The sequence below is a fragment of the Lynx rufus genome, unplaced genomic scaffold (assembly GCF_022079265.1).
Source record: "Lynx rufus isolate CCGP_SWC_20201006 ecotype Redwood Valley unplaced genomic scaffold, mLynRuf1.p SCAF_5, whole genome shotgun sequence".
Taxonomy (NCBI): domain Eukaryota; kingdom Metazoa; phylum Chordata; class Mammalia; order Carnivora; family Felidae; genus Lynx; species Lynx rufus.
Window position 1 is genome coordinate 30,534,031 of NW_025814867.1, and position 70,572 is coordinate 30,604,602.

Sequence of the window (70,572 nt, forward strand, 5' to 3'; positions counted from 1 at the left end):
GTGTGTGCATGGGGAGGGATCCTAGAGGAATCCCGAGAGGTCTAATAGGGTCCTGGTCCTGTCACTGGAGACCTTGGATTGGTTAGTTTTCTCAAAGAAGAAATGTTTGGAGGGTATAAGGCTGGCAGCCAGGGGCATTATGTGGGATAAGGGCTTGGGGTGGTCTCACCATACAGTATGCAAATCGTATATATTTTCTAACCATTACTTTCCTTCATGTGGTTTCAGATGCACTGGCAGGCTCTCTTGAGTGGGAGATTTTCCTTTTCTTTCCCTGTCTTTGGACTCTCCTTCCTTGTCTAGGTAGATTACAGCTGTTCCAGCCAACTCCCAGAAACCCTGGATGAGCTGGGTTTTGTACCGGTGGCTCAGGATGCCTGCCATCTAGTGATCTTGGAAAATTCTAGGTATGTTCATGGACCAGGGGGTGGATTGGCTCAACTGCTTGAATTTAAGGCAGTTACCTAGAGGGAAGATCTTTTAACAGAGCTGTCTAGGAAGGGAATAGCTGTTTCATGGACGGGTGAGCTCCTGGTCTCTGGAAGATTCTAGGAGAGGTAGGTGGCCAAGTGGTGGAGACAGGATTTCTGCTCTTAGAGGCTAAAATCAGTGATGACTAGGATTTCAGGAGGAGCCTGGGACGTTTGGATTCAACACCGCACTGGGAACAACACATGGCCCTTTAATATCATCCTCATAATGCTGAGAACACCCACGGTGTGGCAGTGATGACAGCTGACACTCACCAAGCAGGAACTATGTGTCAGGGGCTCTTCTGTTCACTGTATTCATGTTACCTCATTCAGTCCCCATAAGAAACTTGCGTGCTGAGCGCTTTGATTATCCCTAGTTCACCGCTGAGGAAACCAAGACAGGGAGGATCAGTAACTTGCCGAAAGCGGAGGGAAGTGGCCGAGCTGAGACGGGACCCAGGGGGTTGCGTTCCTGTTATGCCAGCCTGACGTTGGCAGACCGGGTCTGAGCTACAGGCCTTCCCTGGCCTTGGGCCGGCCAGAGCTCAGTGAGAAGGGCTGTTCAGCTAGCTGCAGAGCTTCCCCAAGTTGAACCAATGTTTACAGAAAGAAACCACGGCTTCGATCATACATTAATGGCTCCCGATGGTGCAAGACAGCTTTCAGTCAAACGGGACCAGCAGCTAAGAGGACATCTTTCCAGAAAGAGGCCCATTCTTTTCTTTTTAAAATGGACTTTTAACGCTCTTGCTGAGCTTTAAAAATTTCAAGTGAAGCTTTTACTGACAGAGTGGATTTCCTCCCGCAATCAAGTTAACGTGTTCTCTTCACTGTGTTTCTCCTGGGAGGTGGGGAAGGAGATCCGGCTGCTGAAGAAATGGAGGCCAGAGGGTTCATGGTGCCCACGTTTGCCCAAGTCCCAAGGGCAGAACCATCACAAAGGATATGGGCAGGGGAGGGGACAGCCTCTCAATGCCTCAGGCGTCTTGGCTACACCTAATTTTTTTTATAGTATAATAAATGTTAACTTTCCCATCCCCTTGGTTTCACGTACATACACATACAGCAGCCAGTGTTCAGGGAGCAATTTGTAATCCTGCAGTTGTTTCGATTTAAATAAACGTCTCCCCGTTTTCCCCTGTCACCATTCTTTGTCCATGTGGGAGCTGCCAGGGGCCCTTACATCTGTACTTCATTAATCATGTGGCCCAATTGTTCTTGGCTGTTCAGGGCTGTGGCTGCTCCTGTGCCCTCATGCCCCAAGCGTCTCCACAGTCCTGTCTGCCACCCGGGGCAGGGCGCCACGGCCTCCGTCCCTGCACAGCCGGGGTGCAGTGATGTCTGATTCCTTGTGTCAGAGAGGCAGTCAGCCATCCCTCCTGATGGAAACAAAGCAATCTCAGCGCAAGCTGAGGACCATGGGTTCCTTGAGAAGAAGGGTACTCCTCTGATCGATCTGGTGCCCTGATGGCTTCCTGGTGGCAAACAGTGTGAGCGCTCCCGGCTGGTGGCAGTTTCTGTCTTCCTGTAAACATACATTTCCCTCAAGGCAGAGACACTTGCTGCTGGGCATGTATTTTGTACTCAGTTGAGAAAAAGAGGGAAATGACTGCTCTGGATGTTGTAACTCAACAGCCTTTTTGGTCAACAGCCCTGGAAATAAATCCAGTGATCTAGGAATTCGCTTTTGAAATGACAAATTGATGTTTACTTCAGAAACTTACTGATCATTTATTCCAAATGCAGGTGTCATTTAATCATGACATGAGATGAAACAGCAGGAACGTCCAGCCTGGGCTGCTTCTTCCTGGGGTGGTGTATACCTGCATGCACTTGCGAGCTCCAAGTGGGTATGTTGGGTGGCATCTCCCTGGAGCCCAGAGCCGTCGGGAGGCCTCCAGACCATCCTTGGACCTACGGTTGGGCAGCTGACTGGTTGTTAGTGGGCTAGTTGGCTCTGTTGGGATTGGTGTGGGGAGGGCTGCAGATGCCTTGAGCTATATTTATGTGCTACTAAACAGAAGCACTGAGCTTAGGCTATAGAATCTCCTTTAAATAGGGTCCTGGAAGGGGAAATCTGGGCCAGGATCCATAATTAGGGAGAGGAAAGGCAATTCCATGAAGCTATTCATGGACAAAGAGTCCTGACCACCCCCTGCCACCCACATTCACACACAGGGTGACCATTTTTCTCTTGTCAAGCTGATGCCCTTTGTTTGAGTCCTGTTCTGTGGAATATGCATGTGTTCTCTTTAGAGCCTCAGAAGTAAGTGTGGGCTGCTGGTCTTGGTAAAAAGTTCACCCACTTCTTTAAAGACCACCATGAACTACCTCCCCCACCATCCCTAGGGTGGTCATTCCAGTATCTCCCCTGCCTCAGGTTCCCAGCCCTTCCTGGGGGTGTGGCCCTCCCTGAAAGCATCTTGGGTTCTCCTCAAGTTCAGGCTGTGGTGTCCAGAGCTGGGCAAAAGGCATGGGGCCAGTCTTGGTGAATTGGAAACATTTCAACAAATGTCAGTGAATTGGTTACTGGACTGCTGAGTTACGTTACTTTGCTGGTCCTGCCTTCATCTTTCCTCTCTGTTTTCCCAATGAAATACTTGCCCAGCATTTATCAAACCACTATTTTGTGCCGTGGAGAAAAACCAAAGTATCTGTGTTCAAACAATTCATGACTAAGTGTGTAGAACCTCCAACAACCCCCACAATCACATAAATCACGTAGAAAGTACCTGGTTAACAGATGAGCTGACAAAGTGCTAAGTGGAACAGGGAAGGTGGGCAGATAATTCCACATGAGATTGGTTAGTGGGAAGGCTAAGGAAGGGCTGACAAAAGATCTGGGGTTGGTTTGGATCCCTGAAGACCAGGCAGGGCTTCTCCAGAGAAAGGGGGAGGGAGGGGAAAGAACAGCATGTGTAAAAAGTATGGTGGGGGGGGGCAGGCGTGCAGTGCCTGGGTGGCTCAGTTGGTTGAGCATCTGACTCTTGATTTCGGCTCAGGTCATGATCCCAGAGTTGTGGGATCAAGCCTGCCCACTGAGCCTGGAGCCTGCTTAAGATTCTCTCTCTCTCTCTCTCTCTCTCTCTCTCTCTCTCTCTTCCTCCCTCTGCCCCTTTCACCCATTTTTTCCCTCTCTCTCTCTTAAAAAACAAAAAAAACATGGTGGTATGAGGGTCCATGGCCTGCCTGGTGTTATGTAGTTAATTTTTGCAAGAAGCATCTCATGGAATCTCTAGCTAAAGTAGAGAAAACATTGTGAAGCCAGAGTGTGTGCTATAGATTGAATGTTTGTACCCCTCCCCCAAATTCATGGTTGAGACCAAATCCCCAAGATGATAGTGTTTGAAGACGAGGCCTTTGGAAGGTGATTGGGTCATAAGGGTGGAACCCTCATGAATGGAATTAGTGTCCTTATAAAGAGACTCCAGAGAGCTCCCTTGCCCCTTCCACCATGTGAGGACACAAGGAGAAGAGAACCATCAGGAAGTGTGTTCTCACCAAACACCAAATCTGTGAATGAGTTGATCTCAGATTTCCTCCAGAACTGTAAGCAATGAATTTGGATTGTGTTTTTTTTTTTTTTTTTTTAAGAGAGACAGACAGAGAGAGAGAGAGAGAGAGAGCAGGAGAGGGGCAGAGAGAGGTGGGGACATAGGATCCAAAGTGGGCTCTGCACTGTCAGCAGCTAGCCTGATGTGAGGCTCAAATTCATGAACCGTGAGATCATGACCTGAGCCAAAGTCAGATGCTCAACCAATTGAACCACCCAGGTGCCCATAAGCAATGAATTTCTGTTGTTGATTAGCCACCCAATCTGTGGTATCCATTATAGGATCCAGAACAGACTAAGACAATGGGGGAACTGAATCTTGTCCCTTAGACAATGGGGAGTCGTTGGCAGGTTTTAAGTAAGAGTATAATATGAGCAGATCCTTCTTGCTTTAGTGTTGAGGTTGTCCTGGTTGACAGGATCCAGGAGGCCAAGGAGGAGAGGGAAGGAAGAAGCTGCCTTCTATCAAATTGGTCCACAGCACCTTGAAGGTGGCTCTTGGAGAATGCATTTCTCCTGTGCAGAGACAGCCAGACATGGAGCCCGCCCCTTTGACAAACCCTTTGGTGGCATCTCACCAATGATCGCTGGATCCCAGATGGCTTTGGAATCTTCTGCCCCCCTCCTAGAACCTCCACCCGTTCTTATCTGAATCCTCCTTGGCAGACACAGAGGGGTGCTGCTCAGATTTCCCTTCAAGAGAGAACTTGCTGATTATCTGCAAGGCGTGTATTGTATCAGATAGTTTAGAGCTTCCAGTTGGCAGCGTCTTCAGTGTTGGCCTTAGCTTTTAGACATTGTTGGATTCAAGTTGCTGATTTGGGGGGAAGATTTTTTATATCTGTGTTGATGATAGATATTAATGTGTTGTTTTCTTATAACATCTTTGGTTTTGGTCTTATGATAATGCTGGCCTCAGATGAGTTAGGAAGTAAGCCCTCTGCTTCTATCTTCTGAAAGAGATTGTAATAAATTGGTATACCTTCTTTCTTAAATGTTTGGTAGAATTCGCCAGTGCACCTATCTGGCCATGGAGCTTTCTTTGTAGAGGGTTATTGATTATTGACTCAATTTCTTTAATAGATTATAGGCCTATTCGGATCACTTATTTCTTCTTGTGAATTTTGGAAGATTGTGTCTTGCAAGGAACTGGACCATTTGCTAGCCTAAGCTATCAAATTTGTGGGCCTACAGTTATTCATGGTATTCCTTTATTATACTTTTAATGTGCATGGGATCTGTAGTGATACTCCCTCTTCCACTTCTGATATTGGTAATGTGTCTTTTTTTCTTAGCTAGCCTGGCTAGATGATTATAGATATTATTGATCTTTGCAAAGAACCAAGCTTTTGACTTTGCTGATTTTCTCTGTTGATTTCTTGTTTTCCATTTATTGATTTTCGTTCTTTTAAAATTATTTCCTTTCTTCTGTTTCTGTTGCTCTTGTTTTTCTAGTTTCCTAATGTGGAAGCTAATGTAAATTGATTTTAAGAGTTTTTTTCTTTTCTAATATGTGCCTTCAATGCTCTAAATTTCCTACTAAAAAGAGCTTTTGCCGCATTTCTCAAATTTTGAAAAGTTTTGTTTTCATTGTCATGTAGTTCAAAATATTTTAAAATTTCCCTGGAGATTTCTTCTTTGACCCATTAGCTATTTAGAAGTGTGTTGTTTAATCTGAAAAAAAATTGAAGTTTTCCAGTTATCTTTCTGTTAATGATGTCCAGTTTAATTCCCCTGTGGTCTGAGAGAAGACAGCACATGATTTCTGTTCTTTTAAATTGGTTGAGGTGTGCTTTATAGCCCAGAATGTGGTCTCTCTTGGTGAATATTCCATGTGAGCTTGGAAAGAAGGTGTAATATGCTGTTGTTGGGTGAAGTAGTCTATAGGTGTCAATTATATACAGTAGTTTGTGGGTGGTGTTGAGTTCTACTATGTCTTTACTGATTTTCTGCCTGTGGATGGGGTCCATTTTCTCACTCCAGATGCAGGAGGGGATTTTTCTCTGATATGCCTGGTGGGACCCAGTGGAGATCTGAGAGCTAAAACTCAAAAAAAATATGGGGGCCCTGATTATTGGGTCCCTAGAGAGTTTTCAACTCTCAAAGTTGTCCACATGGAGCCCCAGCTATTTGTCAATTACAATTCAGGTTGTCCCACCCAGGCAATGCTTCCCATGGAGGTTTCTGCTCTGGTGGGTTCTGATTCTCTGTACCACCTGTCAGTCTCTCCAGTTTACCTTGTGACATGACCTCACTTGTCCTACAGACATAAGAAGAGCTGTTGATTTTTCAGTTTGTCAGCTTTTTACCTGTTAGGAGGGAGTGATGGCTTCGAAGCTTCTTACATGCTGGATCAGAAATCATATGTCTGCCTTCGCTTTTGAACTGAGGCCAAGCTCTTTCTGAGAAGCCCCCAGCCAGTGACTGAGCAGACTAGGGTCTGGCCTGGCCGTTTCTGCACAACAAGGGACTCTTCTGTTGTGTTGTCTGAGACTTGGACCACTGCCTGAAGTTCTCCCTGCCTGATCCTGCTTCCTCCATTTTTATCTTTTGCAGGTATCACCCTCTGATACCCTGTGTGCATTCCTAACTCTGTCTCAGAAACTGCTTGCCAGGGAATCCAAGTGGTAAATTTGAACATACGCTCGATACTGTTGTTGGTTCCAGGAGGAAAACAAGGAAATCTATGAGCCACAGGATATGGATAATCTGATTTACAAAGTGTAGCTTGCTAACCTTCGGGCTAGGCTCCACCACTTACGGTCACACATCCCCATTTGGCTGTGGTGCTATGAGCCATCCTCCACAGTACTGCCCAGGAGTGAAGACCTCAGCACCTGGCCTCTTCAGAGTCCAGAAAAAGGAGGAGTTTCTGCCCCTCTGTTAAAACCAGTTTTTGTTTGAAGACCTACCTTTTCTACCCGCACCTGACACAAATTATGCTTTCTCCTGAGATGGTGAAGTTCTTCTGGGAGGCTTTCACGGAAACCTTGGCTTAATACACCAATAGTCCTGGTGTTCTTACAAGAGGAAACATGGGGAGTCATGGATCAGGTAGTGGTGGGGGGCCTCGGGTCATCATGGAAAGCAATCACCACAGCATGGCTGAGAGATGACAAAGGCCTGAATTGGGGCAAAGCTGTGGGAGTGCAGTGGATGTGGGGGTGGTAGAGTGGGTCAGAATGGACGAGATTTCATCATTGAGGGGAATGAAGGAGTCACTAGTGACCATCATAAATCTGACTTAGGTACCTGGGGGATGGGGATGTATTTACTGTGTTGGGGGACCCAGGAGGAGTTGGAGGTAATTTGGGGGAGAAAAGTGACTTCAGTATCTTTTGACTTGGGGATGCCTGCGGGACATCCAAGGGAGAGCATCCCAATTGCTCCCTGACTTTTAGTTTTCTTTCGTTTTGCTTGCAAAATCAGAGAGAAGCAGCATCCTGTCAGGGGCTGTTGCTTTCCCTTTGGTCCCGCTGCTGGGTTTTCTCCAGCCCCATGCCCTCAGGCAAGAGAGGAGCTGGCAGCGCAGTCTGCTGGGGGCTGCAGGGCAGGCTCTTAACACAGCAGGGCCCTTCAGATGTTCCGAAACTGACAATCTCAGGTCTACCACCTGCCAGCATTTGTTCACAGAGACACAGCATCACAAACTCTCCGGACTGGAAGGGACGTTAGAGGTCATCCGTTCCAGCCTCGGGGTTGGCATTTCCAGACTGTTCTAATAATTTAAGAGTTCCTCCTCCTATTAATGTGGGAGACTTTCTTCTAACTTCCCCTTCATATGCTATTAAAGACATGGCCCTACCCGTCCGTGGGCCTTCTTCCTTGGGAGAAGTGTGCTGGGGCTCATGTTCGTGGATCTAGCAGGGAGGGACACGACGAGGCCAGGTTTGGGAACACAAGTTCTTTTTGTCCTTCACACTACAGCTACGAGGATGGTCTCCATGGTTACGGCAGCTTTTCAGAGGTCTACATTTTCATTTTCTCTATTTCCCTAAATGTCTAATTTATGAATAGTCTGTTTAGGTAACCTACTGGAAGTTTCTGTATGGATATGAAAATCAAGAAATATATATAGTGAAAACAACAAAACAAGCAGGCTGATAGGCATTTTGGGTACTTTTTTTTCTCCTCCTAATAACAGAAATTAGGATTGACTTTAAAATTTTCAAGTTAAACAAGATTCAGTGAAAGAAACACTGCCTTCATGTTCTTCAAAGGCATGTGAGCCAGAGAGGGGCTGGAGCTAACCCAATTATGTTTTCTTTAACGTGAAATAGCTATTTGCCTGACATTGCATTTGCACCTCACCGATGGGACATTGATTTCCACACCTCCCCCCCCCGCCCGGGCTCCCTTTGAACATGAAAGTGTTTTTTCCTATTTCCCCCCTTGTGAGAGCAGTGATAAGAACAGATCGATAATTACATTGTTGGATAAAAATGAATATAAATTTTATTGAAAAACAACACCAGCAACAATGTGGGGAAAGCATACGCAACAGCCACTGGCCCCCACAACTCAACACACACGTTATGAAAAGTAATCACCTCTTAAGATTTCCAGCTACTTATTCCAAATGAAATGATAGACCCCAGATAAACTGATGTGGGACACAGACGCACACCCCCTTTGAACACACTGCTAACAGCAAAGGATGCAGCAGCCTCGCTCGCCTTGTGTTTGCTGCGGGCCACTTAGTGTATTTCAAGGATTCACTGGTTTAGAGAGAATTTAGTCCTTCCAGTTAGCATGGCATCTAAAACCCAGACCACTGGGAAAACTTTTCAAGTCCTTTCAGAAGAGGATTTCACAAACTTTCTTGGCAACTTGTCTCTCCTGCTTAAAAACAGGAAGTAGTTCTTTATGTCTAGCCTAAATCCTTCATGCTTCAGTTAATCTATTTATTTCCTTTTAGTCTCAGCAGGCTGTGAGGAGTTTGTCTTGGTGGGACAATGTAGCATATGGGGAACTCACAATGATCATAATCAGATTGAAACGGGAGTCCAGCTGTGCTGCTGGCATTTCCGAAACCAGCGAGAAGAAGGTAATTGCAGTTGTGGTTGTAGCCCATTTGCCTCCCACTGCCCGACCCTCCCCAGCCTTCTGGACCCTTCTGCCTGTGGCCTGAGGTCTGCCACCCTAGGACGTGCCAGCCAAAGCTCTGAGATTGATCAGTTTCAATCCTTCACTGGCGAAGTAATGAGTGCGGTGAAAGCTGTCCCTTCTAGTCCCATATCCAGGGTTTCCATTTCACGATGTGATTCCCGGGCAAACCACTCCCCAATATTATATTCCGAGTCTTATCACCCTGCCAGGCAGTCCCCAAGCTCACCTCACAGCTTGTACGTAGCAAAGATGTGCTCCGTGTGCACACGAGGAAGCGGCGAGATTCCACGAGAAAGCACCCAGTGGATTTAACACAAACATCTCAGCAGGATATTTCAGATTCTGCGTAAAAACCCTGGTGATAGACTCAGCCTCCCAGTTTTCCTCACCGGCAGCTCCACACATTGGGCACCAGGGAGCGCCCGTGTCATTCCACCAGGCGCTGGGACCCCACCGCCAGGAGACAAAGATGGGGATTTGAATAAAAGATTTCAAAATGCAACCCCGAATTCTACCCTGAGCAGCATGCGTATAAAAATTCATGAAGATTGGATTTCATTTCATGTATTTTTACTTCAGTGGAAAGAAATACAGGTGATTTTTTACTGTGCCTACAGCTGTCTTTACAAAGGTGGGGGGGGCACGTGGTTGCTCTGCAGACACTTTGAGAGGCTGGGCCTTGTCTTGGTTCCTGGGGCAGCTCCTGTTTTGCTGGGTGGCATTCTCTGCATGCTCCAGAAGGTATTAATTATATTATTTTAAAAAAGATACATGCCGTTCTCATCAGGACTAGCCATGGCTCTGGGTCCAGTGAGTGACATGAATCACAGAAGGCACTTACTATTTTGACAAAACACAGCACATTTCTTTCAGCCCATAAAATCAAAGGTGTGAAAAGAGGCTGTTTTCAGGGTGTAAAAACTCCCCTTGTTTTCCTGTCTTAGTGCATAGCAGTTCCGCCTCTGGGGCCTTTGTGCATTTTCCAGGCCTGAGTGATGCAGTGCCAAATGCCTGGGTGGCGGAGCCTGCCAGAGGACTGGACATAGGCCAGGGCAGAGCTCAGACCCTCGTGGTGTACTCCCTTCATTTCCAGGACCCCCAGCCTGGTAGAGGATGGGCTTCCCTGTAACGTGGCCGTGGGCCAGGTCCAAGCTGGGTGGCAGCGGGGATCTTCGGGGAGATGATGGCCTGACGTGTTGGGATGGAGCTTTAGACAGGCCTATGCAGGGGAGGCTGCTGCTGCCCACCCTGAGCTCTGAGATGGCAGGGGCAGGGGCCCCTTGGTCCTGCCCATAACCCCAGCATCTAGCACAGTGCCTGGTGCGTATTAAGTGCCCTGTGAACATTTGCTGAAGACACAAATGTGCGGATGAAGGCACGAGCATCGGGCTGGCCCTGGCTGTGGCTGAGCCTGAGGACATTTAGAATGGTGGGGGGTGGGGGCAGTGCTGGCCAGTGCCAGCTCTCAGGGTGGGGGTGCTGGGTTAGGCAGGGGCCACAGAGCTGAGAGGCCAGGAGACAGGGAGCACCTGCAGGGCCTCCAGGAGCCAGGAGGGTGTTGCAGTGACCACACAAGGCCTCTCCATCCCTCCCTCTCGCGCTGCCCTTGCAGGAGCCAGCCTCTTGGTTGTTGCCATGGCAACACCGGCCTGAGGTGCTGCTGAGGGCCGGTGGGCAGCTGAGGCTCCCAGGGCTGAGCAAGTGTGGAAGGCAGGACCCCAGGGTCTCTCATGTCAGAGAAAGGAAGGAAGGGAGATGGAATATGGACGAGCACAGAAACTGCTCTCAGAGAAGGTGGAGGTCCCCCCACCAACCCCAGCCAGGCTTTGCTGGTAGGGACCACTGGGGGCCGGCAGAACTGTGTTTTTACATGAGTCTGCTTGGCACTACGGTATTTGCACTACTTCCTGCCTGGCCTCCCTGCCCAGGTCTTTGTTTAGGGTTACCAACAAGGCCCCCTCAAGGCTCTAGCAGCCTCTTATGAAAGCTGCAGGCCAGGGCCTGCGGTCAGGCTCTGAGAGGGCCTGGAGGGCCACCAACTAACTAGACTGAACTGACCCTCAGGTTCCTCTGGGAGCACAGAGTAGGAGGTCTCTCACCCTTAGACTCAGGTGGCAGGGCTAACGTGGCATCTTTCACCCCCGGGCCCTCTACCCCAGACACCCAAGGGTGGGCACCGGGAGTCCCCTTGTAACTTTTCTGTTGCCACATCACAGGTATGCACAGGGATTGTGGAGCCTCCAGCCCATTGTGGGCCGGCCAGCTCCCTCTTCACACCTTCTTTTTTCTAAGGCTCTTGAGGAGCGAGAGGCAGCAGGAATGCTGAAGACGGTCAGGTCTGGGAAAAAAACGGCAGTGCAACCCTCCCGGGGGTCCGGGAATTGGTGAGACACACTGATGCTGCCTGCAAGGGGCTCTGTGATTCAGAATAACTCAGCCTTGCAGATCAGGTCCCTCTTGGGCACAGAGGAGAACTCTCCCACCATCACGTGAAAAGCTTTCTGCCTGAGCCATGTCCCTGCTTTCCCACATCAGCCCTATAAAAACAACAACAGCATTAACATGAGAAGGGGGCATCTGGGCAGGGGTGTACAGTTTACAATACCTTGGATTTACATAGCACCTTTTTCTTCTAAAGGGCCTTTGCCTCAGTCCCCTCGGCCACCGCCACAACTGAGTGCAGCCATCAGAACAGAAGCGTCACAGCTCCCGCGGCAGAGCGGAGAGACTGGGGCAGAGGCCTAGAAGTGATTTCATGCAGACTCGGTGTCCAGGGCTCTCTGCACTTCCCGTTGGGCCCTCCCTGGGCAAGTGTGGCCTCGGCCCTCTGGGAGGGTGTGGCCGGGGTGCCGGCCCTCACTGGGCGTTCACTTTGTATTTCAGGATGTAGGAGTAGAAGTTGTGGTTGGCGTTCTCCAGCACCATGACATAGACTTCCTGGCAGCCGGCCGTGTTGCAGCTGCCCTCCCAGTAGCCCTCTCGATTCAGGGTCAGGGGCCACGTGTCCTGCCCCTTCACCAGGGCTTTGGCGATGCCATGTAGCTTCAGTTTGAACGGGACGTTCCGGTTGGCAGGAAGCACGCCCGACAGAGGCTCCAGCAGCTCATTGTCCTGCCCCCAGTTGCCAAAGCTCTCCGGGAACATGGGCCAGTTCACCTTGGTGTTGGTGCAGCACAGGAGATAATTGAAGACGAAGACATAGTTGCCCGGCTCCAGCCTCTTCTTGACAAAGATCTTGAGGGCAAACTTGCCGGCCTGGGGCAACTGGACTTTGAGCTCTGCCCGCTTCTCCCTCTGCGTCTGGAAGATGTAGCGCCGCTGCGTCTCCTCGGTGATGGGGCCTTCGTCCCCGTGCAGGGAAGCCAGGACGCTGATGCCCTCCTCCACGCCGAAGCTGACAGAGCAGCGCCCGTCGCTGGTGTGGATGATGGGGTCGGGGTGGGAGGGCTTCATGATGCCCATCTGCTCCGAGAACCAGCTGGGGCCCACGGGCTGGTGCAGCTCAGCTGGCAGCCGGACGCCGATGTCCACGTAGTTGCACTTGAGCGTGTACTCCAGCACCGAGCTGTAGATGTCAGACTTGCCTTTGGCAAAGATCTGCAGCTTGTGGGTGCCCACGGTTGGAGGGTATATGTCCAGCTTCATCCCGTTCTTCCTGAGGCTCAGCAGCCCATGCTCCTGCTTGCCATTGAGCATAAACATGAAGAGCGTGGGGGCACAGCTCTCAACGGTGACAGTGGCCTTCCCGTTCACTGTGGAGAGAGAACCAGGGTCAGGTGGGATGGGCCCAGTATGTGCTGATTTGCTGGTAAATGTTTAGCAGCTGGGTCTCTGGACGAGGGGTGGGGGTGGGAAGCCCTAATTTCTAGTGGCTGCCCACTTCCATGGTGTAAATACTTTCAGCACGATGGATTTTAAGCAATCGAAGTGATGTCACTGACCACGATGTGAGCCAGCTGCGGCACACCGCTGGAAGGGCTCCCCTCCGCGCTGCGGGTGGTTCTCTTAGAGTGAGCTGAAAGCTGAGGGTCTCCAAAGAAAATCTGCCCCCGCTGGATGTGCTTGCCCCACCCAGGTGATTCACATTAGATGAAGGTTGCATGGAGGCTTAGTCTGGTTCTGGAGCAGGGGAGAGGGTCCATGACCAGCTGGAGAGACACCCTTTGTCTCCTTCCAGTCTCGAGTCTTGCCTCATACCTCCCCCTCCTGGCATCTGTTCTTTACAGTGTCAGCAGCTGTCAGGTGAACGCAGGACCTTAAAACCTGGCTGGAATGGTTCACCACCGAAGGCTGCGCTCAAGGGGTGGGGCTGCCTCCTAGCTCCTGGAGCCCCCACCCAGGCCTCCCACGGGACGTGGCTCGGTGTGTCTCTGGAAAGGTCAAAGGTGAAGGGGAGGGCCTTTTGCATCCACCCACCTTCTGCCTCTCCCTGTGCCTTCCAGTTTTGTCTTCCTCTGTCCTCGTCACTTTTTCAGGGACAGGTGGCCAGTTCTCTGGCTTTATAGCCCGTGAGCATTCCCCGACGTGGTTCTCCCTGCCTCACGGGACCATGGGGAGGGGTGGTGGCTCCTTTCAGAGCCTCATCCACCTTCCTCCATGCGGAAACCTCTCCCTACCTTCCACTGCCAACCCATTCCCACTGCAGTTCCCCTCCACCCATGTAACTCTCTTCTGGCCCCTGACCCCACTCTCCAAAGACTTCAGTCACTTCCTCCTAGAGTCTGGGCTGCTGGCATGCCCTCCTGGAAGTGCTCTTCTCCCCTTTCACCCACCATGCTCTCTAGCCTAGCCCTCTTCCCAGCCTGCTGACCACCGCCCCATCTTTGCTGCCATCCCTTTCCTTTCCGGTATATCAGTTGTGGAGTGTTTTGTGCTTTGGTGCTATTTTCTTTGTCTACTTTCTTTCTCTTGGTTGAATCTCTACTCTCTCTTTGCTTCCTCTTCTAAGCCAATTCAGCGGGCAGAAGCTGTCTCAGCCTTCAACTGCTCACGGACCCAGTCTGTTCCATCTTGCATGAGAGTTGGCTGGTGAGATCCTGTGGAATTCATGTCTGATGTGGAGTGCCAACCAGCACCTCCACATGGCTGCCCGAGGACCCCGAGGAAAATACCTGGTCACTCTTGGGCTCACTTGTGTGGGTCACCATCAAACTGGAGACCAGTGAGAGACCTGTCCCTCCTGCCTGGCCTGAGTCAGGACCCTCCTTTTGGGGACCACAGGGCATTCTCTCACATCCTCCAGGGCACACCTCCTCACATCCAGTAGCCTTCACAGTCTTCTTCCCTCCACTGCTTTCCTCCAAACCAGGTAAGACCTTAGTATAATGTCTGACTGCAAAGAATGCAAAAAAAAAAAAAAAAAAAAAAAAGCCTTTTTCCAAGCCCTCAAGTGACGTTGAGCTCCCCGGAAGCCTCTCTTGTAGCTCCGCATCTCCTTCAGGAAACTTAGCACCAGTGCAATGAATTAGTTCTCTGCAATGTCTGTCTTCCCTGCAGGGGTGGGGCTGTGGGGAACTGCACTCCTGCCTTCTTTCCTGACTGTCCAGGGAAAGGACCAGGGTGCCTGGCCCAGCAGATTCTAGGCAAAGGTGAGCTGAATGGCTGGAAGACTTGAAATAAGGGCTGGTGACTCCAGGGACTCTGCAGGAGCCTGTGACCCACCCCTGCATCCCTTTTCCCTCCACCTCCCCTCATCCGTCTCAGTGGTATTCCACCCCCTACATCCTGTGTCCTCTTCCTTCCCTGCTTTTGCCCACCTGTTTCCCTCTTCTGCTTTCTTCCCGTCCCCACTCTTAACAAAACTAGCTCCAACAAAGAAAAATTCTTTAAATATGCATCATGAATATGGAATCAAATTTGAGATTACTGTACATTAAGAAACCCAGTGTTTACAGTTTTGTGTCTCTTGCAAAGGCAAGTTCTACTCCGCTATTAATTTGATGTTGCTGTAGCCTGGTCCATTCTTCCCTGTGGTTCCATGGGCCACAACAGACCGACCAGGCTCCCCATCGGATATAAGCGCGGAAATGTATTCTCAAAGACGGCAACCTCATGCTGTTATTTTAACAGCAGGAGCCTCCAGGTATTTGTAGTTTAAAAAAGTAGCCCAGAGCTCAGCAGACTAGTTACGGCAACCATTGTGAGGTGGAAGGGACAAATCAGTTGGAAGGAGTGTGGGGACACCTGTGCTCCCTGCACCCCTATCACTGTGCAGTGTGGGGTGGGGCTCACCCACAGACCCGCGCACAGACTTCTCTGTGCTAACAGCCAGTGTGAGCTCAGGCCTTCCCAGGCCCCATGCAGCAGAGATGGTGCTGACCAGCAGTCCTTTGCTAAAGTGTGTGGCGGGTAGGTGGCTGGGTGGGGGCAGGTGCATTGACAGGGTTGTGCTGGGCCCTGTAGTGTGTCCAGGTTATGTTCCCAGCCCCAGACCAGGCACAAGGGCCTTGAACATACATAAGACAAAGTCCTCTGGAGTCGGCCCTGTGAGGCTTGTGACCACAGTTCTGTGGCCTCCCCTCCCCTCAACATACAGGTGGCCCCCGTAAACCTCAGAGCACACAAACACACCAGGCTGGGTGCCCGAGGCCGCTGTGGGGATCCGGGGAGCAAAGGTCAGTTCAGGTCAGCCATGGGACAGCTCAGCTGGGTGTCCTGCACTGCCTACTCCCAGGGAGGTTGGCTGGGAAAGGCTGGACTCTGCCTCCAGGAGGGAAGCAGAGCCAAGGGGCATTTGGGCTAGTGAGGGAAGGGCGCCGAGGAAGCCAGGCTGTTCCTCTGGAGCCAGCCCTAGCCTAGGGGTGCTGGAGGGCTTGCTGTGTCCTGCCAGTGCATGTCTGTCCCTGTGTACCGTGATGCCTGCTCTCTTCCAGCTCCCAAGACCCAGCTCGGCAGCCACTCCCCGTAACAAAGCCTCCCCCAGTTCTCTGTCCTGGGAGACCCCCATTGCTCCCCCACTAGCCGGTTAGACCACTGACACACAGATCCCAGCTTGGCTGGGCCAACATGTCCTCTTTTCCAGGAGGTCGGAACAACAGAGCAGGCTAGTGAGCTTCTGTCGAGGACCTGAACTGGGAGGTGGGTACAGCCAGGCCTGAGGCAGTCCTTTCCCTGCTGTGGGCACTGGGAGAGACTCACCTAGCTACGGACCCTTCAGTCCTGACTTGCTGACAGGTTGGGGTGTGAGTGTGGCCCTCAGGGGCTAGGGAAACCCAAGGACTTCCTACGCAAGGATGCGTAGGTGTGCTCAGGCATCTGTCCCTGCAAATGTGACCTATGGCTGCGTCCTGCCCTGATACCCTGTTGGCCTTGGCTGCCTTAGTAGCACCTGCACATACATACAGCTTACAGCAAGCTCACGGGCCCTGGCAGTCCCCTGGGGGCCCGGGTGCCTTGAGGTACAGAGCAGGCTGCTCTGTCCCTGCTGCTACCCCACGGGCCACCTGCTCTGGGCTTACCTGTTTTGATCACCGAAGTCTCTGGGTGGGCACTCAGCATCCCTTTGTTGTAGAATTCACTCTTGTGGTACATGTTGTTCTCAAACTGCTTCAGAGATTGAGGAGGTTTGAGCAGTTGCCAGTTCTTGTTGTCTGGGAAATGGTCCTCGATGAACAGTGCAGGATGGGTGAGGAAGTAGAATTCATTGTAGCTAGAGGTTGGGGAAGGGGGAAGCTGGTCAGTAGCCATGTGGGGTGATAGGCCTCAGCTCTGTCGAGAAGGAGGCGGGGGCTCGCAGGGGGATCTCTGGGGCCTTCTTTTGCCTAGCATATCCACAGTAGGGGCCCTGCCAACCACCCAGTGGAAGGGCCACTATCTCCAGTCTTAACATGGGCACTGCAGATGGCCCCTCAGTGGCTGCTTCCAGAAATAGGAGCCATGGCAGGATCTGAGGCCCCTTTTAAGAGAAGGCCATAGTCCACTGGGGCTGTCTAGGTGGGGAATGGGCTCCTGCTAGTCTCAAAGCCAAACAGAGATTTGAGGGAGCAAAGGCATAACCAATGGATCAGGTGCAGCTAGTGGGGTGGAGGGCGAGCAGGCAGGGAAGGTCTTGGGTGGGCAGCCCTCCTCTGGTCCCTGGGGCCAATGAGACATGGCTTTCTAGAGGTTTGTGTGCAGAACTGTAGAGATTTAAACTGCAAAAATCAGAGACAGTGCTCTCATTTTTCTGGATAAAAAAGAATCTGAGCTGCAGAGAGAGTTTATGATCCAGGATGAATGTCACGGCCTTAGGTTAAAACCACAGTTGGTCAAAGCCTTGGAGAACAGACATGCTCCAGCGCCCTGCACCCTGCCACCCTGCCCCACCGTGTCTTGCGGTGACTCTGTGCACCCACAGCACCCCTTCCTACAAGCCATAACTATCCCTTCCGCACAGATACGATGTGGCTGCATTCAGCCCAGAGAGGAGGAGGAGGAACCCTGGTGTCTGGTGGGAGCAGACACCAAGAAGAGAATTCTGGCATCCCAGTGAGAGCTGTAACACGGTCAATGGGCCAAAGGCCTGAAGGGAATCTACAGACTGCTAAAGAGGCTTCTCAGCCCCGCCTTTCCTCTCCCATACGGCCTGTGGGCAAATGCTGGGCTTTTAGAACTTGGGTGGAGGGGGCAACGGGGAGCCAGAGGAGGGATTTTCGCAGGTGGAGGGTGAGGTGACAGAAATGTCTGGACCCTTACTGTCGGCTTGGAGCTGGCTCATCTCAGAGCTGGAGGAAGGGCGGGAGTGGCCAGCAGCAAGCAGAGCCCACCTTCCCCACCCACCTGGCTTGTCTACCCGCTGCTTCAACCTGGCACCTCCCCCATGTCCACCAAGCAGACAGGCAACAGAACTGAGATTTATACTTACAGGAAGGTGAATTTGGAGGTGGCAGAGTCCACCAGGCCGCTGCCCCAGGTGCTGTCCAGCAGGTGCCATCTCCCCTCCAGGTACACAGCATTCCAGGCATGGTCAAACTCCCCGGAGAAGCTCTGTCCTGTCTGGTAGCCAAAGCCCTTGGAGTAGCCAGGCACGGTCATGCACTGCACTCCAGCGATCCTGAGGGTGGGACAGGGGGTCTGAGAGGTGGGCTCCTGCTGGCGCTGCCCCTCCCCCACAAGTCTGTCTGTCCACAGCCCCAGGCCTCAGACATATCTGCTGTCTGTCAGTTCCCTGCCCCCCCTTCCTTTTCCCTGCCTTTCACAAGCCACATACAGATGGCCTGAGGGCTTTTATTTCTAGGGCTGGGGGATAGGGGGACACAGGGTCGGTGGGTCCTACCTGCACAGACTGGCTTTAGTCCCTACTGCCTGTGCATCCCTAAAGACTCCTGAAACATCCTTCCCTGGACTGAACCTGCCTGGTGCTTCACCTGCAGCTCTTCCGGAGGACAGTGGGTGCAATGGTGAGGGTCACCCCAAGAACATGGAAACCCAGGAAATGACGATGTTCTTGAAGAACCAGAGCAGCTCTAAACAGGTGACTGAGGAGCTGGTCTAGGTGACCAGTATCAGGGAGGCGTGCTGGATGTGAGGGTACAGAAGAAAGCGGACACCGCCCTAGGACACCTGTGTGGGGACACCTGGGGCGGGGCAGCCAGTGTCTCCAACCCTGACTGGGAGAGGACCGGCCCGTTGCTAAGATTACTCAGGGCTGACTGCCAGGGCCACTGCGGTGCATTAAGCTCATTTGATGACTGATTGCCCTGGCCGCAGTTTCAGAGTCCCCTGTGGATGTCCTTTGGGGGTGAAATGTTGACCGCTCACTCAACCTGAGCTTTCCACCCTCCTGAGAATGTGTTCCCCCAGAGCTCACAACCTAGGTGGCACCACTTTTTGTGGCCTGGACAGTGGGGGGATGGATGCTGGTCACCTGTGGGGAACACAGAAATCATGCAAGCTACAACCTGGGCATTTACAGCTGAAACCCTGAGGCACCACCCCAAGGCCAAAGCAAGAGCCCTGAGAGTCCCTCCATGACCAGCTGGACTTCCTCTTCAGTGGCCCTGCCCACTGCATGGCAGTTACCAGTGTAGACCGCTACTCTGACCCCGGGGACACCCTGTGCTAGCTCTCCTGGGGGCCTTTGTGTGAATTAGAGAAAGGTGCTCCTTCTTCATGACCCTTTTCCTTCACTTGTGGCAGATGGGTATAATAAACACACAGTGCATGCTATCCAGGACGTTCATGGTGGCCCCTCAAATGTAGTTCCTTTGAGTATCATGCAAGGTACCCGCTGAGTCTGCACTCCCCTCATATGAAGCAATTCTGTACTGTGGGTGTGGATCAGGTCCAGTGGTCCCTGGTGGCCAGGGCCAGGGTCCTTCTGCAGACCAGGCCTGCAGGCTCAGGGGCCTTCCAAAAGAGGGCCACGCAGCCTCTCCAGGTAACCAGCAGGGGGAATGGTTCTGCATTCATCACAGGAACGGGAAATTTTCCCTCTAAAAATATATGTTTGATTAGCAATTCGAATATTGGGGGCACCTGGGTGGCTCAGCTGGTTAAGCGCGGAGTCTTGGTTTCGGCTCAGGTCATGATCTCGGGGTTTGTGAGTTTGAGCCCAGCATCAGGCTCTGTGCTGACAGTGGGGAGCCTGCTTGGGATTTTTTTCTCTCTCCCTCTCTCTCTCTGCCCCTGCCCTGCTCATGTTCTCTCTCTCTCTCTCTAAAAAAAAACCAAAAAAACAAAAAACAAAAAAAAAAAAACAAAAAAAACCCCAAAAAACCCCACATCAGAATATTGGATGGGGGCGCCTGGGTGGCGCAGTCGGTTAAGCGTCCGACTTCAGCCAGGTCACGATCTCGCGGTCCGTGAGTTCGAGCCCCGCGTCAGGCTCTGGGCTGATGGCTCGGAGCCTGGAGCCTGTTTCCGATTCTGTGTCTCCCTCTCTCTCTGCCCCTCCCCCGTTCATGCTCTGTCTCTCTCTGTCCCAAAAAATAAATAAAAACGTTGAAGAAAAGAAAAAAAAAATTTAAAAAAAAAAAAAGGAAAAGTAAAAAAAAAAAAGAGAGAATATTGGATGAAATATTATGTATCTAAATATTACTTGTCATTTGTTGAGAAAGTCTGTGAAGCCGACATGGGGAGCCTGCGCGTTTCCACCTCCCACCCTGCCAAGGTGCTGCTTCGCCTGCACATGACAACCGCTGCTCCCATGTCTGCTTGAGCTTTCCTCCTCTGCAGGGGGCAGGCCTGCCCTTCTGCCTGCGGCCTCACAGAAGCGGGTCCAGGCCTCCCAGGCTGTCTAAGAAATGCCACATGAGCAGAGCAGCGAAGCCCTCTGGAAAGGGTTTCAGGAGCACGTGGGGGAATGGGGGCAGGGAGCAAGAGGGTCTGGATCCTGATGTCAGGTTTTCCTGCTGGTAAAAGCCAAAACCCACTCCTGGAGCAAAAGGGTGGCGCTGGGGCAGGAGGCACAGGAGGCAGCTGCGGGTGGAGGAGGAGCAGAGGAGCCCCCAGGAGGAGAGAAAGTGCTTCTGGAGAGCCCCCTGCCTCGTTAGCTGCAGGAGAAGGGAGGGGTGCCTCTCTGGGGTGGGGGGATCTGAACATGTTTAAGGTCTTAGAGAAAATGCGCAGCACAGAGGGGTAGGGGGGAAACCAAGGCCAGAGGGTGGGATGGAGGTGCGCATTGGCGGGGGGAGGGGGTGCTTTCCTAGAGGGTGGGGTTCCATCTATTCAGAGAGAGTGCGAAACGTGAGGGAAGACACGCCCCAGACAATGTTAATTGACAAATGCCTGTAAAACTCTGCCATCAGCGCAAGGCCTGAGCGTGCACGTGTGCACGTGTGGGTGCGTGTGCGTGCGTGTGTAGGGGGAGAAGCGGAGGAGGAGGGCAGAGCGAGCCGCGGCTGTCTTTACCTGGTCTCCTAGTAATGCGATTAGGGGTGATTGTAATTTTCTATTTCAAACTTCTCTATATCTACTAAATTTTCAGTAATGATTATGTGTTACTTTTAGAATTGAAAAAATCCATAAATACTACTTGAAATTGCATTCTTCAGTGAGTTATTTTCCTTTCTTGCCCAGAAACGTCCGTGCGCGCTCACTTGCAGGAAGGAGCATGTGGAGGGATACGTGGAGCCCTGGGAACAGTCCTGCGGAGGGGTAAGTTGACTGAGGCGGGCTGTACACTCTGGACAAGCCACCCACTGGGGCCCCGTCTCGCCCCAGAGCCCCCTGCAGTCCAGGAAGGAAGCTGAGCACTGAACGTCCACACGGCCCCCACGTGTTACAGGGCAACGGCCCAGGTGCCGCTGCGGGCAGTGTGGCCCACTGGAATTCAGCCTGAATGCCCTCCCGGGAGAAGCGTGTCCCAGGCAGTGGACCTGCGGGTACCCTCCCACTGAGGGGTGGAGATAGGATTTGAAACCCAAGTGGGGTTGGAGCAGTGGGCTCAGTTCCAAGCCTGCGAAGGGCGGAAGGAGGCAGAACTGGGTGGCAGGATGGGTGGGCTCTGGGCTGAGCCAGGGGATCAGGGCTCCGTCTCAGCTGTACGGTCGCCTCCAGTGTGACCTTGCCAGGCCCATCACGGGCAAAAAGAAAGGTTGGCATGAACTGATCTCTAGGGACTAATTCTGTGACAGACTGAACAGAAACTGGGAAGGCCATGGGGAATGCCTGGGGCAGAACAAAGAGGAAAAAATAAACTCAGCTGTAGGCTTATGCCATGCTTGACTATGATAGGAGGATATTTTGTTACCTGGCAGCAATATGCAAGATGAATTGGACAAAGAAGTCATAAGGCATTACTGTTAATAATCCATAATTCTCATGCAAAATAGTGGAACTAGTCATTCCAGCTGCTGGGTGCTAGTCAGGATGACCCACGGCCATTTCATGTTACCAGAAGATCACTGGCTGTGTACACTATGTGAAAAGCACTGTACCAGGCACCAGGGAATAATATCATATCTCATAGCATGATAAATACTATAGCGTAATAAAATATTGTAAAAGTAAAGTTCACTGGCTGCCCGAGATGTGCTCATAGTTGTAAGGGGAGCAGATATGTGCACCATCACTAAAATGCCAGTGATGAACACAGCCCTTTTAGGGGACCAAAGGAAGAGGAATTCGCTAGAAAGATCTAGAAGAGCATTGAAGAAGGGACAGAAATGTTTCCACCTCCTACTACTGAGATCTGACCAGCCATCTTAGAGACCAAAATAGCATCCCACGACATCTACCTAATAACCTCAGGCTGCAGAATCTTGGGTTTTCCTTTTGACCGTTAAAAAAATTTTTTCTAATGTTTATTTATTTCTGAGACAGAGACAGAGCATGAGTGGGGGAGGGGCAGAGAGAGAGGGAGACAAAGAATCCGAAGCAGGCTCCAGGCTCTGAGCTGTCAGCACAGAGTCCGACGCGGGGCTCAAACTCACAAACCGTGAGATCATGACCTGAGCCGAAGTTGGTCGCTCAACCGAGCCACCCAGGCACCCCTTGACCGTTTTTAAAACACCAACACTAGTGGTATCGATTGAGGATGTGGTAGAACCAGCCTGTGACTGTTATTTTATACAGACATGGTCAGGGTCCTGCCATGAAAACCATAAATGCTGTGTTAGCCACACCACTGCCAGGCCCCCAGCAGGGTGGCTGCACTGTCTGGGGTGGGCAATGTGCCCTGTGGGCATCAGGCTCTGACCATAGCGGACTCCCCCAACTCTGATCACCTCTCTAAGGTGTGTGAATCATGTGGAAAGTAAGAGAGGGAGGGAGGGAGGGATGTTGCCAAGGGAGAGGTAATGAAGCATGCTTTCGTTTTTGTATCTTGAGGAAAATATCATGATTTTTAATGTTAATTTTTTATTGGAAATGTAGTTTCACTAACCTTAAGCCTAATGGTCACTTTAAGTGGACAAGCATATGCGAATTAGAAGTTTTAGGCCCTTGTTGTCCCTGAAACATTGGTCCTCAAGAAAGTTAATATTGATGCAATCAAGGTAGTTTAGAATCTACCAAAAACAGTTTGTGATTTCTCTCCTGCAGCAGGACAATCATAACCATGGCTTATGTTTCACAGTTTATAGAGTTGATTTCTTGTAAATTCAACAGTGTCTCTATTTCTGCTATACGGTCCCCTTTGCCTTTTGTGGCACCAGCCTTTATGGTGAGGTCAGTAACTATAACCACAGTAATAAGTCTCATGCTGAGACCCTGCGAAGGGCCTTGTGGGGTGTGATCTCAGGGGCCTCCTCTCTGACACGTGAGGAGTCAGCAGAACAGAGAAGGAAGCTGACTTGCCTGGGGACACACAGACAACTAGTGGCCAGAGCCGCACCAGGACTCAGTTGTCCTGCTGCACATAGTTCCGGAGGCTTTGTATTGTACTAGCCGTTTTGATTGCCAAGGTTTGTTTTAATTTATAAGCGTATGGTTGGGGCACTGAGCAAAATTAAAGGATGGTTCGTTCTGGTGATGTCATCCATGTCTGCGAATGCTATCCTTTGGCGTATCTATAAGGCTGAGGGAATTCAGATGTCCCTTTCAGAGGCTTTTTATGACAAAGTCAGATCTGGGGATAACTTAAGGTTATGCAGGGTATCTGCCTCTTCTAGGAGGCTAAGATGGTCCATCCCCAGCCTTTCGGGGCCTTTGGAACCAAGTGTTGTGCTGGGATCGTCTGGGACATCGTGCTGAGCAGAAATGTGCCTCTGCTCTTGTTCTCAGGGAACAGCTGAAGGATGGATGCAAAACAGGCTGACATCGGATTGGTGACAATCAGTCTCCACAATATCAAAGCCTCAAATTGTAATAGGCTCCTTGCTTTACCAAAAGTCTCTAGAAAATCTGCTATAGCTGATGGCGCTAGAGCCGTGATAACAAGGGGAGGGGCTGTACTGGAAGCTGACTTGGTGGCAGGAATCTGGGGAATTGAGCTTGGCCCCTGCAAGGAAGTTAAGCAGAATTCATGAAGGCTGTGGGGAATTGAGGCAGAAGAAAGGACATTAATGCTGGATGATGGGAAATCAGAAAGAAACCAGACCTGCACTTACAAGCAATAGCACTAACAAAAAAAACCCAAAAAACAACTCCCATCAGTTACTCAGGAAAGACGATGAGGAAGTGAAGGATGTTGCAAAAATATCTGAGTTCCCCACCAAATTACTTTATTAAATCAGTCTTTAATGAGGCCGTTGCAGGGAGGCAGAATGGACTGGCAGAAGTAATGATGGCCGCGTGGGTACTACTCTTGCTAAGAGGCCACCCTGACAACTGAGCCAGGATAAATCAGCAAGTGTGGATTACATGTCTTCTGTTATTAAGGACTCCGCTAATGAATTTACCAAACCTTCGGCAATTATTTGGAAGGTCGGGGAATTAGGAAAGTGATGCATGGCTGAGGTTACTGATCTTTAAAGCAAAAGTTAAAGGGACCCAGGGAACCGTGAGCTACGATTAAACGTCTGAGCAATGTGCAGAGTTTTCCACATGCTAACTGCCAGGCTGGAACTTAGCTTTATATGCTGTAAATTGTTGGGATGTTTTAATGAGCAGCTGCAGGCCAGAATAGGGCCATTGTTAAGCATCCGGACCAGGCCAAAAAGCTGACAGGTTCACTCAAGGCAAGTGTCAATTTTCTGAGTCTATGTGTGTCTGTAGGAAAGTTCCACAGAGTAACAACACTCCCATACTCAAGAAAGACAGGCAAGGTTGAAAAAACAACCCGTATGTCAGGTGAGCAAACTCTAAAATGCGTGTTCTCATCTAGCCCTACAGAACTGCCGATAGGCAATACAGTCCCCATGTACAGATGAGAAAATTGAGGCTCTGAGAGGTTCAGTGCCTTTCCAAAAAACACAGAACTAACAAGTGGTAAATCAAGAACTGGAAATTAAGGACAGGTAAACTGAGGACTGCAAAAGTCTTTCTGGCTTTAAATCTGGCACCCTTTCTGTACCATGCTGGAAAGCTTGTGGTGGATAAAGAAGGATATACTATATGACTTAAAAGTCCTGAGTGCTTTCAAGTTGGCAAACTAAGATGAAAATTACACTCTGAAAGATGCCAGGGACAAATAGAGCTGAAAACAGTCTAAGGGCTATTCCGTTATTTAAAAAGAGAATAAGGCCCATTTCATACAACTGCACTCGGAATATCTTGTCATTTCCTGTCATTGAGGACCTACGGTGTGAAGGATTCTGAGTGGGTGTTCATAGGGGAAGCAGAAATAGAGAGCAGCTAAAGACACATAAAAGATGTATTAGACCTATAAGACATATAAGAAAAGATGAGCACAGGGAACACATCTGTGCTAGAACAAAGTCTGGAAAGGAATGTGGCAATGTGAAGTGTTCTCTCTAAATGGTCAGAGTAACTGAATTTTCTTCTTTTTTCTTTGCATTTTAAAAGTTATCTATCATTAACAAGTATTTTTTTTTAATTTGGAAAAATTACTAAATAGAAGCATAAGGCAAGACGGGAGCTTGTGTATAAAGTGTGCTGATGACATCAAGGGAGGGAAAAGGAGGGGGCCATCCTGGAAGGAGCATGAGAGACGGGAGCAGAGCGAGCTTGAGGACACGGAAGTGCAGGCAGTGTCACAGGTGCAGGGCTGGAAGGGTGCCGGAGGTCAGATTTTAGAGGACTTTATAGGACAGCATGAGTTGGTAGTCCTGTTCGGGAAGTCAGGGCCTAGGGAGTCTGGGCAGAGGGTCAGTGAGGGTCCCGGTTCCTGGAGGGGCCCGCCGGCACGTTAGGGTGTCGGGGTCTGGAGTGGGGGCAAAAATTTGAGGGGTCGGAAGGACCGGTCCGGCGGACTGGATGGGCTGCAGAGGGGTTGCATCCTCTGCACCAGGACCTGCCCTGGCTGCCTCTGGGACTGTGGTCTCAGGGGTAGGGCTTGGAGGTGGGGGGAGTGAAGAGCGGGGAACAGGCAGGAGGCCTGGAGCCACACGGGGGCAGGCACATGTCTATGCCTGGTGGTGGTGTTGCAGGGTGGGAAACCGACAGCTGGGTGCTAGGCCGGGAATGGGCTGTGTGTGCAGCGAGGACAGAATACAATGCCCACCTGTGGACTCTTAAGTGTCTGTTGCTGCGCTTGGTTTGATGATGAACTGCCACCTGAGTCCTGGTGGGCTGATATCTGGGTGCCCGAGGGGCCCCTCTCCCCAGAGGCCTGTGGAGACGGTGGGCAGAACCTGTCCATCTCCCTGGGGAGGAGGCCAGGGCTGACTGTGTCCTGTGGAACACCGCAGACCTTGGAGACGGGACAGGAGGCTGTGGGGTCGGCGGGGCTCCCCCAGCCTGGAGCCTGTCTCGAGGTCACCTAGAAGCAGCAACGGTATCTCCGAACACAAGTGGTTTCCTTACCAGCTACTCGCCTGCTGTCACCCACCTGGGCAGCGTGACCAGGTGCGTGTTCCCAGAGCAATGAAAATGGAGCCCAAAGGCTCCAGGAGAAAAGCTGCTTCCTAGTTATTCAGCTTCTCCAACTGACAGATCTTTTCAGGTAGGAGATCTTTTGTTTCCCCCAAGAGAGGGCCCCTGTGCCAGCCCTGAGGACAGCTTTCACAGTCCCCTTGGCGTCAGCAGCCATTGTCCTCCTGTTCCCGGACCTGCCATTCTTCTAACCTTCAGCTGCACAGAGATCGGAGAAGGTGGGAAAAGGGCCTTTTATAACCAAATTATCTCAGTGCATTCATCTGCCATTATGTTAATGCATCGTGAAGCCCGGCAGATGGTACAAAGTCAATTATGCTGGTGTTAAAAAGGGAGAAATTGACCTTTTCAGGACTCACTTGGATTCCAGAGCAGAGTTTGCAAACTCAGGTTTCAGGCCTGGCATGTGGGTGAACGTGCTTGGTGCTTCGGAAGGGGAGAAGGGATGGGTCAGGGTGGTCAGCCCAGGGCTCCCTGCCTTTTGCCGGACCCCTCTCGTACCTGCACATCTTCTCAAAGAGTCCAGCGTAGCCGTCACAGTTGGTCTTCTGGGTCCGCAGGATGTCAGTGGGCTTGAAGGCCTGGCGGTCCTTCTCCTGGGCAGCCTCAATGTCATACTCTGGAGGGCAGAGGAGGCTGTGAGAAACAGGTCCTGGGAGGCAACCAAGGTTGGTGCAGAGGAGAAGGGGGCGGGGAGTCCATGGCTTGCGGCCCCACCCTCACCCTCGGCTGTGCTTTCAGCACCATTTGGGTGGGCCTCTCTCAGGTCGGGGAGAAACTGCTGTGGGCTGAAGGGAACCCATGTCCAGCCAGGGCCAACTCTTGGAAACATCACTGTGGCGAGAAATGTGCAGTGGCGAGAGGAAGAACAAGGCATTGGCAGAAGAGGCTGCTGACTGGTTCCTTCGGCCTCCAAGGAGAGGCTGGGAGGGAAGGAGACCAAGATAGCACTAGAGGTGGGGGCTCTGCCCTCCCTTCCCACCCCCACCATGCAGGTCTGCAAGCAGTTTATCCCTGTTGCAGCCACCCCCCCCAGGGCCTCACATTGACCCACAGGGGGCACTCCGAGCTACCGCCAAACAGCTTGTCATTCACTAACAGCCTAAGGCCAGCGGTGAGGCCCTGAGGCAGGAATCATTGTGGCCACTAAGGGCACAAAGGGAACATATGTAAGGGTGGCAGGCAGTAAATGAAGTCCTACCTAATGTTCTGTTTCTGATTCTGCCCTCTCAAGACCCAGGCTGAACTGAGCTGCTGGGCTTGGGGTGGGAGGAAATGGCCTCTCAGGCCCTATGGTCAAGATATCCTACCTGTGTCAAGTGAGTTCATGCTGTAAGCGGCATCCCTCACTGCTGCTCTGGGAGGACAAAGGAAAGGCCCAATGGCAGCAGATCAGGAGAGCCCCGCTTGTTATGTCACAAGGAAAACACTGGAAGTCCACCCCACCACCTGGCTCTTCATCGACTGCAAGGGGCTGCATCCAGCATCCCCCTAGCAACCACCTGTGGGGCTTGGCTTGAGCTGGTCAGACCCCCAAGGCTGTCCTGTGCAGAGCTGGGGACAGCTGCACAGGCCCAGGTGCCCTGAGCTTGCCTGGAGGTGGGGTGAGGACTGGTGGCTGAGGTCACCGGTGTGAGATCAGTGAGCAGGGGGAGGAGAGCCTACTTTTCCTGGCACTGGTACTTGAAGAAACCTTTGGTGTGGCAATAACTTCTCCAACAGCTCTGAATCTGCCCCATCCTTCTTGGAGATGACTTTCTGTCCTGGGTTCTCAGGTCTGTGGAGCAGGTGTACCGGGAAGCCAGGACTGAGGGAATACTGCCGCTGAGTGAAGGGGCCTTAGCTCTGGTCACGGGCTGTGGGCAGATGACCACGTGGGACCCCCCCCCCCCACCACCACTAAACAACCCTTCATGGAGACTGTTAGCACATGTTGAGTTTTACCCTCCTTCATTAGTCTTTGGTGGTTCAACCTAGCCATCTGGGAACCCTTCTCCTCCACCGTCCATCTCTTTCCCTACACACTGCTGGTCAAGGGAATCCCAGAGAGGCTCCCTTGGGAACAGGGTCCTTCAGGAAGTGGCGTCAAAGGAGTCCTAGAGCCAGTGGCACCACAGGTGGGCCTACCTATGTGGTGGCAGATCCAGATCCAGATCACGCGGACCCTCTCCAGGTCACTGCGGGCCTCCTGGAGCAGGTCGCTCACCAGCTCGTCCAGGCCACTCTTGACTGTCACCTGGGGAGTGGGAGGGGTATGCTATGTCATATGTCAGACCCTGGATGAGGGCTGTGAGAGCCCAGTGCCCTGACACCTGCAGCTGGTGCTGCTTTTCTTCCAGGCAGAGGAGGAGGAAAGGGCCGGAAGCACAAAGGCTAGGCTGAGGGCAACCCTTGGTAGGGGGCTGGACATATCAGGTAGGGCTGACCAGCTGAGTCACTGGCCCTACAGCTACACATCTTTTCACTGCAGACCCTGAGGCCAGCCAGGTGGGCAGACATCTGGGCAGCTGTAGCAGCCCCTACTCATGATCTATACCACCCAAAGCAATCTACAGACTTAACACAATCCCTATAAAATTCCAAAGGTCTTTTTTGCAGAAATGGAAAGCCCATCCTCAAATTCATATGGAATTGCAAGGGACCCAGAATAGTCAAAACAATTTTGAAAAAAAAAAAAAAAAGTTGGAGGACTCATATTCCTGGATTTCAAAATTTACTACAAAACTACAGTAATCAAAATAGTGTGATACTGACATAAGGATCATATAGGCCAATGGCATAGAATTGAGAGTCTAGAAATTAACTCATACACCTATGGCTAACTGACTTTTCTGACAAGGATGCCAAGTCCATTCAGTGGGGAAAGAATAGTCTCCTTAACAAATGGTGCTTGACAACCGGATATCCACATGCAAAAGGATGAAGTTGGCTCCCTACTTCATACCGTATATAAAAATTAACTCAAAAAAGATCAATGACTTAAAAGAACTTAAATGATAAAACTCTTAGAAGTAAACACAGGAGACGGGCGCCTGGGTGGTTCAGTTGGTTGAGCATCCGACTTTGGCTCGGGTCATGATCTCATGGTTTGTGAGTTCGAGCCCCACGTCAGGCTCTGTGCTGACAGCTCAGAGCCTGGAGCCTGCTTGGGATTCTGTGCCTCCCTCTCTCTCTGCCCCTCCCTTGTACATGCTCTGTCTCTCTCTGTCTCAAAAATAAATAAAACATTAAAAAAATTTTTTTTAAAGTAAACACAGGAGTAAATCATCATGACTTTGGATTTGGCAACAGATTCTTAGGTATGATACCAAAGATACAAGGTAAAAAAGAAAAAATAGATTAATTGGGCTTCATAACAATAAAAATCTTGTGGGCATCAAAGGACATTATTAAGACAGTGAAAAGACAACTGACAGAATGGGAGGAAGTATTCGCAAATCATGTATCTGATAAGGGTGTAGAATCCAGAATATGTAAGAGAACTTCCACAACTCGACAACAAAAAGACAACTTAATTTTAAAATGGGTAGACTGGAATACACACTTCTCCAAAGATACGTAAACGGCCGATGTAAAGCTGCTCCACATCATTAGCCACCAGGGCAATGCAGATCACAACCACAGGACACCACAACCACTAGGATGGCTGTTGTCATCAAAAAGATCTCCAAGATGTGGAGAAATCAGAATCCTTGTGCATGGCTCATGGGAATGTACAACAGTGCAACTGATGTGGAGGACGGTTTGGGGGGGGGGGTTCCTCAATAAGCTAAACAGAATTAATCATACGATCCAGTAATTCTACTCCGAGGTATACACCCCAAAGATCTGGAGACAGATACTCAAACAGATACTTGTTCAAACTCCGTTCATGACCGCATTATTCACAACAGACAAAAGGTAGAAACAATCCAAGTGTCCATCACAGATGAATGGGTAAACAAATGTGGCATATATCTGTACCATGAAATATTATTCATCCATCAAAAGCAGTGAAGTTCTGACACCTGCTACAGTGTGGACGGACCTTGAAAACATGATGCTGGGTAAGCCAGACACAACAGGACATGTACGTATGATTCCACTTAAATGGAATCGGGAGTGAAAAAGTTCATAGAGACAGTAAGTGCTGTAGAAGTTACCAGGGAGAATGGGGAGGGATTGCTTCATGGGTACAGAGTTTTTGTTTGGGTGATTCGGAAACAGATGGTGGTGATAGTTGTACAATACTGTGAATGCAATCAATGCTGCTGAGTTGTACACTTAAAAATGATTAAAAGGGCAAATTATATTACCACAACTGAAAAAAAAAAAAAAAGAACAAATTAGGTCAAGGTTTAGAGTTGTGGGAAAGGCAGCCCTGACTATGTTCAGTCTTTATAGAGAACCTGGGGCAACCCAGTGCTTAATTCTACAGTAGTTGCCCACACCTCTGCCAGCCCCCATCTTAAGCTCTCTGAGCGCCTGGATCCTTTTCGCCACTCACATCCGAACCCCAGGATCCACTGTCTGACGACAAGGAGATGTCTGGACCCCTCTTCTGCCTCCTACCTGCCCAGCAGCTGCCCACCTCCTTTTGTTCGATGTCCAGCTCCAACTCCACAGTCCTGGTCTCTGTTGCTCTCCCCAGGCCAAGGACAGCACTGGACGCATTGCAGGGCCTGCACACCAGCCTGGCTGATTCCTGACTTAAAACCCTGTGGCTTCTGGTCCTTTGGTCCCCTCTACCTGGGCCCGGCTGGCTCTGGACACACACTGCTCTGTGGCTGAGTCTCTGGCCTCAGCTGCGCTCCTGGCACTGCTCTCCAAGCAGGACCGGCAGCCTGTCCCATCCCTCCGGGTGGCCATTACCACACAGCCCACCCTTCTCAGACTCTGGCACTGCACCCCCTTCTCTCCTCAGAGACAGCCTGGCCTCAGACTCAACAAGGCCCAGGCAGGACTTCTGTATAATGAGCCCTCCTCCTGCTCAGCCATGCCTCCTGTCTTTGCAGGACTTGCTCTTCCTCAGGCAGTGCCCCTGCTCACCTGTGTCCTCACCTTCTCCCTTCCAGTCTTGGCTGCCCTATCCCCTCCTGTCTGTACCCCTCCCTATATCTCTTTCTCAGGACTGCCTACACCTAGCCTTCCCCTCTTTGCCAGGCTCCTGTGGGGTCTTCACCCCCCCAAACCCCCGCTTTGCTCCTTGGCCTGCCAGAGTCCGACTGAGGCTCCAACCCTCCCCTCTGGGAGTAGGAAGCACTTCAGTATTGAAGTGGCGGAAATGAGTCTGTCCTAACCTCACTTGACCAGACTGTGCGCTATTGACCATCCCTGCCCTCAGGGAACTCTCCCTGCACCTTCCAGAACATCTATCCTTCTTGATCTTGCCTTGGCCTCAGGTGGCTCCGGGCCCTTTGGACCTCCTGCCTGTCCTCCCCAAGATGACAGCCTGTGGCTTCAGCTCTTAGCTAAATCTGATGGTTCCTGAATCAGTGTTTCTGGCCCAGACCTCTCCAGGCGGGATACAGCTCCAGGCTTGGACACCCAGCCACCTCCACTGGCTGTCCCACAGATACTGGAGCCCACTGCCCCTAAACGATCTCAGCATCCCCTGAGACTGCTTCTTGTAGTGAGGAGCTGGCTGTCCCATTCTCCCTCCATTATCCAGTCTGCAGCCTGTCAGCCCCCTGCCTTCTCCCTCCCTCACACACATCCACTGCCTTGCACACACTGGGATAGAGTCCTCCCTCTGTCCCCAGCTCGGTGTTGACCTTTCTGCTCCTCTCTGTTCTCAGTGTTCCCAATTAATCCAGGTCACGCCTGCTCCTGCTGGGACAGCTGATGGCTCCCCACTGATGGCCCTGCCTCTAACCTGACTCTGGATCCATGCCCCTATCCATCTACTCATTGGTTAGCAAACAAGGTTCCTGAGTACCTGCTATGTGCCAGCCACAGGGCGGTCTTTTTAGGCTGTAGATGATCTCCCTGCTTACTGGCCTATGATGGCTTACTTCTGACATCAGCAATGGGTCCAGCTCCTTGGCCCTTCCAATCAGGCAGCACCTGGCTCCCAGGACTCTAGTTGTCTCTAGTGCTTCTGCTTTTGTAGCTGCCCCTCCCCAACCCCACCCCAGAAGAGCCTAGACCCAGACGTGTGAGAGCTTGGCAGCCCGCGTGCTCCAGGGGTGAGCAAGGCTGTGGTTGCAGTGGGTGCTGGCCAGCTGCACCCATGGCCCTCCCTCATCCTCTTGCCACCTTTCTTCATGGGGCCGGGTGTGGCCTGGCTCAGCAGCAGCAATGCCCAAATGGGCAATGGCAGGCGGTCAGCATAGGGCTGGCCAGAGGGGCCTGCCAATGGGGTGCCTGCGGGGTGTGTGGCCTGGGGTGGGAGCATCAGGACCGTGGGTGGCATTGGGGGGGATAGAATGGTCTTCCATCCTGAGCAGGGGCCTGGTGACTTGGCTTTCTTCTCTCCATCCATGTGATGTGAGAAGGCACTCTGGGCCATCTATCCAAGGGACTCTGGATGCATTTAGGAGGGGCCTGAGCAGAGACTTCATTACTCTGACTCGGGAAACTCCGAGCCACCTTATGCAGAGAGGCCTGCTCTCTTACCTGTGAGGCATACGTGTCCAGTTTCTCAAACTCCTGTAGGTCCAGGGGCATGGATTTCAGGCTGGACCGATCCCAGGGGTAAACTGGAAACATAGGGAGGCTCAGTCAGCCACTGAGGCCTGCTGGTGAGTGCTGCCCGGCCCAGGCCTCTCTGTCATTTTGAAGTGCTGTGATTGCCCGACCTTCAGCATGATTCCCAGAACCTGGAAAACTGCTCCCAAGACCTATATCTCCTAGAGGGGTTCCTTGATCAAATTGGTTTGTGAACTATGGCAACTTCTCTAGTTCGTCTGGAGAGTCACGGGGAACATGAGCCTATTTGCAGACCCTGGGAAGTCAGCAGTAAAGAGACTGGTTTCACCTCAATTAACTCAGCAGTGCCCAGGCAGATTAATGATGGAGTCCCCTTCTCCCCACCGTTTAGTTTTCTGCAGATTTCCTGCTAACTTTTCCAGGAATGAGTGCTCTGTGGGAAGTGTCCAGGCAATGCGGCCAGCCCCTGACAGGCTCAAGAAAGGAGGGTCTGTACTCTAGTTATGACGCCCAGGGTGGAGGGTGCTCTGGGTATGGGAGGAGGGTGTGCTGGAGTCAGGCTCTGTAGGCTTCTGTAGGGTGAGGCGTGTTTGGCACCCAGACAGGCTTCCTCCCTTGCCCACAGTCAGCCATAGACTGGAGCACCCCAAGAAAGCCAAGTGTGTTGTAGCAACAGGTGCCCCAGGTATTGCGGGGGGGGGGGGGGCTCTGAGGGAGGCCGGGCCCCAGAATCACTCCTTTGTGCTAGCCTTTCTTATAGGAAGCCAGGCACACCAGTCGTCAGACCAGCCACGGATGGGCAGCAAATCCCTGTCTCAGACCAAAAGAGAGCCTGCGCTCCGGCAAGGTCCTCCCATTATTCAAGGCTGACCAAGTCAGGCAAGCCGGGTGGGAGGCCAGGGGTTAGGTGAGGAGGGTGGGGCCAAAGGGCCACTGATCCCCTAACTCAGTGATAACCCCACTCCCCTGTGGGGGTGCTGGTGGGGCCCCAGGGCACGGCAGCCAGCCTGGGAAAAGCAGAGTGACATGGGGAAGCAGCCGGTGGGGGCTGCATGAAGCCTAGGTTCTAGTGGGGGCCTGACCTTCACGACCTCCACTGTGCTAGGGGTTGCTGGACTCAGCTGCCAGGCATGAGGTGCACATCTATGGGGCAGCTGGGAGAGTGAACGAGATGGTGGATCACGCTGTAAGGTCAGTGCCGCTTTGCTCCCTGGGAGGGTGTAGGGTGGGGGTCCTCTGTGGGCAAGTACAAGGGTAGAGGTGTGAAGTGTCCGTGCCCGGTGTGGGGGCTGCAGCTGCGTTTGCCCAGACATCCCTCGAGGTCTGTGAGAGACCCAGGCCTTGGTGCTACAGACCCAAGAGATGTGGCGGGAGAGTGAGAGTAGGGAGGGGGCGGCCCACCAGCTCCGGCCTGAGCTCCTGCGAGATCCTCTCTGGGCCAGCATTGGCTGAGACACAGTGGCAGCTGGTTAGGGAGCTGACCAATTTCCAGCCACAGAGGAGATCCCAGCCTCTAGTCAGCTGTCAGGCGCAGGCCATGTGGGTCCGTCCTCATTTCCCCACTACTCCAACATCCCTTCCTTTTGAGAACGAGGCCTTCTTTCTTTGCAGCCCAACTGGGTCTGGCACATTCCCCAAGGCCACTTTGTTCTGCTTTCTTGCTTCCTGCTGACACTCTGCAGCAGCCCCTAGAGGGGTTTGGTCCCTTTGACCCTAGGCCTCTGACTGGGTCCTCACCATGTCCCGTGCTATGACACATCCAGGACCTGAGGACTGTTCCTCTCTGAAGAGGAGGCAGACCGTGTGGGGGGCAGGCAGGCTATGTAAACCCTACCCCAAGGCTGTGGTGTCACCACCAACCTAGTATTTTCTTTCTTCATTTTTCTACTTCTTTTATAAGGACCAAGATATTTCCTGGACCCTCCATAATCCTTGTGTCCTGTACAGTCTTACACTGGGGCTCCCTGAAAGCCCAGCACCACTGTGGGTCACTCCTCTGGTGCTGGCGCTGGGATCGCTTGTCTCTCATCACTTAGATCCCTGTCAGCCCCTGTCCTGTGTGGTCTGAGCACAGCCCTTGTCTGGCCAGCCTCTCAGAAGGGGGTGGGGACCTGCAGCAGGTCCTCAGTGCCTCTTCCCTCTGCAGAATCTGGCTCTTGCCATTCTCTGACAAGGGCTAGCAGGGTGACCTAAGTGGATATGAAGTGGACTTACATTTAACAAATTTCTGCTTGGTATAACTCTGCAAATGAGGTCTCCCCCGCCCCCATTGAGAAGAAGGATGACATTTCTAAAATGGGACTGAAAACCCTATTACTAGTTTTACCCTTTCTTGGTTCCATTTTACAATATCTCAACATTAAAAATACCCACAATGATTTATGCCTCATTACATTTACCTTCTGAAGAGATTATATAAGATCTAAATATGATTTTGCATAAATACATTTAAAATACCAGTGGCATTAACTAAATTATTCTAACTTTAAAGCAAAACAATGGGAAGAAGTGCCAAGCTCTCCCAAACCTTAGATGCCATCTGGTCTATGGAGAAGAAAACTGAGGCCCCAGGAAGGTGAGGGAGGGACAAAAAAAGGACTCAAAGCCAGGCCATCGATCACCCCATTCAGGGTTCTACCCTCTGTCCCATTCTACTTATTCATATGCCTCCTACCTTACACAGGTTTGGCATTCCATTTAAAGTTAACACAGTTCTGAATTCTGTGTTTAATATGTTTTCTGTAACGGGCTGCCTTGTTATTGGGGTTTATGCTTTAGCTTTGGGCTCATATGGTGTGCGAGCTTTTCATTACTCTGCCTATGTCCATGGCAGACCTTGCTAATCAATCATGATACTCCTCCCCACCCTGAGCCCAGAGGTAGCCCCAGACTCTCACATAGGACCCAGAGAGCCATTTCCAATTGACTGGAGACTGGCCCATGGGGCTAAACCAGTTCACCATCTCACAGAACAGCCCTGGAGAAGGCCCTGCAACTTACCATGGGCATCTTTTGCTCCAGGCTGCCGGGGTCTTGTGTTTCCATTTTTATCACCTTGTAAACCTGCAATATCCCAAAGGTCAGAAGTTGAGACACCTCAGAAGTCAAAGCGCAAGCACAGATGATTCTCTTTGTGGTGGTCCTGGCTTCTGACCCCTCCTCTTCTATGTCTGTGCCCCGCCTTCTTGCTCCCATATCCACCCACCATCTATTACTGCTGGAATTGTTCTGGACTTCCTGCTGAGGCGGAGGAAGGACTGACAACCAGGGAGGGAATGACAAGAAAGAGAACTGCAGTCTGTAAGCAAAGGGAGAATTTACCCCGACATCAAAACTTTGTGTTCCTCAGTGGGTCCACCTACAGCCTAGAGCTCCTGCCTTCCTCTGGATTCCCCTGCCATCTTGGAACACAGCTGGGGATGCTAACAGCACCAGTGAATTCATTGCCACATAAGAACTGACCATGGTAAGAAATGAATGTGGGCGAGGGAAAGGCAGTTTCTATGGAGCCGAAGCCCAGAAAAGTCAAGCAATTATTAAATTATTCCTCAGGAAGGTTCAAGGGCAACCAAATCCTATCAATCCAGGATAATGCAGATAATGCAATCAATCCGTTAATGCAGAATGGTTACCAATAGTTATTAGACTCCTGGGAAACAGGAAAGGAGCTGCTGATTTGAAACCAGGTAAGGAAGATATGGGTCCCTGATGGAGCCAGGGGGAGCTGAGGAGACAGGTTGTTTTATGCCCTTGAAGCCCACCAAAGGCTGTAAATATAACAATGGAAGGTTGCAAATGTATAGAGGCTCTGACAAAGAGTTGTCCTTGTGTTTCTTGCACCTACATTTTATTTCCATCTCCATTCTTTGATAGGGTAATGAGGGTTCAACATAGTAGCTAGCATTTATTGTGCACTTACTATGCCTGCCTTGTGCTTTATATTGACAGTCTCATTTAACTTCACAACAGTCCTATGAAGGAAGCTGAATTATTTTCCTCCTCTTATAGATGAGGAATTTGACTCCACAAGAGAGGTTAAGCTACTTGCCCAAGGTAAGAGCTGAGATCTGAACCCAGCCTGTCCGCTCTATACCTGATTGCCCTTCTGAGACCCTGACCTCTGAGGGCTGCAGGACAAGGCAGGTGGGAGGGCCTGCCTTGCTCAGGCATGGACACGGAGAGAACCTGAGCCCTGGATGCTCTGTAGACTTCATTCCTTGGCCAGCATTTCCCCAGGCCCCTGTAGCTATAAGGTAGACAGATGCCCAGAGAGGACCAAGAAGGGAGTGGAAAAGACATCATGGGTCTGACCCCATGCACCTTGCACTGAAGGCAGCCAAACGTGGTGGCTAAGAGCACAGGTCTCAGTCAGACCTGGTTTTGACCCACTTCCTAGCTAGTCCCTTCGCAGTTATTTCACCTCTCTGGGTCTCACTTTGGTGATTTAAAAAGTGCGGCATCTATCAAAGGGTTAAAAAGTTAATGAATGTAAAATGCTTACCACTGTGTATGCCACTTTTTAGGCAGACAATAAATGGTATCTAAGAACAACACTCTTGTGATGAAATTCATCTTTAGCGAAGTGTTTTGTGTTACCCACACCTAAGTGCACAGACACAAGAACAGTGGGTGTTAGATATGGAGAAGGGAGTCCCTAGAATGAAGCTGTCATGCCTCTGCCTCTTTCCAGTGTGTAGGCCTAGGTTACTCCTCTCCTGCCCCCACAAGATGCCCAGGTTGGACTCTGGCCCATTAAGTGACTGTCACTCCTCCCTCCAGCCCTCCACACATGAGCAGCCCTGTACGTACGTACGTTTAGCCAAGGAGAACTTCTTGAGCAGCTGGGGCATGGCATCTCGAGGGTGGACCTCCACAGTCAGCTGTGTCCCTGCAAAGGAATGGGAGGTGACATTCTCAGCCAGATGCTGCTAGCAAAGGGTGCAATGTCCCATGACAGATGTTTGAACAACAAAACATGATTGGTTTTAAGCTTTCTTCTGAATATACAAGTAATTCTTGTTTAAAGAAATGAAAAACAAAATACAAGCAGACAGTTTCCAAACCCAGGCAATATGAAATAAGAACACTACCTTGTCTTTTCCAGTGAATACAACTATAAACCTTGGAAAGAATGCACGGAGCAACTATTTGAGGACTCTGTAGTCCTCTGTAAATCATAGAAGGCAAGTCAGGGAATAAGATTAGCATTTAAAGCATCACTAAATTTTCAGTGAGTTTACTATTCCCTTTCCCATATGGTATTACTTAGACTTGACTCACAGGCAGCCCCAAACCCAGAAGTGCACAGTGGGTACAGGGAAATGGTGCTCCAAGAGAAGCTCTTTCTTCCAGCTTGTGGAGTAAGAAGGGAAACTTCTAAGAGTCAGAGAGCATGGGGGAAATCCCCTGTTGGACCTCCCCCATCCCTTTTTTCTATTATCTCCCCATTCAGCCTCTAGGAAAGTCTGTTGGTAGGGGTGTAGCAGTGATTTTGTTGGTCAGCCCAAACCTTAAGCACTCGAGTCTTCGAGGGAAGCTATGATTCCCTAGAGTGTGGGAGCAAATACTCACTGTTTTTTCTCTCTCTCTGTTCCCCACTGATTGTCTCTAGATGTACACAGAGTTGTGAGAAGTGCCTGGCAGAGTGGGGAAATTGGAGTCCAGCTTGTGCTGGAGAATTGAGAAGCGGGTTGTGAAGGGGTGGGAGCTCAAGAAAGCAAATCCATACAGTTATGGATGAACTCTTGTGGTCCCCTCTGAGCTGAGCACACATGGATCTCATCCTAAACATTATACCACAGTCTTGGAGAACTAAACTATGGTGTAGACCAATGCCTAGACTGGCCACTGGGGGTGCATGTTCTGAGAAGATCTATAGAACATTGCAAAGGCTACAATCCAAAACTATCCAGTGTAGGAAGAACGAGGAGTTATCTCTACTTGAAAGGAAAAGATAATCAACAGATGCTAACCTCAGGATGATAAAGATTTTGGAATTATCAGACTTGCAAATAGCCATGGAAACCATGCTCTAACAAATAAGGGCAAATAGTCTTGAAATAAATGGAAAGATACCAAGAATCAGCAAAACGTCAGAAGATACAAAGAAGAAACAAAATTTTAGAGGTAAAAAATATAACAGTTTGAAAAACTATCTGGAGATGCTAAATAATATATAGAGATGACAGAAGAGTCAGTGAACTTGAAGAAAGATAATATAAGAAACAGAGCAAAATGAATTGAACTTCAGAGACCTGTAGGATAATACTTTAAGGTCTAACATTCATGTTACTGAGATCCCAGAAGGAGAGGAGAAACAGTGTGGTACAGAAAAAAAAATTAAAGAAATGATGAGAAAGTAATCAATGAAACCAAAAGCTGATTCCTAGGAAAGATCAGCAAAATTGATAAGCCTGTAACCAGATTGACCAAAAAGAAAAAGAGGTAAGACACAAATCAGAAATTAAGACACCAATATCAGAAATGAAACAGGTGAGAACACTACAGATCTTGTATGTATTAAAAGAATAATAAGGGAATACTGCCAACAACCCAATGCACATAATTCTACAACTTAGATGAAATGGATCAATTCCTTGAAAGCTACAAACTACTAAAACTCACCCAAATAGAAAACCTCGATATCTCTACATCTATTTTGAAAACTAATTGTAGTTCAAAATATTCCAGGAACAAACAAAGGCCAGGTCCAGTTGGTTTCACCAATAAATTCTAACAAACGTTTAAAAAGAAATAAGATCAATTTTTAAATAAGATCTTTCAGAAAACAGAATAGTAAATATTTCATTGCCCATTATATGAGGCCAGCATTAATCTGATACCAAAACCAGACAAAAACAGTATAAGAAAAGAATATTACAGATGAATATTTCTTATGAACACAAATTCTCAAAAATATTAGAAAATTAAATCCAGCAATATAGTAAAAGAATACCATGGCACTGCAAAGCTGGTTCAATATTTGAAAACCAATTAATGCAATTTGCCATATTTGCAGGCCAAAGAAGAAAAACCACATGATCATTTCAATGGGTGCAGAAAGTACATTTGACAAATTTAACATCTATTCATGATGAAACTTCTCAATAAACTAGGAATAGAAGGGAACTTCCTTAATCTGAAAAAGAGTATCTAACAAAAATCTACAGCTAACAGCATATTTAATGGTCAAAAATGGAATGCTTTCCCCCTATGACTGGAACAAGGCATGGATGTCCACTCTCACTGCTCCTAACAAACATTGCACTGGAAGTTCTACCCAGTGAAATAAAACAAGAAAAAGAATAAGAAATAAGAAAAGAAGAAAAGAAAAATAAATAAAAGTCCTATAGATTAGAAATAAATAAAACTCTCCTTATTCACAGATGACATATCTATGTGTGTAGAAAATACCAAGTAATCTACAAAGAAAGCTCCTAGAACTAGTAAGTTTAGCATGGTCACAGGATACAAGGTCAGATACAAAATCAATTCTATTTATAGTCACAATAAATGATTGGAAATTGAATTTAAAAATCAATATTTCCCATAGCTCCAAAAATTGAAATACTTAAATATAAATCTAAAAAAAAAAGTGCAAGAGCTGTATGTTGAAAACCATAAAGTATGATCAAACAAATTAAAGAAGACTTGAATAAGTGGGAAGACATACCATGCTCATGAATTGAAAGACTCAATATTGTTGTCAATTCTCCCTAAATTGGTCTATAGATTTAATGCAACTTCATTCAGACTCCTTAAAGGAATTTTATAGATGTTAGATATAGGCAAGATAATTCTAAAATTTAGATGGAAAGATACAGCAACTACAGTGGCCAAACCAATTTTGGAAAAAAAAAGTTGGAGGAACCAGCTATTTGATTTTAAGATGTGCTATAAAGCTACAGTCATTACACAGTGTTATACTGGCAAAGGGACAGATATATAGATCAATGGAGCATAATAAATAGTTAAGAAATAGACCCACACAAATATGGCAAAGTGATTTTTTACAGAAGTGCAAAGACATTTCAATTAGAAAATGGGTAAAAGAAGAGATTACAGATGGCATATAAGCACGTCAAATGATGTTCAATATGATTAGCCATTAGGAAAATGCAAATTAAAATCACAGTGAGATATCATACCTATTAGAAGAGAAGTAATAAAAAATAGTGATAATACTCTACGTTGACAAGGTTGTGGAGAAATCAGACCTCTCAGACATCGCTGGTGGGACTGTGAAGTGATACAGCAACTCTGAAAACAGTCTGTCAGGTTGTTATAAAACAAAACATATACTGAACATCTGTCCCAACCACTGCACTCTTGAACATTTATCCCAGAGATATAAACACTTACGTTTGTTCATACAAAAACCTATACACAAATGTTTATAGAAGCTCTTATTCATAATCACCCTAAACTGGAAACAGCTTAAATGTCCTTCAATGAGTGAATGGATAAACACCCTATGGTACATCCATATCAAGGAATACTTCTCAACAATACAAAGAAACTCTTAGGAGAGACAGGAGGATGTAACCACTGACATTCTGCACAAGAGGATTTTGGGGTGACAGAACTGCCCTGTATTCTGACTGTAGTAGTCAGAATATGAGCATGCGTTCTGTATGCGTTAAAACCCATGCAAGTATATGCCAGACAATTCAATTTTAGTAATTTAAAATAAAACAAAAATAAATATAAGTACCAGTTGAGCAAACAAGCCTGAGAAGAATTAAAACAAGAACTGGATGATCCAGAACAATACAAGATGGAAATTCAAAGTCCAGAGCAGGATTATAGTAAACACCTGCTTCCTTCTCGAGTCTTCACACGTCAGTGAATCTGGTCCTATGTCATCGTTTTAAGTGAGCTGGATAGTACTCTATTCTGTACATCGTTTATAATCCATATAAGCAATCCCTTTTGGTTGGATAGTTAACTTCTCCCAAATATTTTGCTATTAGAATCAGTGATGCATGAACATTCTTATACACATCTCTTTACACACTTTTCAAATCAGTCCCTTTGAATACATTTTTAAATATGGATCTTTTGCTGTATTTTGGCAAACTTCCCATGAATGATTTTATCAGCTGATCACACCAACAGCACAAGGGAGTGTCCATTTTGCTCATTCTTACTGTGTTTGATTGCAAAATTCATCACAAAACTTCGTACTTCCAACGAGAGGTCTTTTGTTCTGTCCCCTTGAATTTGGGCTATCTATAGGACTTGGTTTGTCTAGTTAGCATGGGATGTTAACAGAAGTGGTCCTGGGGAAGCTCTGAGCGTAGGTCTCAAGGAATTTTGCAGCCTCCACTCTCATCCTTGGGATTCTAGCCACAACTGCCATGTGAATGAGCCCAGGCTAGCCTGCTGGGGGTGGAGAGACCACGTGGAACACAGCAGAGGCATCTCAGGTGAGGCCACCCTACCCTACCTGGTCTCCAGCCAACTTACCAGCTGACCACAAATACATGAGCAAGCCGAGCCAAGACCCGTGATGAACTGGGCGTATCTCAGGCAGGAACGCACAGCCAACCTGTGAGCTGGTAAATGCTTATTATTTGAAGCCCCTGAGTTTTGGGGTGGTTTGCAATGTAAAAATAGATCACTGATATACTCACTGACGTGTGATTTTATCAATCTCTGAAATTTTTATTAATGAACAATGGCATCTCATTTTTGTGCATTTAATTTTTAATGTATTTTTCATATAGTTATTTGCCATTTGAAATTCTTATTTTGTGAATTGCCTATTTTCCTAGTTGTATTATTTTTTCCTTATTAGTTTTGTAAGAGCTCTTTTTACTAACCCTTTCCCTGCTAAATGTATTGCGATGGTTTTCACAGAATGACAATACTGACTATCTTGTATAGCTCAGAAACTTGCTCTGCATGCCAAAGAGGGTCATTCTTAAACAACTTAATAGGATACAATGTGACCTTCCCAGGTATTACTTTGAAGGGGTTAACCTTCACTTTGAGGGTAGTTTCTAGTACATTCACTGTCAAAGAAAATCAGTGTGTGACTTTATAATTAAGACTTTAAGCATTTCAGAGTTCAAAGCATAATTTAGTTCTGGTTATAGGATCGAGTGTGAATGCCAAGAGCAAACACTTCCTGTGTGTCTTCCCATGCTGCGTGAAGCACAGGCCTATTCTCCTTTGCCTTTTTACTTTTCCCATCTGAAACACTTTCGGGTGTTTTTCAAAGTGGGTGCCAAGCTGTACTTGGCTACCAGATGCTTTACAAGAAAAGGATTTGAGAAACATGTCCACTGTCTCTCTTTTTGTAGGTCGTAATGTGTAACGCTGTGAGAAGTCCTGCAGAGAAGAAGTCAGTTTGACCCAGTACTATTTTGTGAAACACAATTTGGAAAACGCTGGACTGCAACAACCTCCAGAAGCTTAAAGAAGGTGCAGAACTGAACACCTTGGTTTAGTCAACAGCAAACCTCTTCCCCCAACTTCTCACATCTAACATACAGGCGCTTCCAACCACCCCCAATTCAGCCCTGGCTCTTTGTCCAAGAATGAGTGAGCTGAGAAACTAGGTACTGGTAAAGCGGTGGTAAAGGTGGACATTGAGGTATTCTCACACCCGGATGTGGTCCTGTTCTGCAACCTCCACCTAGCACCATTTCCAATCCCTTCTCTCTGTCCTGAACTTCCTCTTTCCTCCCCCTTCTTGGACAGGGGCCCAATTTCCAATATCCTCCTGAGCCCCACTTCCTGACTCTCCTCCAAAGAGGCGCTGCTAATCAGTCCCCTGCTGAGGAAAACAGCACAGCTCCTTAGCCTTCCTGATCTGTGGGAGTGTGATACCCACTCTTGTCACACACAGGTGTGTGAGGGCATTTTCGGAGGCCTCTCTGCCCCAGAAACTGGGCCTGGGTGTGCTGTCGCAGGTGAGCAGCAGTCACTGGAGAGCACTGTGCTCCCTAAAGGAGTGAAATGGTAAGATTTTGCAGACTACTATATTCCTGTATCACATCAACTCTTAATCTAAGAAGAAAATTAATTTGACCAATTTCCAGTGAATGAGAGTGGAACATCATTTGGAGCAAAATTTAAAGTAAGATCTAAAACCTAAGTATAGTCAGATACCATTACACCAATCTTAACAGTCACGACCAAACCCACAGGAGGTCCTTCCCGGGACTTCAGGTCACCTGGCTGGCTCTCTCATGGCGTCCCTCCCTGGTTCTACCAGTTGTCACCGAAATACCACTTCTGAGGCTGCAGCCCTGGCTGTCTTAGTAGCAGCATATCAGCAGTTGCTTGAGAAGTGCCTCCCAGGCCCCTGCCCCAGGTGCCACCAGCTCCGTGTCCTTTCCTCTTAAGCCCTCAGATCCGGAGATGCAGCAGGAAGCCCCAGAACGTCCCTGCCCGTGGCCCTACTGCCTTGGGTCTGCCTTTTACCTGGTCGGGAGAGTTCTCCCTCCAACGGCTTCTCCCCAGGTCTCAGCAGGTCTGAATCAGGATTTGTCTAAAGCCCTAATTTGCTCAGAATATCTAATGCAGAGATGGCAAACAGATTTCGTGTTGTTCATTAACTCTGACTGGCTGCAAGTAGCTGCCTGGAGTGTTGATCAATTAGCAAAGACTGTCAGGCACGTGTGTGTGTTATGAATGTGAGTGTGTGTGAGCATGCACACGTCGGGGGGGGGGTGTCTGTGTGCCTAGGGCTGCAGGATTCAGGTCAGATACTTGCTATCCTTGCCTTAAGGTGCTCACTAACGTTTTCTGTACCTGGAACCCGGGTTAATAACCGTACCCAGGTTAGTAGCCGGGTTCCTTGCCTTGGAATGTTCCTCTGCAGTAGTTGAGAGTCAGGAAGCCTCAGCTAAAGCATCTGTAATTTAAAAACGCTCTTAAAGAGCCCCAGGGTAGGTGTTCAGCAGGGCTGTGCGTGGTTTCAGCCAAGGGACTGGTAGTCCGCTTCAGTGCAGGAAGCCTAGTGCTCTGACAGCCCAAGAGCAGCATGCTGGATGATGACAGGGACAGTCTAACTCTGCAGAACCCTTGTCAGTCTCCACTGGACGCAGCGTGAAAGGCCCACTCAGCAGCCCGAGTCACCAGGTGACAACCTGACAACGGAGTGGGCTGAGACGGCTGGGACACCAGCCAGGGGGTGATGAAGGGTGTCTCTCGCAGCCCTGACCGACCCCGGCTTTCACCGGGCTCTTGAAAACAGAGGGCCATGCTTCCGATTCTGTGTCTCCCTCTCTCTCTGCCCCTCCCCCGTTCGTGCTCTGTCTCTCTCTGTCTCAAGAATAAATAAAACGTTAAAAAAAATTAAAAAAAAAAAAAAAAAAGAAAACAGAGGGCCATTCATGATCCCTTCTGCAGCACGGAGCTCCACAGGAGCATCCCATATCTGGAAACATGGCCGTCTGACCCCAGTGCCTGCGTGACCAAAGAAGGAATGGAGTGTCTGCTTGGGGACAAATGACCAGCAAGAAAGGAAGCCTCAAAAGAAAACTGGCTCCTCAGGAATCACTTTTGGGGCCCCAAGTCACAGGGGCTCCAGCAACCACCCTCCTGTCTCCTCCCTCACACACCGATTACAGGTTAATCTTCTGAAGCACCCTTCCGCATGGAGATCCGAGACTCCACTGATCTGTTTGTCAGCTGTTGCATAAAATTTATCATACCTGGTGCTCCCTCTCCTGGATGCTCTTTCCCAGATGCCCACATGGCTTGCTCCCTCACCTCCTCCCTTATTCAAATGTCACCTTCTCAACTACTCTGTTTTAAATTGTACCCATGTGGTAGGCTGCATAGCAGCCCTTAAAGATATCCATGCCTTAATTCTAGGAACCTGTGAATGCTCCCTTATATAGGAAAGGGGACTTTGCAGATGTGATTAAGTTAAGGATCTTGAGATAGGAAGATCATCCTGGATTATCTGGCGGGCCCTAAGTAATCACAAGGATTCTCATAAAACAGAGTCAAGAGATTAAACTACTAATGTGGAGAAAAGGCCATGTGACAATGGGCACAGAGAATGGAGTGGTGCAGGTGTACAAGTCAAGAAGTGCCAGCAGCCTCTACAAACTGGAGGAGTCAAGGAACAGATGGTCCCCTAGAGCAGGTGGGTGGCATGTGAGTGGCCCATGAGAGCCAGGGTGTGGTGTGCCAAGTGGGGCTCTGGTGTCTGGTGGGCCCCATACCACTCCTATCTGTCTGGGACACCATGGGGACAGTGCAGTGTGGAGGTCTGGCAGGTGTGCCTGACTCAGGGACCACAGTACCCCGTCTCAGTTTTCTTGTGCACAAATGGGGATAACACCATGGCCCTATCAGGGGGCATAGCCAGAACTAAGCAAGATTGGCGGTGACTAATCCACTTTCCTTTTAGTGAGGTATTGCTTATTTTTGTTTTGTGGTGAGCTGTGTGCTGCTAGTTCACTTCAGGGAAGCAGGGGGGCCTGGGTTTGTCTTTGCAGTGCTCAGGGCAGGGGGCAGGTTGTGGTGGGCCCACTGAGGGGGGCCTGCTGTGGAGCCATATTCCCCGGAGTTCTGCCGTAAGATACACTGGTCGGTGTCGTGCTGGTAAACCCATCTTGACAGGCCCTTCCTCACCGCCTGCCAGTGCCTTTCTGTGGTGATGGTGGGTTAGTCTGTGATTCTGAGAGCGATTCCGTGAGAGGCTCCGAGTCCTCCAGGGACTCCTACTTTGCCACTGCTCCCTGAACACGAGCAGATAATTTCTTTACAAGTTAGGACATCAGTGCTGAGAGCAATAGGGGTGAAATCTTAGGGCTGAGTCTATGAGAGCTCTCAGATAGATACCAGGCCCTGAGTCTTTAATGCAGAGCAGGAGGCCAAGGTGGGAGGTTATTGGTGGGGAGGGGGAGAGGAGGGGGCTGAGTAGGGGGTGGGAGTCTCTATTTAACCTGGCCTCCCCTCCAGCCAGAGCTGTAAAGTCCTCCCATCTCTATCACTGTAGCCTCACCACCCCACATACCCTGTGTTCTCAGATCTGGTCAACTGCAGAGTCAGCATGGTGATGCCCTTGCCTGCCCTCCCAGAGCCCCGGAACCCATCCCAGCAAAGTGAGGATTCTCAGGGAAGAGCTCTCTCGGGGAAGGGCCCTCTCACTTCCCCTTGCCGAGTTAAACTCATTCCTTGTGGGGAGGGCCCTGGAAGACTCAGACTCCACTGTGACTCAGGAGGAGGGAAGGCTTGGACAGTGGGTAGGCAGTGGGGAGGCCGGTTTCCAGAGGCGTTGTGGAAGCAGGGCTGTGTGAAGGTTAACAGCTGAGGCCTTGGTGGTGGCTGTAGCGGGGTGGGCAGGTTCCCCCAGCTCTCTCACCAGCCATGTGCTCTCAAACATATGACAACTTTTCCAAGCCTCAGTTTACTCATCTGTAAATTGAGGACAGTTAAGAGGACCTATCAGATAGGTAAGCTTCATTTACATGAGAACAATTATGTAAATGGATCGGCAGGGTGCCTGGCACTCGGTTAGCACTCATAAATGTTGGCTATAGTGAAGACAGCAAGGGTGAAGAGGACAGCTGTGAGTTCTGTGGCCCAAGGACTTTATCACTTTATCCCATGCAGCCTCTCACTGTTTCCCATGGGACACGGGGAGAGGGAGAAGAAAAAGGTGCTCCAATGTCCACAGGGCAGAGGGGATCCTGCTCCCCACACTCTGTGCTCTGCACTTGCTGTCTCTGGCCTGGGCAGCGGATCCAGCCACACAGGAACTGGAGGAGATGTCACGGGTAGCAGTGAATCCTTACCTTGGTTGTCGTAGGAAGTGATGACCTGGGTCTGCTGAGGGTGCTGTTTCTCCACCAGGTTTCCTGTAGACGCAAGACAGAGGGACCTGCAGTGGCCACAGGGACCGTGGAGGAGTTTGCCCCAGGCAAAGCAAGGAGCAAGGAGCTGTGTGCGTCCGCCAGAAAGGTGAGCTGGTGGGGGTCAAGCTCACCCCAGGCCTGGCTTAACCATGCGCACACCCACGAGCACATCCCCATGGTGCACACACGTGGGAATAGGCACAGTTCCACACATGAATGCAGAGGCAAATGACTATGAACCCGTGTGCACACACCCTCACACCTCTCAGCAGGTGCCAGCAGAGGCTGGGTTTCTTCTCCATAAGGTGGGGACAGCTCTAGTGGGCTGAGTAACCATAACTCCCAACTTTAGTGTCGCCAGGCTCAGTTGCCAAAATACAAAAAGATGCCTCGCTGATCATCATGCCTTTCTATCCCCATTTTACAGTGGATGAGCCTGCTGCCTGGAGGCTTAACTTCTGGCCAAAGACCCTCCTGCTAGGGTAGGTCAGACTGGGATCTGAACCCCAAGTCTCCTGATTCCTAGCTCAACCTCCTCCTCTGAGAAGAGTGGGGGCAGCCTTCCTAGCTTAGGAGTTGGGGTGATTGCCGCATGGGTCAGTTTTGGAGACATTTGCAGGGCATCCGCTATGTGATAGCTCTCTCCATGCACGAAGGGTATTTATGTCCTGGAACACAGAGCTGTCCTCAGAGCCTAGTGGGGTCAGCTTGCTGTGGAGAAATGCCCAGTTCCTGCCACAGGCCATGAAGGGGGAATCCACAGGCTTACCTGCCCCTCCTATGGGATGCAACACCTTCTGCTACATCTTTCCCTTAACAGCTGCTGTGGTGGCCTGGTCTTGCTGAGGCTGCTTCAGAGGGATCAAGGGAGGGGCTGGAGAAAGGCCAGGGTTGTGGCAGCAGGGGGTTCCCCCGCTGTTACCACCCTCACCTGCCACCTTCTCCCCTGGCCTCACACTGGTCTGCAGAAACGGTGTCGGGCCTGCCATTGGAAGTAGCCACTGGGACCAGTGACGGGGCCTGGAAATAAGCATGCCTCTGGGGCACTGGCCTAAGCAGGTTCCATTCAGATGACTTCCCTGGACCCAATCAGATCTGCCACTCAGTGCTTCCCACACCTTGGCCTAGGTAGAAGCCAGTCAAGGTGGGTAGGCAGGTCACTGAGCTGGGCTGGACTTGTGATCCAGCTGGCAGGGTCTTGCCCTGGAGAACCTGCCTGCTCCAGCCTTCTCCTATGAGCAGGCCCAGCCAGGACCCTCACCCCATGGGCTGAGGTCGGTGGGTTGGCCAAGGGCTAGGAGCACTGTGTGTGCCAATCCAGGGTGATGCTGGTCTGGAGCTCTAGGCCAGACTTAGGCGAGGACAGGGAGGCCACCTCCTTCAGGCACAGCTGGCTACTTCTCTGCTGGGCTGGCCGATGAAAGAAACAGGATCTGGGAGGGAATCCTCAAGGAGGACGATTGGCTGGCATAGCTGCTGTGGGTATTTATAGTCAGGGCTGCACAATTGGTTTCCCTGTGGCTGTGGGGTGTCAGTCCCTGTGCTGCTAGGCAGACTTCAGCCAGGACCAAGGAAAGCAGCCAATCACAGTAGGGGAAGCCCGTTGCTGGGCAAGCTAGTGGGGTTGGCTGGGCCCAAACACCTGCTGCTCGGAAAAGTTTGGAGCAGTCCAGGCTCCCCCCACCCTGCCAACGCCCCAGCCCAAGGAGTGCACAGGGCAGCAAGAGGGGGAACATGTGCCTTTTTGGATCAGCTCCATGTTCAGCCACATTTGTGCACACTCCACCAGCATAAGCCATCAGCTGCCTCCTTTGCAGATGAAAGCCGTCCAGTTTCCAGGGCTGGGTGCCTTGGGCACCAGCAAGGCAAGTATGTACCCAGAATCTTGCCATTAGAAAACACAGAAAAAAAGCTGTAATTTTAACTTCTGCATGCATGCAAACGTGCAATTTGAAAAATAAATAAAAATAAAATTTTACTTTAAATTACATGTATCAGTGGAGTGGTGCAGCTATCATTTTTTCCAGGCTCAAGGCCTCTGTAGAACCTCTCTCCAGCCCTCCATTTACCTGAAACTCTCCGTTCTTGGGTAGTTTTGCAAGAACTACTTTAGTGATCTTCTTTATTTATTTTTTTAAAAATATTTTTATGTTTTTTTAAAGTAATCTCTACACCCATCATAGGGTTCAAATCCACAACCCTGAGATCAAGAGCCACATGCTGCACCAACTGAGCCAGCCAGGTGCCCCATGATCCTATTTATTTTGTTGTATTTTTCCACTAAATTTCCCTCAAACCAGGGATGCTAAGGATGGTAAAAATAGGATAAATTTACTATATTTCAATCTTCTAATGTAAGAATGTGGCCAAGAAGCCATAAGATGAATTTCAGACAACTCAAGGTGAGAGAGCTGTAACAAAGGAAGATGCCGTGTCTCTTTCCTCTCACTGCAACCCACTTGCCCACTCACCCACTTGTACGCTGGCCAAGCAGTGCATACCTGTACCAGCTGCTGTGCATTTCTGCAGCTGACAGGTTTCTGGTGGTCTGATTCTTATAATTCTCATGAGCCTGAAACACAATTTTGCTAACTTTGGCATTTGCTTCAGTACAGCCAGAGTTGACGCATCTATCGCCCTATGGCCTCGTAACAAGGTTAAAGAAGCCATCCCACCATGTATGCCCATTAGCCAGGACCCTGAGGGGTGGTCCTCAGGGCAGGGGTATGTCTTAAGAACAACGTGTCCCCATGCACAGGGCAGGGGACACAGGAAAGCTCTTCACTTCCAGGGAGTTGAGACTCTATTGCAGTGAAAAGCATCATGATTATAATCATCAATGTGGTGCCATGAGGGCAGCGTTCCTGACTATCTTCATCTCAACAACTGGATCCCTGCCTGGCACAAAGTAAGCCCTGTAGAGCTTTATTAAGGGAATGAGTGAATGAATTTACTTTCAGAATTTCATCCTTCCCTTTTGTTACTGTCAGGATGCAGAGCATAGCTGTTTGGTCTCAGGCAATTGGGGTCCTGATTCCCCATCTGCAGAGGGTCATGGGGGGTGGTATCTTCACACTGGCATTTGATGGGCCCAGATCTGACTGAGCCCCCTGATGGAGCTCTGGGAGTGGAGGCCTAATTCTTAGTAGAATTCTCACGTGCCTACAGTGAAGTTTCACTGATGTTTGTTCTGGAAGCCGGGCTAATGAATCTGTGAAAGGTACAGAATAAGGCCTAGTATAGTCAGTCCATGCATGGCACTCCCAGAGATGTCCTGGGCCTGTTCCCTGCAGGGCAACACATGCCTGGCACCAGAGAAAGGAGGCTTTGGAAACTGACTTCTCTGAGCTTATTGTATTCTGGGTCCCAGGCCATCCGGGAACCACAGCACCCATCTCCCTAGGCCTGGAGCAATAATGTCCCAAAGCAGGCCACTGTCCTCTCCATTTGGAAAAAATTTCAAAGATGTCTGCCCTGCATGGCATAAGCAGCCCCACCCCCAGTGGGAACACACTCAAACCTCACCGTGCCAGATGATGCTAAGTCCTTCCCTATATATAGCCAGTGAACAAGTGGGTGCTCAACCTTATGGAATTGCTCCCCTCCCCTCACAGCGTCCAGGAAACTGGGGGACCTGATCTCAGGGAAAACTTTCTAGAGTCACAGCAGCCCCAGAGCTTTGCTGAGTCATGAGCAGCTACTTCCTGAGTGGTTAGATGTCTAGAGCCAGTTTTCGAACATGTGAAATCTAATGCTTCCAGTTAATTTTTCAATGTGTTGAATTACAGAGATTGAAAGGAAAACAAAATGAAAAGAGAGAATTTACCATGCACGTTATTTCCTTCGAATTTCTGCCATCTCCGGATTCCATTTCCGACACCTTGGAGTCCTGTGGGATAACAAGGTCTGGAGTGAGGTTCTCAGTGGCTGGGAGACCCAGGCCAGCGAGTGACAGGTCAGTTGCAAATGTATCTGGGGTGAAGTGGGGCTGGTGGAACTTGGCTCTCTCAGGATTCAAGGGGGACTGCCTGTGAATGAGATGCACTTTAAAATATTAAAACAGTGGTTTCCAAGGATGGTGGAGTTGGTTATCAGCATCATTCAGGGAGAATTTTCACGGTGCAGATGCCTATTCTTCACTCCACATCTCTACCTCTTAAATATGGAAGTATTATTGTAGAAGATGTTTGCCATTGATTTTGCCTTCCTCTTCCTGTATGTGGTGAATCTCCCACTTGTTAGGGTCATGATGTGAGGTGGGGGATGGGCAAAGATGGTGTATCCCTGTGGGAACTGCAAGTGATTGTTGCCTACTCTCCCAGCCTCCCTTGCAGCTAGAGCATGGATGTTTGTGGCCTAGGCACAGCCAGTCAGATGCACCTGCGTCTGGTTCCATCTTGGGACCTGGTGATGCAAGAGGGAAGGGAATGGAAGTGCATGCGCACTCTCTCTCTGGTCCTGGCTGAAAGTGGTGGCTGCAAGGTCCAGTTCCTGGCACAGAAATGGCGTATGTTCTGGCAATGGGAGCAGCTGCAATAAAATCAAGTTCCTGGTGAGGACGGAGTATCTAGGGCTCCTTGGTGGCAACAGAGGTTTCCTCACCAGACCAGCCCTGCTGTGCAGCTTATGGCACTCTTCCTGGAAGCTGTGCCTCTAGCCTGGTTCTCCAGCCCTTTCAACCACTCCTCAAGTCCCTCTGTCCCTTCCTGATGCTCTTCTATTCTGCAGAGCTCTCCGCAGCCAAGATCTGGGGCTTGTGGCTCAGAACCGTCGCTGACACACACGTAGAGTAGAATACACACATCACACTGACTTGGGGGATGAAACCTGACTTGGGGCAGGGGACTTTAGGCCACCTCCTCCATGGCTAGGGGGTATATGACAGGAAGTGAGGGCACCCAGGCATATTTTTGAGAAGCACTGCACAATGGAAAATGCTAGGGCCATAGAGGGAAAGAGCAGAGAGCATCTGTTGGCAGCCCAAATCCCTGGCACATGCTGCCTTTGCCTCCTTTCCCTCTGACTCTTTTCTGCCACAAGGACAGAGCAGAAAGCCACCCAGTCCTCTGCACCGTGACAGTAATGGAGCTCAGGCCCTCCTTTGCAGAGCCAAGGACCTGGGCTGGGGGCGGTGGGGGGACAGGAGGAGATGCCTGGAAGAGGTGTGGGGGCGTTTTGGATCTTGTGCACCAACAGGAGGCCTTGGAACAAGCTTGTCTAGTTCAGTGTTTCCCTGCCTTAGGCTGTGTGGGCCCGTAGGCTGGCTTAGCCAGGGGTCTCCTGGACATCACCATTGCCCAGCAGGCCTCAGAGGCTGTGCATTCTCACTCTTCTATACTCTGGTACAGAACTGTCTGATTGTAAATAAGTGACACTGGTCTCTGCACTGCCGTAGTGTCTGGGAAAAAACCTCCGTCAGGAAAGTTGTGGAGGAAACTAGCAGAAAGGGCTTGGCAAGCAGGGCCTTCTTGCCTTGCATCATGGTCATGAGTGTGAAATGCATTGGTCTGGAGCCTGTAGGGTTAGTGCTAGGGGTCAGACACCTCTGAACCAGTCCTGATCCCTGGCATTTCTGAGGCTTCCCTGTGTTGTTGAAAGGCCCTCTCTTTCTAGTGTTGGAGCCTTTAGGAGAGATGAGATCAGAGGGGGCAGGGGAGGGAGGGACTCACAGGCTGGCCTGGAGCCAGGCCTCGTGGGGGTCCTCTGGCCTTGCCATGCATAGGGGGAGGCCTTCCGGACTGCAGTGTCCAGAGTAGAAGCAGTCTCTTTTCTATTAAGGAGCAGAGGGCCTCTGCCGATTTCCTCATTACAAATACGCAGGGTGGGGGGCATTTCCGCCTCTCCTGGGAGCAGCTCTGGGAATGGAAGAACCAACTAACCCAAACAACTGGCCTCAAATCCCGCGGGAGATCGGAGTACCTATCAACATTCTCAGCTCTCCAGAATCTGTTTCTTTCCCTGCCTTCCTCCCCAAGAGGTCACAAGGAACCATGGGGCAGGTCCAGCCTATGTGACTGGTGGGGGCAAAGCCATTCAAGGCACCATTGCTTCAGTGTGGCAGGTGGCAGGTGGATGTGCAAAGCACCAAGGGCTGTTAAAACATCAGTCCCAAAGCACTGGCCCTCCGTGAACCTAGCACAAACCTCACACCAGCCCCCGTGAAGGCTCGGGATGGCCTCATCATACACCTAGGACTTCTGAGGGGCTTTAACATCCCCTATTCTCCATCTGTATTCTCTTCAGTGTGCCCTTTTCTCTGGGATTACAGAGGCCTGAGTGCTGCTTTCCACAATTGCTCTATAAAGAGTCACTTTATTTTTCCAGTCTACCCTTTCTCAGAAAGTCTACAGGAGGAGTAAAATTAATAGATCTGTGAGAGCGGAGAGAGCAGATTTTCAGCTTACTCTAGCAAGCCTTTTACACCACCCTTATGCCTTCTACTGTAGGAGGCTGAGAGAGGCTTCAAGAAAGGGGAAACTGAGGCCATGAGTTGTGCAAGGACACCAAGGGAGCTCCCCGTCTCAAAGTCTGATTCAGCACACAGATTCCCCTGGGGCCCCTGCGCTCTACAAAGTGCCATGTGAGGAGCAGGCCTCGGTCACCCAGGGGTCAGGACTGAGGTTCTGGCCCCCTTCCTCCCAGGCATCTTCCAACCCTGTCGTGCACCCTTCGGAGAGTGGCTGGGAGGAAGCTGGCTCCCGGGGGGTGACGGAAGCACAGGGAGTCAACCCGGGGCAATCACGGGGCTGCGCGTTGCCACGGGACGGGACGGGACGCCAGTGCTTGCAGAGGAGCAAGAGGAGCAGGCAGCGGTGGGGAGAGAGGGTCGGTCTCCCTGGCCTCTTTCGGGGGCGCGTGGGGCGCCCCCCGGCGGGCGGGCCCCAGGCGAGGAGGCCGAGGTGCCGGGGTCTGGGGGCCCGGGCCGGGCGCTCGTTACCTCCTCTGCGCTGCGGCAGCGCGCCCGGGTCCGCCTGCCGGTCCGAGTGCGTGCCGTGCGCTGCGCGCCGTTTCTCCGAGTGCACGATCAACAGCATGTCGATGGACACGGCGTTGCTGTCCTTCTTCAGCTCCATGGTGCCGCCTCGCTCCCCGCCGTTGCGCCGCGGCCGCTCTCGAGGCTGCCTGCGCTGCAAATGGCCCCGTGCGCGCCGCTGGCCGGCGCGGGAGACCGCGAGGGCGCGGGAGAGGGCGCTCCCCCGCCGCCGAGCCGCTGGGCGCCGCGTTTCGCTGACTCTGCCAAACACGCCATTAGGGCCCGCCCGGGAGGGCGCTACCCTAATGAAGCCGCTCTAAGTCACCTTTGAAAGGAAATCCCGGGCCGAGCCCTGACCTGCACGCAGGCCGCGGGCGGCACAGCCACAGGCTCTAGCGCCTCCTACCCCGTGCGCTTGGAGCGCTCGTCCCGGGCTCCAGAGCCCTTCTCCCGCTGGCCGGGCGCTGCCTGGTCTCCGCAGCTGGTCCCGGGATTCCCGGGAGGGCCCGAGGTAGACCTTCTCCGGAGCCTTCGGCGAACGCAGAAATCTCACGGTGCTGTCAACAGTGAGAGTAAATTCGGGAAAAGGAAAAGCAGCACGGGGTGGCCCCGCTTCTTCCCTTCCCCGGGTGGGTCTTGGAGGTTGATGGCTTCCTCTATAAGAGAGAGATGGGTAGGGTGTTGGGGTCCGGACCTCTGCGATTATGGCCGCACCAGAACTTGGAACATGACTACTGGGCATCAACTTAACAGTTCTTTCTGGCTTGTGGTGAAAGTCTTAACATCTCTGTTCCTTCTAGAAGCCTGGCTCATGCTCCTTGGGGAAGGGGGGAGGGGCAGAGGAGGAGGCTGGTGCAGGGAGCAGCCTGCCTGCTGTGCTCAGGGAGCTGGACCTGAGAACCCATCTATTTTTAGTGGGGCCCGGCCTGCCCAGCCAGCAGCAGCAACAGGCCCTTTGGCTCTGGGTCTCAGGAGTGTTTACAGCGGCATCTGCCTGCTAGCCCTTGGCACGGTGGGCCCACCCAACCTGGGCCAGTCCCCTAACTTAAGTTTCCACCATTAATAAATGTCATGCACCCGGAAGCCTTTGCTCTGGGCCCTTTCATATTGGAGTGTGATGACCCTACCTTGCAGTGTGGTTCCTGAGAGCCCCCGCCTCCCCCTCGGAGGCAGACTCTACTGTGTAGGCCTAGGTTCCAGTCTCAGCTTGGCCACTCGCTGCCGGTGTGACTGTGGACAAGCCATTTCCTTCCATTTCCCCACCTCTATCATGGCATGATACGAGTTCTCACAGGGCTGTTGTGAGAACGTGTACTTGAGGTGCCTGGCGCGCAGCAAGTGGTCCCCAAATGGTAGCTGTCATTCATACTTCATTTTGAGAGGGAGGAAAAGGACAGGTGAAGTGACAAGTCATTGGGGGGGGGGCACACAGATCTACCCTCAGATTCTGAAGATCTTTGTCCGCGGACTGTGACTCACAGTTTTTCTGCCAGTAAAGGCCAGCGCCTTGCTGCGTCACCACTACCCCTCGCCCACTGGGCATCTGAGGAAGGAGATGTCACTGGTTTCTGACAGTGTTGAATTGCAGTCCCAAGAGAGCTGAGCTGCGGGACTGGTGTAGGTGGGTGACTCCCAAGGCATGTTTCCTCATGTAGTGAGTCCTGTCCGTTGCTGTCCTGCCTGCATGTGTGCATATGCGCGCGCGCGCGCGCACACACACACACACACACACACACACACACACACACCTGGGAGTCTGGCTGAGGCTTGTTCTCTAGATGGCTAGGGAAGTAAGAATAATGGATTCTTCAGAGTTCCTGGAGTCTTAGAGATTGCCCAGGCGGCATCCCCCATCTGACCTGAGAAAGCACCGTGTACCTCCTTCAAGGGTATAGGTCCCAACAGAAGCTTCTATGCAGCACCTCTCGTTACTCAATGGGGCCGAGTGGGAAGGGCAAGGAAGCTGAAGCCCCCTTGCCTGAAATTTGCATTCCCATCCTTGTTCCTTACTCCCCAGCTGGAGAGCGTCACTGTGAGGAGCTTGCTCACATGACATCCCATTCCAGAGCTGCCTCTGAAGCAGGAGATGATGGGGGGTTGTATCACCCAGAGGTCCAGGAAGCTGGTCTGGGGGCCTCCTGCCCTCCAGGATGTCTGAAGACAGATCCTTTAGAGAGGAGCCTCTCATCCATGGCACTATGGACATTTGGGGCCATAGAGTTCCTTGTTGTTGAGGGAGGGGTGGTCCTGTGCATTGGACGATTCTTAGCAGCATCCCTGTGATCTACCAACTAGATGTCAGTAGCACCCACTTCCCTGTTGTAAGAACCCAGAGCATGTCCAGATGTTGATAAATGTTTCCCGAGTGACAAAAATGCAGTGAAAACACAGCTTTGGAACCAACCCATGAAATGGGGGCTGTGTTACCTTGACTCCTCTGGAAAATGCTGTTGCTCCTGGATCCTGATGCTGCCTAGAACCTGGACCCCCTCTCCACATGTTCCCACCCATGGCTCTCAGTCCAGTAGCTGGTGTCTTGGGCCTGCACAGATGCTCCCTGCCAGCAGCATGGGCAGAAAGATGAGACGCTCTCCTTAGTCTTCATGTTCCCCTCAGCCCTGGACTCTGTCGACCCATCCTCTCATCTACACTACTTGTTTTGGCTGAGAGGAGGATGCCACAGGAAGGCATTTGGATGTATCTGGAAAGCGGAGGGGAAGCAGGAGAGAAGGAGGCTATGAGGTATTATTCAGAGGGTCTGTGCCTTCTGCTCAAACCCCCCCTCAACCGATGGGACAGAGAACAGACCCTCAGCCTGTGATTTACACCCTGGGTCCAGCCTCCTTCTATAGACTCACCTCTTCTACTTTCCCTGCCAACCCACACGTGCTGTAGCCATAGCCATGCCCACTACTCCCCAAACACATCTATCTGACCTCTCTGCTTCTAGGCTTTCCTTAACATGCTGGCCTCTCCATCCTGCCACCGTCTTGAATAACATGGAATTCAGGGACTTCCACATTCTGACCTAACGAAGTCATCTGCATCCTTGTCTTAGGATCTGACAAATCAGGGGATGTCTCTGTTCTTGGGCAGACCTTTAATAATTTTCATCACAATGACTTGGAAACTTCAGGAGACCGAAAGACAAAGAGCAGTCAAAATGGTTGTATTTTTGCCGTTATCCTCCATTATCCACACTGCTTCCACACCTTTGCTTGACGATGGGATTCATCAGTTGTCCGGATGGTTCTGAGCCCTGAGCTGTCTTGGAGATGGTGAGTGGCTGACAGGGAGAGGCTTGCTTCTGGCAGATGAGGCTTTCACCAGAAAGGGTGTGTTCTGACTCACATTTTCATTTTTCCAAAGGCTTAGTGGTTCTTCGGGGGATCACCAGTCATAACTTTTTCACCCCTCTAGAAATCCCGGGAGGTAAGTTTTTCTCTTCTCTATAGAGATGTAATAGACAAAACCAGTACACGAAAGGCTTTTAGCAGGCAGTTTGTAGAAATGACATGCTTTTCTCCATTGGTGCAGTGGGGAAGGGGCACAAAGAGAGTGGGGCACATTGGTAAAGAGAACAGACCACATCCCAGCCTCTTCACACCCTGGCTTCTGCTGATATGGGCAAACTGTTACATGGGGGACCAGACGCCTTTCCCGCAAACCTTTTTGAAAGCTGGTATAGGCTTCCTGTGGTGTCTTGACCAGCCTGACTTGGCTCACTCCCACTTCTGAGTTTGTTACTGTTGTCACTTCTTCCCGAAATACCTGTTTGGACATTCCTGGCAAGTACAGTCTAGTCATCCTTTGAAGTCTGACACCAGCCCTCACCTCCACCCTGAAGCCTGCCTGATTACCCCAGTTCTTGGAGATCCTAGAGAATGCCAGCTCTCTGTGGTGCTTTTTAACCATCCTCATTTTCTTTTTCCTACTGGAATGGCACAGACATTTAAAGGTTTGAAAAAAAATATTCTCCCAAACTACGGCAGGTCTTTCCTGTTTCATAGCAAAGTGTATGATGAAGTCATGGCCTGGCCTTAGACCATGTTAAGCTCTTCGAGGGCCAGGTCACGGTCTTCCTCATTCTTGAGTCCCCTCCCATGTCCCTCTATCAGACTTGAGCCTCCTGTGTGTATTGCACACAGGAGGTGCTCAATAAATGTTTGAATCAAATCAGACAGAACGAACCCTCCCAGTCAGCCAAGATTTCTCCCTTTAGCCCAGACGTGTGCCAGCCTCCCGTAGATTTGTAGCGTTTGCTCTGCTGTGCCTTTTTCTCTGACCATCACGAGATGGAAGAGAAGGAGGTTAAGTGAGGACAAGCAGCTCTAAAGGCACCTTCTCCCACTGCTGACAGAGCCATCTGGAGCATGAATTTGGGGGAGTGCTTGGTTCTAACAGCCCTGCTCAGTCCCATGCAGCCGCCTCCACCCCGCCCCAATCAGGAGCCATAAGCTGTGACTTTTCTGTTAAACACAATTCCCTTTCTCAGCCTTTTTGGCATGTCTCTCCCTGATCGGCCCGTCAGCCTGTTTCAGTATTTCTATCCGTGACACCTTCACTGATTTTCCCTATTTTTCTGTCTGTAGCTTATTACAATCCCATCTTCTTGCACATAACGATGTGTAAACATGGGGAGCACTACCTCCCAAATTCCAGGTCATTTGAGTTTTGGAGTCTTTATACACTATGGCATTCTTGGCCTTTTCCTGTGGATGGAGATGATGAAAATCAATTTGTCTCTCATCACCACTTCCAAAATATCTCAGGCCATGCCAACAGAGGTATCCAGTGGCACATGAAAGCCCATGGAGAGATTACCTCTTCAGCTTCCCCAAGTGTTTATTGCCGAGCTATTGAAATGCCCCTCGCATATTCCTCGATCCGCCTCCCTGATGGAAACGAAAGGTCCTCTGAAGCGGACTTGACGCTTCAGAGTTTGTTCCTTGGTAGTCAGCTACTTCTGTACAGAAGTCTGCGTTTTTCTTCCATGAACTCATGTAGCCCTCACAGTGCCCTGGGGCTGGGCTGATGCCTTTACACCCATTTTATTGATGCTGAAACAGGATCAAGAAGTGAGTTCGTGCGGTTTTCTCAGTGAACCACCAATGGCTTCTACGTGGGCCCAGGGCTCACGCCAAACCTAACACGCTTGCCGTTCTGCGTGTGTTAGTGAAAAGGGGCACAGATGTCGTTTCTACTGGCAGGCTGAGGTTTGGGCCAGCCGCTTTTGCAGGGCCCCAGCCAGTGCTCTGAGTGACATGTGCCCCCTGGGAGAGAGCCCTCACACCTGGGTGGTGGGAGGTTGTCTAATGAGGTGGTGAGGAGGGTCACAGGAGACAGCTCTGGAGTGTCTGAACAAAAACGCAAATGAAGTCAGAACAGCCTTTTGATCACCCCTGAAGACCCCTGGGGACTGTCGGAATGAAGTTGGTGCCCATCTGCCCCAAACGGGACAGGTGCCGTGGCCTGGATCCCAGGGGGCACAAGGGAACGAGTTTCTAGTGTCAGTTCGGACTCCAGCCTTGCCTGTCCCTGGGGCAGAGCCTCTAATAGGAGCCACGGGTATTTTTAGTCTCACGTGTGCAGGCACAGGACAAGGAGAGCTGGATAGGAACAGCTAATAAGCCATGGTCTTTATTAAGTTGGGAAGGGTGAAACGAGGGGGAGGACAGGGAGCCTAGTGGAACTTTTGCACATGCCTCATTTTCTGAGAACTCTTTTTCCATAATTCACCAAGAAAGATTGAGGTCAGGGTGATTATGCATAGCCCCAGTTAGAGAAGCCGGAAAGTGGAACATGCTTACCTCCTGCAGCCTGCACGTCCCCTCCCAAAACGTTCTGCTCTGCCCTCTGGGTGACCAGGTGGGGCAGGAGGGATTCAGCTTTGGGGCTTGGCTATCAAGCCTCCCCGGTGGGGGTGACCGGGAAGGACCAGATGAGAAGTCCATTCCCAAAGGAAAACTTGCAACCTCAGAAGAGAGTTGAGCAGGTGTCAACTACTATCCCGATTTCACAGAGGAGGAAATGCGGGTTCAGAGAGGTGCAGATATTTGTGCAAGGCCACATGGATGGGAAATAGGGGAGCTGGGCTTCAAGCTCAGTGTCCTAGATCAAGGTCTACCACTGTTTTGTATTACATTGGTCTTTTCCCAAATGATAGTCAGTCATGTCTAAGACTCTTTATCCATTTTATTTAACCACATTTTTTTCTATGCCAACTCTGTGTCAGGAGCTCTATCACTGGGATGAGGCAGTGAAGGTGATACAGTTGCTCTCAAGATCTCTGGGCTTAGCGAGGGCAGCATAGAAGCCACTTCCAGCCAAACCTCGGCGTGGGCCAGTGTGCAAGTTTGTGCTGGGGGAGAGTCAGACTGGGAAGTGAAACTGGCAAGTTTCCAGCCTTTGGTATTGAGCATGAGGACACTCAAAGCTCTGCTCACACAGTCAGTCCCCTTCTGTGCAGCATCTTCTGGGGTGGGTGAGACTGGTGGCAGTGGCCAGGGAGGGGCAAGGGTGTCCTCAGCCTTTCTCCAGTCCTGTGGCTCTGAGCACCACGATGCCTGTGGCCTGGGGCAGGACTCAGTGAGTGAGTGCTTGGCAAAGCTGCCATGAAGATAGTATCTGGCTCCTGCTGCTGTCAGCCACTCCTTTCCTTCCCTACCACGTCTTTAGGGTTCGAGAGCAGAAGGAGACAGTGAAAACATTGATTTGGGATGAAAAGCATCAGAGTGAGTTCTTTGTACCTTTCTGTCTCAGTCTAGAGCCAGCCATGGCATGTGCTTCTGTCCATCCATTTATCCACCCCAAATCCATGCTTTCACAGGGTCTTTCATATCTGTCCATCCATTCCATCTCTCCACCCATCCAGTCACTCTCTCATCCATCCATCTCACTTAGCGATTTGTTCACCCACGCCTCCGTCTCTACCTGAACATCACCCCTCAGTCTCTCCGCCACCCCCATTCTTCTATCCCTTCCATCTAACTTGTTCCACCCATCCACTTATTCATCTGTTCACCCATTTGTGCCCCCACTCCATCCATTACCAATTTTTTCATACCATCTGGAACCAGACACTGTGCTCCAGGCCTTGTGTCTGGTGTTGTGGGGACACAGAGATGAATGAGTCTCTCTCATAGTTGACCCGGGAAACAGTGTACGGATCCACTTATGAAGGGAGAAGTGGAACCGAGACAGTCCTGAGAGGCTGAAAGAGAAGAGAAGGGGCTGTAGGAGGATCAACCGAGATACTTAGACTCTGCATTTTGGGAGGATAATAATGGAAAGAGAGAGAGAGAGAGAGAGACTGGGTGGAGGACAAGGAAGACAGGAAAGGAGAAAGGAAGGAAGGGAGAGAAGGAGTAAGGGTGGGATGGAGGGAAGGAAGGAAGGAAAGAAGGAAGGAAGGATAAATGTGTGTTGGGCACCTACTCTGTGCTGGACCCTGTGCTAGGTGTTTTCACTAGTCTTACTTACTTATCCCAGCAACTTTTTGAGGAGATTCCCTGCGTTTTAGAGATGAGGAACTAGGACTCAGTGCACCTATTCCACGTGAATAAAACCTGAAGGGCAGGGCTAGGTTGAAAGTGCTTGCTAACACTGAGCATCAGAACGGGAGCCTGAAGCAAACAGGTCCGGGACAATTGAAAAGCATGCCATTTGACAGTTAACTTCTGGACTGTTGCCTGAAAGTGTGTTTGGGTAGGAACCACTCCTACGGTGACCAGTTGGAAGGAGGTGCGGGGCCACGCACAGTTGTTGGAGTTAGATGCCAGGTTGTACCTGTATGACGTGGAACTGGAGCATGCCTTGGTGGTTCTGCCAGGTCCAGGGTCCTTCTGGAAGTTTCCTGGCTCTGGATTCTTTCTGTCAGGACACACCAAGCACCTTAGGCAGGGCTGTAGACATTTGTACACCAGTCTAGTGTCCAGCTTTGCTTTGCTTTTCCGGTCGGAGCTCTCCTCCTGGGGAGACTCAGCATAGCCCTAGGCAGGAGAGCTCAGCTTCACCACCCATCTGCTAGGGCTGCAGCCAGGAGTCTGTGAGCCCTAGCCCCAGGCCCCTCTGGCACCCAGGATGTACAGTTTGCCACTGACATATCGCTCCTGGCACTTTCTGGATCCATACCCAGTTCTTGTTGTTTGATGCCACCAAATTGTTCCCTGACCACCTGATGAGTAACTGTAAGTGTTGACAACCACTGTCCCAAGGCCGGAGTATTTCCAGATGGTTAGGTAGGTGGCCCAAGCAATCACGGGCTCTAGCGACAACTCAGGGAGAGGGGTTCGGGCGGGGTGAAGTGGCCCTGCAGTTTACCAGACAGAGGCTCTCTAACCCCTGCAGAGCTTGTGGAGAGGGGGGGTTGTCGGGGGCTGGGTGAGGGGCACTGCAAATTAGAGATTCTAGAATTACACAGGCCTCATTCACGTGAGCCCCTCTGTGTCTTACGGACTTGTGGGTCTTCCTTTCTCTGAAGTCAGGCTGTCTGTCTGCCCTTGCCTACCCTGGAGAGCAGAGTTTGGGGGAAGGGAATGGAGACACCCAGGTATCGGTGTTGGGCCCCGGGGCCCCACAGTGGCTGGAAAGGGGGGATGTGTGAGGAGAGTGGCTGCTCGAGGCCCCAGTTACCTCAGCCGTCCTTCTTTCCCAGCTTTCCCCCTCGGCATGACCAGGCCACCCCCCTGCCAGCTCAGCTGTCCTCCCTCCTCACCATGTAATCCCTGCCAGGAAGAGAGGGGGGAAACATGAGCCAGCCTTCTCCCACTGCATCCTGCCTTCCTGTCCTCCGTCCAGCCAGGAGGGATGAAGGGAGGGGGCTGGGGACAGGGAAGGGCAGGCTCCGGGGAAGGCTCCCAGGCTCAGTGGCCTCCTAGATGCACGAAAACTACAAAACTCAGGCCTTCCCCCTAAGCCCACATGTGCAGGGCCTGCCCTCGGCTCTGCTAGCATCTGGACACCTGTGAGGCCAGTTTAGCCCAGCAGAGCCTCTCCTGCCTCCCCTGGGCTTTGCCTTCCCCTCACCTCCCTGGGTCTAAGGTGGGGAGGCCCTGCTGGCTGTTTTTGCTTTCCTCCTAAAAAGGTCACCTATGAACCGAGGGAGTTCAAGTCCCAGCATTGCAAGGCAAGTCAGAGCCTCAGTCTCCTGATCTGTAACCTGGCAGCAATCATGCCCGCTGCCCAGGGCAGAAGACAAAGCGAGGTGGTGCAGAGTGTGGCCCAGCACGTGGCCGGCATGTGACCGTGATGGTCCATAAACAGAGTCAGTCTGGTCCCCGAACCTGGGACACAACCTCAGATAGGCAACCACTCACCTCATTATCAGGGCACCTCTGGGACTGTGGATGGGAGGAGCAAGGACAGAAACAGCCCCCGTATGTGCACCTCTTGGTGGGATCTCAGGAACATCAGGCGGTGGTGTGCGTACCGTGTATTTGTGCGCGGGGACTCTTGCTGTCAAGACCATGCCATTCATCTGCGTTCTCCTAGAGCCCTGCAGCGGGTGTGCCCTTAAAGCAACTCCAGTTGTGCGTGCATGTGTGTAACAAAGCCACTTTGGGTCCCCCACAGATGCTGTGGGGCCCTGGAAGAGTCGTGTCCCTTCTCTGGCACAATGGGTGTGTTGATTCTTGCCTGACACAGCTGTTCTGGGGTCAGCAGCTGGCCTCCTGCATGGCACACGCGGTAACGAGGGATCCCGTGACATCCATTCCCTTTCTCCCTATCCGGTGCTGAGGTTTTCCCCAGGTTGCCTTGGGATCTGCTCCAGGGAAGAAGGGACCCCTCCCTTCTTGGCCAGAACAGGGGCGTGGGGAGCCCTGGCTTCTCAGGAGACACTGATGCAGACTGAGGTGGGGCAGGGCTGGCCTAAGGTCGGCAGCACAAGGTCACTTCCGGCCCCACCCTGCTGGTCTGGGAGAAATAAGGTGTGGGGGCTTTAGGGCACTCCAACCAGCCTAGGTTCTTCTCCCCCAGCTCCTGGTAGGAAACGCAGAGCAGGGTGGAGACCTTAACCATATCTCTCAGTGAGAGAGGTCAGGGCTGGCCTGTGTCCACAGAGGACCCCTAGCTCCCAGTGCTGCAACTGGGACAAGCCTACTGGTGCAAGGCTTTCCTCCTCCCCCTGCCCTTTCCTTGAGGTGGGGCCTCTGGCCCCTGGAGTGGCTATTGAGCAAGCGGGAGCAGGGAGCTTGCCTTCTCTCACAGGGTTACCTGAGGCAGGCTGGGCTGGGGGCTGGGCCAGGCCCTGGAGCACAGTGATGACAGGGACCTGTTGGTGGCAGGACAGTTTGCACTCCCCAGGTGGTGGCTGAAAAGCTGCCACTGGGGGAGGAGCCTGTGATGACATGTGCCTCTGGCCAAGGCCTGACAGCCATCTGTTTCCAGCTACCAGCCGGGAGGCCTCCAGGGAGGGAGAAGACAGGGAAAGAAATAGAAAAAGAAACAGGGGACAGAGAGAGACAGAGACAGGGACACAGAGGCAGAGATAGGGACACAGAGGCAGAGAGAAACAAAAAGGGAGACACAGAGACAGAGGGACAGAGAGAAGAGGAAAAACCCATAGAGGCAAGAGAGAGAGAAAGAGGCAGACAGAGAAATGGACTGAGAGACAGAGACAGGTAAAGAGAGACAGAAGGGGAGAACAATAGGAGCAGAGGAGCAAAGAGAGTGAGAGAGAGGGGTGGTGGGGGGAATGAGAGGGGTATGGGAGAGAGGGAGAAGTAGGGAGACAGGGGAAGATGGACATGGAGAGAGACACAGGGAGAGAGGCAGAGAGAGACAAAGAAATTCTGGAGACATAAACAGGGGGGTGCATGCTGGGGTAGCTGGGGTTGGAGAGGGGAGAGAGACAAAGGCTTCTGATCAGGCTCCCGGTGGAAGGAGAACCCTCATAAACCAAGGTCGTTTTAGCTCAGCACATGGAGAGGAAGAAGTTGCACTTGACCCTGGGCTCCTGGCTTCAGGGTCCTGACGGTGGATCTCAGGTGTTAGTAGGCAGCAGAATCACTGGGGGCACATTCAAGTTCAGGTGCCAGGCCCATCCCCAGAATCTGATTCTCTGGTCAAAGTGAGGCCAGGAATCTGCATTTCCATCAGATTCTGTTGTGGGGTCACACTAATCACAGTCAGAGACACTGCACCAGGAGGAGTCAGAAGTCGGTCCCCTTGTCCCCTCCCTGCATCCCCCCACTCACTGTGGGCCCTGGATGGGCAGCGACCAGGGCTCCGAGGGAACTCCCTCCACAGACTTGGAGGCTTCCCACATCCCTTGTTTCACCAGCCAGTGATCCTAGGAAGGGTTGGGGCCCTCTGTCTCCCCCTGGATGGTCAGGCAGAGAGGTACCTTGGAGGTCATGATTCAGTTCCAGCCACTCTGTGCAGATGAGGAAACTCAGCGGCTAGGCCAAGGCAATAAAGGTGACATGACACATTCATTTCTCAAACTCCTGCTATGGCCCAGGCTCTGTGCTGAATATTCTTTCAATTTATGGCTTAAACAGGGGAAAGGTCATCACTGTCTCCACCTTAAAGGTGAGGAAATGAAGCCCAGAGATACAAGTAACCTTCCTAAGGGCACACAGCTAGTAAATGGCAGAACCTGGACCAGACTCCACGTCTGTCTTACCGGAAAACCCATGCTCAAGTCCCAGCTTCTTCCCTATTTCTATTAATGGCTCTACTGCCTCTCAGGCTGAGATCCCAAACACAGCTATCTTGGTTCCTCCCATGACCCCATCCAATCATTGTCACGGGCCTGCCTGGGCCAGCTCACGGCAATCTTCAGTCACTACAGTTTCCCACTGTAATATCTGGTCCCCAGTTCAGCCTTTGTATCTTTAGCGCAGACCCAGGCGGTACTCTTCCAACTCAATTTTCCCCCAGACTTGTTACCTATATCCCTGGAAGTGAGGAGGAAGACAGACAGGTAGCTGTCTTTCCAGGCTAGGAAACAGAGCCTGGGGCTGACTCTCGTGCTAACACCTTGTGAGAGCGAAGTGGGGTTGGGCTGCAATTCCAAGGCAGCAAGAGTGAGTGAGATAGGGGAAGGAGGATTCAGGAAGCGGTGCTGCTCGGCTGGTCACAGTCCCAGGAAATAGAGCCGGTTTGTTCAGGCACTGGGTTGGGTCCAGAAAAAAATTAGTGGGATGTCATCCCTTGAAATGGTGTATTTCAGCAGCTCATAGAACCCAGGACACAGTTTACTTACTATTGCTGATTTATTACAAAGGATATTTTAAAGGATAGGAGTGAACAACTGGGTAAAGAGATTACATATGGTGAGGACTAGGGAGGGGCACCTCGGTGGCTCAGTTGGTTGAGCGTCCGACTTCGACTCAGGTCATGATCTCATGGTTTGTGGGTTCAAGCCCTGCATTGAGCTCTGTGCTGACAGCTCAGAGCCCGGAGTCTGCTTTGGATTCTGTGTCTCCCTTTCTCTGCCCCTCCCCTGCTTGCGCTCTGTCTCTCTTTGTCTCTCAAAAAGAGATAAAAATGTTTTTTTAAAACAAGATTAAAAATGTATATAGGGTGAGGACTTGGAAGGGTCCCAAATGCAGGAGCTTCTGTCTCTATGAAGTTGGGGTGCACCATCCTCCTGGCACATGGATGTATTCACTGACCTGGAAACTCTCCAAACCCCATGCTTCTGGGCTTTTTATGGAGGCTTCATCACATAGTCATGATTGATTATTAACCTGTTTCCTTGCTCCATTCCCCTCTCTGGAGGATGGCGGCTGGGGCTTAAGCTTCTAATCATGGCTTGGATTTTCTGGTGACTAGCCCCCACCTAGGAGTCCACCAAGCATCACCTCCTCCTAGCCTCCTATCGCCCAGGATTTTACAAGGTTTTGAGGAGCTCTGTGTTGGGAACTGGGCTCAAAGACCAAATATGAGCAGACACTGGAGGCAGAAACTAATATATGTATTTCAGGATTTCACAGCCTGGAAGTATGAAAAACCCAGTGGGACACCCATGGGTCTGCTTCACAGACCTATCTGACTAGTGACACATCCTGGAAGGGGACTGACTCTCTGGCTCCAAATGTGGCAGCTGGCAGACTTTGTGCTCTAGCCACTGAGGAAGGATTTGCAGGGAGCTGTCATACATCAGATCACGGCACTCTGCTCAGACCCTCCTGATGGAAGTGCAGGACCTGGAAGTATGGGGCTCCGGTGTGCTCTGGGGCTGCACTGTGGGGCTGCTCTAGACGGAGGGCCTTGGGGCCTGTAAAAGTGTCTGCGCTTTCAAACTGTTGGGGTGCTCTGACATGACCTGGCTGGGTCATGGATGGAGGAAGCCATGAAGCCCATGACCATGGGACTCCCTGTCGGCCCAGCTGTCCACCTCAGTGTGAGGAGGAAGTTGAGGACTGAGAAAGGCTGTCCCGGTGTGAGCCAACCAGGAGGGGAGCTGCCGGGTGGCTCTTGGCTCCCGGGAGATGAGTCCACCCAGAGCAGGGAGAAGCGGAGGTGGCTTTGTCTTGACCTTCAAGACAAGGCAAGAACACATTCTGGATCCGCTTTTAGCAAAGTGGGCCTTCCCGTCTTCTGATTGGCTTTCTCTCTGACTGGTATCCAGTTAATTCCCATCATAAAATCATTTGTTTCTTCACTGAACTCAACTGCTCTTCAGGTAGACTGCCGAGTATTCATATCTGATAGATTTCCACAGAGCTGAGTGCACTCTCTACTTTCCCCTTGGACTTGTTCCTTCTTAGTAAAGCACATCTTATTGCTACATGTCTATCAAGAGGTCATCACCTCCACCACTGTCACCATTTTCCTCTCCACCTCCAATACCATCACCATCTCCACCACCGTCCCCATCACCGTCACCATCACTCATCCACTGAGTGGATAGTACTGAGCAACACCAACCTCACCACCAACACCAACCTCACCACCATCACCCCCTCCATCGCCATCACCATCTCACCTCCATTTCTACTACCAACATCACCTCCACCACCTTCACTCTTACCCTCACTACCAAAAGAATTTGTCTTATGTCTCAGAGACCATCAATCTTCAAAGTTGCAGGTAATGAAAGAGACGGGCTATATAGTAGCCAGAGGAGCACAGACCATGGATTCAGAGCAACAGCCCTTTTCCTCCTCTTCATGCGCTTCTTCTTGGGGGTTCTGGTCAGACACTGCGCTGGGGTGATATCCTGGCCTCTCCCTCTACCCACTCCTCCAGCCCTGATGCTTGTCACTCACATAATTCAGGTGTCAGGCAGTGCAGTAGCTCTCGGGCTCTGGGGCCCAGCTCCCTCTCTGGCCAGCTTGCAGGGTATGGGTCCACCAGGCTGTTGACAGCTGCTATCTGTTCTGATTGCTCAGCTCCTGTGCGGTGTGGATCATTAAGTATTTTACATAACACCAGTGCTGCCCTAGGCTAACCGTGCCTCAGTTCTTGTTACTTATTGATGAGGCTGATGGTGCTTTCAGTCATGGGAAAGCTCTTTAGTCACTATTCCATGGCTTCTGGAGGACTGAAATGCCTGGGTAAGTGGGTCAAAGATCTTAAGTAAAAATAGAGCCAGTGCATGTTAAAAAGATGGAATTTGGGGACTGGAAAATAATTTCTGAGCACAAGAAGAGGTTTTTAACTTCTACCGACTAGATCAGGTATGATTTTTCAGGCTCTGTGTGCTATTTCCACAAAAAGTTTTGCAACTTATTTGCCTCTAATGTGAACACACTCCTCCCCAAACTGCACACAGCCTCTCCGCCAGGGGCCAGGAGTAGGGGGAAATGGGGAGTGCTAATGGGCACAGAGTTTTGGGGTGTGTGTGTGTGTGTGTGTGGGGGGGTGATGGCAATATTCTGGAATCAGATAGCAGTGATCGTCAATATATTAAAAATAATTGTAAAGTTTCACTGTACACTTTAAAAGGGTGACTTTTAGAAGTAAGTTATATCTGTTTTTAAAAAGAAGAATTAAAAAAGGTGCCTCTGTTTGAGAATGGGGTCGCCAGTGAGGAATCAGAGACAGGAGACAGAGGGAGAGGAGCCAGATCCTGTGATCCCGCTTGAGCCCCGATATCCGGTTGTGCCAGAAGTCAGACTACCTTGGAATGTTTCAGTTACATGAGCCAACAGATTCTCTGTTTCTTAGGTCAGGGTAGATCAGGTTTTCCGTCACTTACCCCCAAAGGATCCCGGGCCGGCACAGGTGCCCTCTGCCCTCCTGGGGGCCGGGCCCTGCAGGCAGCACTTTTTTCTCCCGTCCCGCACCTCTGCCCCTGCTGGTCCTGGTTCAGGCTTCTCCCGTTTAAAAAACAGTTCTCTCCTCATTCTACTTTACACCTTTTTCTCTTCCCCATTTCACTCACACCTCCCAAAGGGTGGTCCACATGTGCTATTCTGCTTCCTGGCGGTCCCTTTTCCCTCCTCACCCTCTGCCTCTCTGGCCTGCCTTCTGTGGGCACTCTACTGCCCTCCTGTGGCCAAGCCTCACCACATCCTCCCTCCACCAGGGTGGGCTCTGACCTCTGTTCCTCTGCTTCCTGGAGGTCCCTTCATTGATTACTCATCCCCGGATGCTTGTGCCTTCCCTGACTCTGGGCTGGGCCTCTGCCCTGATCTTCTCCCTCTCCCTGGGCTGCTGCCTCCGTGCTCAGGACTTACAACTACACGTTACGGACTT

At 50.8% G+C, this 70,572-nt stretch overlaps 1 protein-coding gene across 3 annotated transcripts; it reads right to left on the bottom strand.

The window, feature by feature from the left end:
• Positions 1 to 11,991: 11,991 nt before the first annotated feature.
• KY (kyphoscoliosis peptidase) lies at positions 11,992 to 55,018 on the bottom strand. 3 transcript variants are annotated; one of them, XM_047100361.1, is made up of 11 exons: positions 54,883 to 55,018; positions 51,772 to 51,834; positions 47,886 to 47,948; positions 37,934 to 38,008; positions 36,121 to 36,183; positions 33,088 to 33,170; positions 28,618 to 28,726; positions 26,992 to 27,109; positions 17,978 to 18,166; positions 16,593 to 16,783; positions 11,992 to 12,887 (listed from the first exon to the last, which is right to left on the bottom strand). In XM_047100361.1, exons 1-11 carry the CDS (start codon positions 55,016 to 55,018, stop codon positions 11,992 to 11,994), a joined length of 1,986 nt encoding a protein of 661 aa, XP_046956317.1. The 3 variants fall into 3 exon arrangements, with proteins under 3 accessions (XP_046956317.1, XP_046956319.1, XP_046956318.1); XM_047100363.1 differs by lacking the exon at positions 47,886 to 47,948; XM_047100362.1 differs by lacking the exon at positions 47,886 to 47,948 and having other exon boundaries at positions 37,919 to 38,008.
• Between the last annotated feature and the right edge of the window lie 15,554 nt (positions 55,019 to 70,572).

Excerpts from the sequence above, each read along its gene's own strand:
- KY (XM_047100361.1), bottom strand. The coding sequence starts at position 55,018 with ATGGAGCTGAAGAAGGACAGCAACGCCGTGTCCATCGACATGCTGTTG. Across the intron at positions 36,184-37,933 it reads GAAGTTCTCCTTGGCTAAAC|GTTTACAAGGTGATAAAAAT; the intron begins GTACGTACGTAC and ends GGGATATTGCAG. Across the intron at positions 12,888-16,592 it reads GACTTCGGTGATCAAAACAG|TGAACGGGAAGGCCACTGTC; the intron begins GTAAGCCCAGAG and ends CTCTCTCCACAG.